The sequence below is a fragment of the Silene latifolia genome, chromosome 1 (assembly GCF_048544455.1).
Source record: "Silene latifolia isolate original U9 population chromosome 1, ASM4854445v1, whole genome shotgun sequence".
Lineage (NCBI taxonomy): Eukaryota > Viridiplantae > Streptophyta > Magnoliopsida > Caryophyllales > Caryophyllaceae > Silene > Silene latifolia.
In genome coordinates, this window is record NC_133526.1 from 48338691 (window position 1) to 48410779 (window position 72089).

At 39.5% G+C, this 72089-nt stretch overlaps 1 protein-coding gene, 1 long non-coding RNA gene and 1 other non-coding gene across 4 annotated transcripts in view; 2 read left to right on the forward strand and 1 right to left on the reverse strand.

The window, feature by feature from the left end:
* Nucleotides 1-23266: 23266 nt before the first annotated feature.
* LOC141588387 (uncharacterized) lies at nt 23267-24495 on the reverse strand. Of its 2 annotated transcripts, XR_012519788.1 has the most exons (4): nt 24391-24495; nt 24075-24219; nt 23699-23787; nt 23267-23599 (listed from the first exon to the last, which is right to left on the reverse strand). It is a non-coding gene; the product is annotated as an uncharacterized LOC141588387 (long non-coding RNA). The 2 variants fall into 2 exon arrangements; XR_012519787.1 differs by having other exon boundaries at nt 23699-24219.
* Nucleotides 24496-59018: 34523 nt separating this feature from the next.
* LOC141621057 (small nucleolar RNA R71) lies at nt 59019-59127 on the forward strand. The gene has a single exon (XR_012532093.1). It is a non-coding gene; the product is annotated as a small nucleolar RNA R71 (small nucleolar RNA).
* Nucleotides 59128-71627: 12500 nt separating this feature from the next.
* The window catches only part of LOC141588436 (uncharacterized), a 1117-nt gene continuing 655 nt past the window's right edge, over nt 71628-72089 (forward strand). Inside the window, exon 1 of the mRNA XM_074409893.1 lies at nt 71628-72089. This exon is cut by the window's right edge and continues 258 nt beyond it. Within this exon, the coding sequence (XP_074265994.1) occupies nt 71675-72089 (415 nt within the window). The 5' untranslated portion in view covers nt 71628-71674.

Genomic DNA, 72089 nt, shown 5'->3' on the forward strand with positions numbered 1-72089 from the left:
AATAATAATAATAATAATAATAGTAATAGTAATAATAATAATAAATAATAAATAATAATAATAATAATAATAATAATAATAATAATCATAATAATAATAATAATCATAATAATAATAATAATAATAATAATAATAATTATAATAATAATTATAATAATAATAATCATAATAATCATAATAATCATAATCATAATCATAATCATAATCATAATCATAATCATAATCATAATCATAATCATAATCATAATCATAATCATAATCATAATAATAATAATAGTAATAGTAATAATCATAATAATAATAATAATAATAATAATAATAATAATAATAATAATAATAGTAATAATAGTAATAATAGTAGTAATAATAATAATAATAATAATAATAATAATAATAATAATAATAATAATAATAATAATAATAATAATAATTGTTTTGTATGGATTTTACGCGGGGTGAAATCAGGTCGGAGTAAGTCTAGGCAGGGTTAACTAGCTCGAACTTATTTGTGAATATGCAGGGCAGGGTATGGAATAAGAAAAATAAAGTAAGATAAGCAAGTAAAAATAAGACAAGGAATTTGTACGTGGAAAACCCTTCAATTGGAAAAAACCACGGGCACCAAGCCAGGAGAGGATTTCACTATATTGTTGAGTAATTAGCACAAATGATTGTAAATAAGCCTAAGTATTGTATGAGAATGTTGTATGCTAGAGTATGCGTTGCGTGTCCAAATAATCTTCAAGTGCTCCTTATATAGCCAATGTAACACCCCCGCACACCAGGATGCTTTACCAGGGACAATCCAGTGTACTGTATGAAGGTGTTACCATCTCGGTCACCCGAGGTAGTAGATCAAATAGATAATGAAAGAACATTTACATTACATTACTTTAATTCTTTAAAACCCAAAATGCAAACTAAATACCAAGTGATAACTATGACTGCTATAGAGCTCATGCGTCAAGACATCTATGCCGGTAGCGTGGTGACTCGATTCCCTCCATGCCCAACAGCAACAAACCAATTGTACTTGCTATGCCAGCTGCTCACCATCGCCGAATGGATCACCACAGTTTTGTAAACATAACACGGGGTCAGTTACTGCATAATTAAAATAAGACAAGTGCATAAAGTAACCAGCTGATCATCCTCCGTCCCCGGTCTCCCGATCTCACACAGTAACCGACTACACACCGAGGTGTGTAGCCCTGCCAGACCACCCATCGCAACAGATAGCCCACGCCGCCAGTGGGGGATCGCAGCCAATCCCCACAAAAACCCCGCTCATCAACGAGCGATAACCCTGTCCCTTAATGTTCACATCCCCTCCCGTGGCGGGTTCCACGGAGGGCGAACTAGGGCGTGAAGCCACTCCCGCAAGTTACTCCACCACAATCATCACAACATCATCACAACCACCACCACACCAACACTCCGATGATCAGCAGACAACAATCATACACAATATGATCACAATGTTAAATCAATTAATAGTAAACTGAGTAGGGAAACCCTACCTTAACGCCAACCATGAAAATGCATCCACAAATAGCCAAGCAAGACTCTGAGACGCATCCTACAACGGTAATCACATCCTATTATACAACTACTCCCAACAATCTACTGAAAGAAACAACAAAATAGCAACTTACCTAGTTACGCGGACCGACGGTGACACGGACGTCGACGACACACGCATCCTTCCTACGCAAGCCCCGTCCTTCCCATGGTTGAGGTCTAGGCTACATATATGAGAGTGTATAGAGGTAGGGGTGATAGGTAAGAGAGATAGACTAGGGTTAGGGGATGAGGAACTGTCGAATGAGAAAATGAAATAAACTTGCGAACTTGCGTTTTTATATCGACGCATCAACAACAGCCATACTCGGTCGAGTACTCACATACTCGGCCGAGTAGGCTCTACTCGGTCGAGTATTCACACTACTCGACCGAGTAGTCCCTACTAGGTCGAGTAAACACTCTCGTAAGGTACCTATCCTCACCTAGCCTCTCACCTATCTCCCCCTAAGGTCTTTCCTGGTCAAATGGTCGGTCAAAAGAGTCCTTAAACATTGTGGGTATTACAGTCTTCCCCCCTTAAAAGGGAACTTCGTCCTCGAAATTTAGCCCACACATCTCAACAATGAGGTTAACCACATCAACCACCACAAGACAATACAACATGTACCACCACAAGACACTCAATTCTAGCTATCACGATTACGAAACTCACGATTCTATTAAGGATATATATATATATAGAGGTGGGATCCGGTAAGAACGACCATTCGGTGAGAACGGTGAGAACGCTCTAGATACATTAGAATATATATAAAAGGTGCACTTTTTTTTTTTTTTTTTTACCAAATCTCATATACACTTTTAGCTAAAGTAGATACACTTTTTACCAAAATTCTATATACGCATTTTAAGAATGTAGATACATTTTTTATTTTTTATTTTTTTTTATTTTACCAATTCTCATATACACTTTTAACTAAAGTAGGTACACTTTTTACCAAAATTCTATATGCGCATTTTAAGAATGTAGATACACTTTTTTTTTTTTTTTTTTTTTTTTTTCTTTTTTTTTTTTTTTTTTTTTTTACAAATTCTCATATACACTTTTAACTAAAGTAGATACACATTCTATATACGCATTTTAAGAATGTAGATACACTTTTTTTATTTTTCCAAATTCTCATATACACTTTTAACTCGGCGAGAACGACCTACATACATACAAATATATGTTAGTTACACTTTTTTTTTAAAGACAAAATCTTAGATACACTTTAACCTATCATAGATACACTTTTTTACGTAATTCTAGATACACTTTTTTACAGTACAAATACACTTTTTTACAAAAATTATAGATACATTTTATAACGTTGTACATACGCTTTTTTTTATTCCAGGTACATTCTCCCATATAAAGATAAAAAAATACAAACTATCTATATACACAAAATATTATCCTAGATACGCGTATTTGTGATCTAGATACACTTTAATTATACACAAAAGTCAACCCCAAATAAGAAAATCCTAATCAGTTGCTTGCGACCACCTTATTCAATTATTCACCCACTTCCTCTCTTTCTTAGTCTTCTTCACTTGCATAAATCACTCATCACATTCTGAATTTCTGAAACAAATCCACATGATATTGTTTATATTCCCACTTCTCAAATCTACACTTTTCATTAATCCAGCAGTTAATTCGAACCTGCCACCACCACAAAAATCACCTCACCAGATATGCCATGTCGACCACTTGGAGTTTCCTCTTTCCGACCATGGTTAGGTGTTGATTTAGGGGTGGACGGCGACGCATCGTGGAGGAGATGAGGCAGCGCAAGAAGTTTAGGGGAAATAAAGTTTATGGATGAAGGGATGTGATGCAGAAAGTGATAGAAAGAGGAGGTGGACGGCGAATATGGTGGTTAATTGTGTTGATGGTGGAACCGTAAAAGGGTGGTAGTTGGATGGGTTTAATAGTTGTAATTTGTAAATGGAGATTGATTATGGTGGAGCGAATCACCACCGTACCACCACTACTAACACGACTTACAAACTCCGACGACTTAATAGTTGCCCCAAACCAACACCACCGCCGCCACCCCTGACATCCATCCGCTCCACCACCAGCGCCAGTACCGACCTCCGAATAACGGCGCCTGATTTTTTATTGACCAACTCCGACAACCACATACACTTGGCTCCTTCCAATAAATTCGCATAATCGACTAAATTTGGGACATTAAATGTCAGATCTAATAAAATTGAAAAAGAATTCTAATTCAACGGAGCCGATGGAGTTGTGTCGGCATCAGAGTATTTATGGCGGTCCACCGGAGTTGCTGGTGATCGTCGTCGGCGACGACGGCATGTGATGAGGGAATTATTTGAGGGGTGGTTAGGGTTTTAGAGGGGATATGATTTGGGGGAGATGAAGTTTGGTTGTGAGTTCTGAGTTGTGAGCAAGAGGGAACGTGTAGACAGTACTTAGTAGAACGTTAGTAAGGCCGTTCTCACCGTTTGCACCGAGTGTTCGTTCTCACCGGATCCTAAATATATATATATATATATATATATATATATATATATATATATATATATATATATATATATATATATATATATATATATATATATATATATATATATATATATATATATATATATATATATATATATATATATATATATATATATATATCATACAATTCTAATTCTCTTGTCAATTATCACCATTTTTAACTCATTACACAACGTTGGAAAGATGAACATAGAAGACAAGCATATAAGTAAAGAAGGCTAAACACTCAAAATTTTTTTTTTAACTTTTGTTTATATGGACTTTTGTATCGCGATATGTTATCTACCCCTCTAAAAAGGAACTTCGTCCCCGAAGTTCATTACACCCGATAACAAGGACTAACCGGAAACCCGGTAACCGTTATAAGACACATACTTGGTGCACGACCATACACACACCTACACTCATAGTCAACAATTCACTTACGAGTACTAAACAAGGAAAAGATGCACATAACCTACTTAAAGAACTACACAAGCATAGAAGGCCATGATACTATTGCCGTCTCAAACACAATCACGCAATGTATTACCATTACCGCTATACCTGAACGTGTCTCTAAGTTGTATTTAGAAGTACAAGGTACTCTATACCGGGATGTGAGGACAATAGCAAAGTTAACACGGTACACCCAAGAATCAAGGATTAAACATATGAAGTTAAAACGGTTTGCAACACTATAAAACGCGATACCCTGACACTCGGCCGAGTATGAGGGATCACTCGGTCGAGTAAGCTCTACTCGGTCGAGTATAAGAGTCTACTCGGTCGAGTAAGCTCTACTCGGTCGAGTATTCTTTATACTCGGTCGAGTTTTCACGGGCAGAGAGTGATTTCAGTAATGTAACACAATTCCACCCACAAACTAACCTGTAACAAGTCACGAGTTCCATACCTAGAGGCATGTCCAAGTCTACCAAGTCACATCCATAGTGTACGAAAACAAGTAATGGCCTTAAGGCCAAGTACAGTCATCCGAAATGAAAAGAGTACGACAAAATGAAATATCCATCAACAAACCGAAAACAAGTCTAGATATACAAGAAAATCACTCATATGGACCCTCCTCCATCTCATCACCACCACCTGCACCTGATGCTCCGGCTCCCGAGGTACTAGCTCTCTGATAACCCGCTGCTGAGTAATCTCCTCCACCTAGCTGACTGATATAGTTGGCTCCCCACGGTCCCGCGAGGCAGCCAAACTCCGCCTCCTCTGGTGGCCTCGAAAAGCTGGGGTCGACTCCATAGCTATGTAAGATACCTGTGTCTACTCCGGGTCCTCTCCACCAAACGGGTTATGCTAGCTCAGTCCCTATGCCCTGATTATGGGCCATCTCATGCATGTTTCGGAGCACCAAGGTGGTGGAGATCCTCTCAGTCAAGTCACTTACCTGCATCCTGGGATCATGCACTGTGGGGTAGGGCGAGTACTGCTGTGGGTAGTAGCTCGGCATAGAGTAAGAGGGCTCAGTCTCAACCGGGTCCACCTTAGGTTGTCTAGCCCTACGACGCTCACGAGGTGGGGGAGTAGCCTGCTGTCCCTCAGGCACTGAGGTAGGTCCAAAAGGATGGTAGGATCAATCAAGTAGTACTGCGGTCCAGGTCTAATCACCCCCACCTACGGGCTCCCACTCAGCTAAGTGGTCAACAACGGGAAGGCGTGCAGGGTCTGGAAGTACCATCCACATAGATCCTCTCACTCTCCAAGCATAAGACCCATCGGCCATCTTTCTCAACCACCTGTTGTTACACCAATACTTGGCGTTCATGGTAGGCACAGTCTCAATAAGCTCGTCCCCCGAGGGAGGTGGAGCCTCAAAGTCAGTCAGGCGCTGGGCTAAACGGGTCACTATGGCCCCACAAGGGATGTGACGGTTCGGGGACTGTGCCATATGATCCAAGCTAGCACAAACCACCCCCAGAGCGCAGTAAAAGGGCTTTCTACGGTGCAGGTTCAGGTAAGACATCAACAACATAACCTCATGGGAATTAAGTTTGCTCACATCATCTCTCGATTACAATAGACATGTCATCATCCCAAGGAACCTACGGAGGGACACGTGCTGAAAATCATTAATCAGCATAGCACTAGCACTAGGAGCAGGTCGGCCAGTCAAGTAAGGAAGATAAAGAGGTGCACCACTATTCTTAGCTACATCACTAAGATACCCCGTCCCATCTGCCTCTAGGCCCAGGTGGCCGGCAAAATCATCCAAAGTCAACTCATGGTCCTCGTTCATGAGGCAAAAAGAGACCGTCTTCTTCTTTGCATCGTAAACAAACGAGCTCAAAAACTCCAAGGTCAAATGAGGGTAAGACTTCTTTCTCAGGTGATACAACCCCTCCATTCCCAAAGTCTCAAAGATATGAGTTATGTCTCCCTTAATCCCCAAGGTCTCTACAATATCGGGGTTCACACACCGAGTAGGTCGGAAAGGAAGACTCATCAAAGCTATGAAGGCCTTACGTTGCTTGAAATCGGAAAAGATTACCGATGGATAAGCTTCCACCGGTGGAACAACAGGTTCTTGACTGGATTGATCCATCTCAAATTGAACATTGGCACGGGTCCTCTTGTTTGCATTGGCTCTTGTTTTCGGCATACTGCAAAAAGATAGGTTTTAACAAGGATATTCTAACCAGAAAATAGCCATGGATGGACTGTTTTTCGGAATGTATAAAATTTTGAGACGAACTATTAAGACGAAGTTTTTCTCACAAAACACAAGGTATTTTAATCACAAGAGTCATTTTACTCATCAATAATCCTTGAGAGAGTATCTTAAAACAATTGAAAGGCCAAAAATTCGACCTAGGCAAAACCCTAGAAAGTTTTGTATCACACAAGAAGCGATTTAAGTCATGAAATTGGGTTTGTGACAGCATAGCCTAGGTTTGAGAAGTAATTAAACTCAAGATATCATAAGAGAAGCATAAATTTCAGTTTTCACATGGTAGGAATTCGGATTGAACAAGTGTATACCATAATTTGAAGAACAAAAGAAAGGAATTAATTAGAAACATTACTTTAAAGGAAGTTTTGGCAAGCAAAGAGGGAAATCCACAAACAACACCAAGAAATCACTCAAAAGTTTGAGAGAGAAGTGTTAAGAAGTTTTTAGTAGAGGAAAGAAATGGAGTTAGAGGCGGAAAAGAGAAATAAAGGGGAGTTATAGGGGTTTTTCGAGTAACCCGGCTGAAACACGATAAAACCGTACTCGGTCGAGTATTGGTCTTACTCGGCCGAGTATGGACTACTCGGTCGAGTGCTCGAGATCAGTAGCGATTTGCAATCTGACATAAAAGGGTACTCGGTCGAGTGCTGCTATACTCGGCCGAGTGTGTCCTACTCAGTCGAGTATAAGCCTATGCTCGATCGAGTGTCACAAATTAGAAGCGGAATATCGAAATTATTGAACTTGCATGAAAAATAACATCGTTCGGAGTTCCGTACAATCGGCTCGTCACCGTTTGAACCTATTTCTACCACATGAACACGTATCACTAACGGAATATTTATATATATAACCATTACTAAATCAGTTAATGATCCATATACGTTCCCTATCTCAGCTACAGCAAACAAGGACGTCACAATCCATACACATGACTAAGACTTGATACACCGCCTGCAAATATTAGTCTATTACACTACGACATCACAAATTCCACAATCCGTCCTAAACTCACACTATTCTAAGCATTTATTTTGCAATAACCATCGTTTGGTGCAACAAATATTCAACGAGTCATTCAACTTAAACCCGCTATACACATAAGTGCTCAACCATTCGTCCATCGTAATTTCCAATCACACTCGGTAACCCTTGCAACCAGTTCAAAACCTTGTCACTACCGTCCTCACTGTATGCAAGACTCACATTGGTACAAGTGATACGATTAACAAACATACTTAGCAAACACTCTTCAAGCAATTACTCCTATTAGCTACCCTTTCCCAGTGACTGGCTGAAGCGAGATGGGCCGTGACTTTGAAATGAGGGCGTCTACTCACCCAAAATCTAGCATCAGCCGGGTCTCCCAATGCACATACACCAGGTTCATTTTAATTCGACACCCTATATTCATTTGGTTCATTGGTTCAGGTTCCAAAATCGTCGGCTCTGATACCACTTTATAACACCCCCGTACACCAGGATGCCTTACCAAGGACCATCCCAGTGTATGAAGATGTTACCATCTCGGTCACCCGAGGTAGTAGATCAAATAGACAATGAAAGAACATTTATATTACATTACTTTAATTCTTTACAACCCAAAATGTAAACTAAATACCAAGTGATAACTATGACTGCTATAGAGCTCATGCGTCAAGACATCTACGCCGGTAGCATGGTGACTCGATTCCCTCCATGCCCAACAATAACAAACCAATTGTACCTGCTAAGCCAGTTGCTCACCATCCCCGAATGGATCACCACAGTTTTGAAAACATAACACGGGGACAGTTACTGCATAATTAAAATAAGACAAGTGCATAAACTAACCAGCTGATCATCCTCCATCCCCGGTCTCCCGATCTCACACAGTAACCGACTACACACCAAGGTGTGTAGCCCTGCCAGACTACCCATCGCAACAGGTAGTCTACGCCGCCAGTGGGGGATCATAGCCAATCCCCACCAAAATCCCGCTTATCAACGAGCGATAACCCTGTCCCTTAATGTGCACATCCCCTCCCGTGGCGGATTCCACGGAGGGCGAACTAGGGCGTGTAGCCACTCCCGCAAGTGACTCCACCACAATAATCACAACATCATCACAACAACCACCACACCAACACTCCGATGATCAGCAGACAACAATCATACACAATACGATCACAATCTTAAATGAATTAACAGTAAACTGAGTAGGGAAACCCTACCTTAACGCCAACCACAAAAATTCATCCACAAATAGCCAAGAAAGACTCCGAGACGCATCTTACAACGGCAATCATATCCTATTATACAACTACTCCCAACAATCTACTGAAAGAGACAACAAAACAGCAACTTACCTAGTTACGCGGACCGACGATGACACGAACGACGACGACGCACGCATCCTTCCTACGCAAGCCCCATCCTTCCCATGGTTGAGGTCTAGGCTACATATATGAGAGAGTATGGAGGTAGGGGCGATAGGTAAGAGAGATAGACTAGGGTTAAGGGAAGAGGAACTGTCGAAAATGAGAAAATGAAATAAAACTTGTGAACTTGCGTTTTTATATCGACGCATCAATAGCAGCCATACTCAGTCGAGTACTCACATACTCGGCCGAGTAAGCTCTATTCGGTCAAGTATTCACACTACTCGACCCAGTAGTCGCCTACTAGGTCGAGTAAACACTCTCGTAAGGTACCTATCCTCACCTAGCTTTTCACCTATCTCCCCCTAAGCTCTTTCCTGGTCAAAGGGTCCATCAAAAGAGTCCTTAAACATTGTGGGTATTACAACCAAGCTGAACGGCTGCCAAATCTTGTACTTAATGTTGAATATTCCTCCTTAATTGCTTGGATTAATGCTCTTTTATGCACTTAATTACTCTCTTAATTGCGTGGCTTTTATTACCAAATCTTTATAATTATTGTCCGAATATTGACAATAATATTATCTTTGAATTGGTCAAATATTGTCCTTATATTTTGACCGTTGTCCTCTCCTTGGCTGGCCCCTGTCTTTTGATACCCTGATGGCCCGATGGTCAGGGCAGGGTGGAATGTCATCCTGAAATATCTGCGGATTTCCAGGCCTAATAATTGCCCCTTATCTCCTTATTTACGCTGGGTCAGGCCAAAAATAAGGAGATAACTTCAAACTCTGGAAAACTGGCTTTAACGGTTATATTGTGTCTGATCATATCCTGTAACGGCTAGCAGCGGTTGGGTGTGATGCGTGTTTAATTACTGCAACTTCACAATAATTGCTCTGCAACTTGCGGTTGAAAACCCTAATCTTCACTTCATTGATTTTAACTTCACCAAAACCCGATTATTCTCTATAAAAATCTTTATCTTCAAGTTCTCTTAATTTTCTGAATTAATCTTCAATAAATCTTCAACAAATCCTCGATACTGGTTGCAAAAAAGAAATCTTCCAGGGGAGTGATGTCTCCCGGAACTCCATTCGTTTCCAATCCTGAGGAAACTGTTTCTGAAATTCTTCCAAGGCCTTCTATTATTCAACCTCTTGCGGTAGAAAAATCAAATGATCCCCCTCTTGAAATGATTTCCATCTTCCATAGAGAATTTTAATTTAAACCCACAAAAGCTTTAAAAGATCAACAATCTCTTCCAAATCGTCTTAAACCTGAATTTGAAAAAGTCTTGAAGGATAAGGGAATCATTCCTGCTGATTCCGAAGTCTGGATCCCTGAAGATTCTCCTATCAGGGCAGACTGGTCATGTCCTGGCTGGTTCTGCATCCATGATTTGGCCTTTAGGGTGGGTTGCAAGCTTCCTTTTTTCTTCTCTTATGGTGGATGTTATTAAAGAAATCGGTGTGCCTTCCTACAAACTGATGCCTAAGGTATGGAAGGTCGTCTGCTCTGTTCAATATCTATGCAAAAAACACAATATTTCCTTCTCTTTGGAGGACTTGAAGGCCTGCTATGCTGTCAAGACCAACAGTCCTGGCCGGATCAGTTTCAGGGCCAGGCCTTTAGCCGCTCCTCTTCTCAGCAATCTGGATAGCGGCCATGACAAGAATTGGGCTGCTGGGTATATGTTTATCAGGATCAATTCTGTGGGTCCTGATCTGGTGTACTTGAATTATGATGCCTGTGTTGGTGGTGAGTACTGATGTGGAACGAGGTCGTCACTCAACCAATCAAACACATTTTATAATACTCAACAAACAACTAGTTAGCGGTAAGTCGAGGTCGATCCATGGGACGGTGTGCTTTGGGTTCTAAGTCTATCTATCTCAATTTATGCTAGTGTCACGATTTGGTTTGGATTGTAGTTGTGTCTAAACTAATGCAAACAATAAAGTAAAACAAGCAACGAAAAGGAAGGATGTAAACAATTGATTAAAAGTGCTAGGATATCATGGGGTCATGGGGGATTCATGGTGTTGATCATACAAACATGTTTACAAGGTTGCAAGCAATTAATGTTGTGGAGGAACCGAGTTGGGTTATGTCTTACGGTTCATAGGAAGGGTTGGGTCCCGGAGCCGAATCGATTAGATTGTACAACACCTACAAGTCGACTTACTTTCCTCCTATTCAACTTCTATGCATGGTCTAACAAGACTCGAGTTGGTTTATATCTTACAAGTCAAGTTGAGTAGATAAGAGATGGTAAAAATGCAAGGATTCATAGGCTTGGCATTTCATCAAACATAACATGTGCATAAAGTTGACATCACAACAAGCAAGCAATTTAATCATGTGAACATATTAGATTAAGCATGAATCAATCCCATGTTGGTTTCCCCTAATTATCCATTAATCCTAGCTAAGAGACTACTCACTCATTATCATGGGAAACATGTCATTAATGGTGTCAATCATCACAACAAGTATAAACATGATAATAGAATGAAGAAATGAACAATAAAGATTAAAGAGTAAAGGAATTATACCAACTTAAGATGATCCAAATAATAAAGCAAGAATAATAGAAGAAACTTGATTGATTGATGGAAGGTTGTCAATCTCCCAATAATAACCCAATAATCTTCAATTACCCAATAATAAACTTGAATAATAAACTTGAACAATAATTAAGGAGAGATTAATGTGTAATTTGTGGAAAGATTAAAGAGTAATCTATTCTAATCTACTCCTAATCTAATCTAAAGAAGGATTTTCTACCCAAAAACAACATATATAACTTGCTGGATTGATTATTACAAATGGGGTATTTATAGTGGAAATTAGGTGGGATGCATTAGGGTTAACTAAGGGCTAAACTAGTAATTACACTTTTTAAGTTGAGCAAGGAGACTCCGGGATTGTCCGAGAGAAGGGCTTCTCTTATCGTTGCTAGAAGAATGAAAACGTGCTGTGCTACAATCCGTGCGGATGGAAGTCGGGACGGCCGGATTATGGTAAGGGAATCCGAGCGGATTCTTGGGCAAGACGCTCGGATTGGCGAGGGGGAATCCGAGCGGATTGTAGGGAATCCGGGCGGATTGTCTTCCAGCGGAATTTCTTGTTTTTCCCAGCCGCAAGACGGGCGGATTGTAGAGAAGACGGGCGTCTTGGGGGAAGACGGGCGGATTCCTGCGAAGACGGGCGTCTTGGTGGAAGACGGGCGGATTCCTGCGAAGACGGACGGATTCCTGAACAGCTTCTTTGTTTGACCTCGGATTGTAAAACGGACGTCATTTTCTCATCCGGACTCCTATTGGAGTGATTCAAAAGCCTAGATCGCTTGTTTTTTTGACGCCGTTCGATCTAGAATACTTTCAGAGCCAAAGGAGCAACCCTTGGTTTGCGTTCCGAGCCATTTTCTTCATGAAGTGCCTTCCCTCTCGTCATTCTTACTTTTAACCCTTTGATCCTTCAACATACACTTTATTCCTACATCTTTGGTCATCATTCTTGCCTCCTCTTCATACTAGTCCATCTAATATCATCAATAAGCTTCCAAATATGCACGAAAGACGGGAATTTCCGCCTTATTATCTCCTTTTCTACAAAACATATGAAATGCGATAGAAAAGCAAATAGGAAGGTTTTGACGGATAAAATGGCCATAGAATGTTATAATAGTATGCAAAATAGACTCAATTAGGGGACTAAATGTGCGCAAATAATGATCACATCAAATATCCCCAAACCGAACCTTTACTCGTCCCGAGTAAAGAGGTGACTAAAACTAGACCTTTATTTAAACTAACCTAATAACATAGCCGATATGAGACAATTAGCGGGTCTCACTCCGCCCCTTCAACTCACAACAAGACAACCATGAGGTAGGATGCCTTCTTGCAAGGCAAGGTGGGTCTTGCCAAAATGGCGACACGTCCAAGCATTAAGCACACAAAATCAAGTAATGGATGCATCTACAAAAGAATAGCCACTTTCCTCATCTAAGTGGCGGAAATTATCTACAAGGGAAGCAATTCAAGGGTACACACTCCTTCATAGATGCAATTTCTTCAAACTACTAAGCCTAGAAGGATACCAATAAATCACCTCCAAATTGTGTCAAGCTAGGGTACCTTTGTCCTCAATCGTTAAATGCTTTCGTCAAGAGTAGACTCCCTATGGTGTTAGAAACACTGGAGGATCGCGGAATTCCCCCTCTTGCCTAGACAAGAAGAAGGGTCGTCCCCTCTCTACCATGCACAAAAATGGATAAGATGGAAAAGGGATCGATAGTATTTGAGTTTCATTTTGGGAGTTTGCTTTTGTTTTTATTTTTCCCCAATTTCTTGTGGCATTTGACATTTGAGAACACTTTCTTTGCCATTTCTTTTTGATTTTTGGCATTTCAATACTTGACAACTTTTTGCATTTCTTTTTGAATATTTTCAAAGTCACCCCAATTAGTAACGAGGGTGCCTTGTATTTGAAGCTTAGGAGTCTATTTTTGCTCCTCTTTTCTTTTGATGCATTTTTGCAAACTTTCTTTCACTTTTCATTTCATTGAACTCAAATTGATTTCTTTTTGTGCCCATTCCCTTTGATGACAAAATGTATGGTAGAACATGGATGAATGATGGTTGCATGGTTTCAAGGGTCACCTTGGAATAAACGGTAGCCAAGGAGTTATCACACCACAAGGTACTCTTGACTAGGCCTTAAACCATGGGTCAAAGGATACTAGCATGACACATCCTAGGGTGTTTTACAAGTATTCTAACAAGCAAAGTCTTAAGAAGAAAAAGCATCTACTAAGGCCTATATACACTGGTCAAGCTTCCCAAATAGACGGTTTCACAAAATTTTTCTAACCATGCAAAACTACATGCCATGATGCAACTAACATATAAACATCCTAATGCATATGCTTCTACCAACTAATATGCCAAGTAAACTAAATGCAATCCTAAATTCACATTGTTTATACCGCATCAATCAAAATAAAGCCACATAGTCATTAACATAAAGAGGAAAAAGGAGATTGGAAAGATCATACCATGCGGTCTTCAATATCCTCATGTCTCGGATGTGGCGTAGTCAATTAATATGAACAAGGATAGACAAACATAATATATACAAAACAATATATACAAGACTACGCTACAAAGGAAATGAACATGTTTTTGGATTTTTCAATTTTCAAATTTTTATGGTTTTTGATTTTATGAAATTAAAAGACATATTTTTGTGATTTTTCGAAATTTTTCAATTTTTATGCATTTTTGGAATATAAATTCCCATCCCCCACTTTATTTTGGACATTGTCCTCAATGTACATGTAGGAGTAGGAATAAAAAGAAAAACATGTTTTTGGATTTATGATTTTTTGAAATAAAGAACAAATGCAATGATATGGTATGAATGAATGCATGCTCTAACTAAATGCAATTCTATATGACATATATAACAAATGAATGCAATCTAAACTATACTATATGATGCATGATTATGGTCACCTATGATCAAACCTCCCCAAACCGATTTAAACACTATTTCTAGTGTAGAAAAGAATAGGATTGGTCATTAGTGACTATGCATGAATTCTAATCTATATGCAACTATCTACATGAATCATGTGAGATATATTACAATGCGACTATACTATATGAACTAAATAATGCAAATGCAATATGAAATATAATACAAATGCAAGCTTAATGTATATGTATATAACTAAATGCAAGTGGAAATGTAATGCAAAGTGAAAGGAAAGGATATCTTACAAATGGTGGTTTGAGATAGGACTCCACCAAACTAGTTCATTTTGTAAAGGTTCTTGTCCATAGAGCTCAAGGCTCTTAGTAGAAGATCAAAAGCTTGTGAACAAGCTCCAAATAAGCATAAGTATGGGTTGCTTAATTTCAAGACGAAGCTTGGCCAAGGAATTTTATCATTCACTCTTGTTTTCTTCCTCTTCTTGGCACTTGAATGTTCACGATGCTTCAAACCAATTAGCCCATGATTCTTGTCATCATAAGGTAAGAAGTATGGCTTATGGTTGCCCGGAGACTTCCACTCACTACCTTCTCTTTCACTTTTGGTGATGATGATAGCATTTTGATTTTTCAATCCTTCCAAGGTGGAAGGAGAATTGTCAAGACATTGATGATCGAGCTCCTTAGAAGTTGGCATTGTGGATGCCAAATTTCCACAAGTAGCTTCACGTGCAAGTTTCTCTTTGAGTTTTTCCACCAAGTACCCTTTGTATGATGCTTTGACCCTTTGAAGAAGGTCCACCATATCCTCTCTAACAATCATTGGCTCCATGGTAGGTGCCAAGTAGTCTTCGTGGGCAATAGGGAAGGGACATTCATCTTCATAATAAGATATCTCAAATACTTCAAGGATAGGCTCCTCAAGCAAGGTGATATCACAAGTCCATTCCTCTCCCCTATTCCAAAGGTCCTTGTAAGTCACGTATTCTTCATAAGCTCCTTCCTTAGGCATGTCATCATCGCTATCTTCATATGAATCATAAATAGGGGCTTCACTCCTCTTCACCAACTCTTTCTCCAACACCTCAACATCCACTTCAAATGACACACCCTCATACTCACAAAGGCTAAGAGTATTTGGCTTACTCAACCTCATGTCTTCTTCATCAAATACCACACTTTCATACTCACAAGAGCCCAAAGAGGTTGGCTCTTCCCACTTCACATCTTCTTCATCAAAGGTCATTACCTCAAATTCACATTCATGGTCAATGCTCAAGGATTGGTGGGGAGTGGTTGGTTGGGTGGTTTCTTGGGTTGCCTTTGTTTGGGCAATTTGAATCTCCAACTCCTCAACTTGGGTAACAATGCCTTGAAGAACATTGTCCCTATTTTGGCTTTCCTCTAGCATTTGTTTGAAGAAGTTTTGTTGATCTCCCATCATTTGGAGAATCACATTTTGAATGGGTTCATCATTTTGTTGTGGGTAAGTGTGAAAGTGGTTGTATTGTGGCAATTGAAAGTCATTGTGAAGTGGGTATTGAGTGGGTGGTTGTTGTGGATATTGGGTGTGGTGATTTTGGTGGGAAAAATTGGGGTAGTGGTTAGGATTTTCGTTGTACAAATAATAAGGTAGGTTTGTGTTGACTTGCTCCTCAAACTCCCCATACCCATAGTCATACTCAAAAGATCCAACATATACTCCATATGTAAAGTCTTGGGTCATCATCATTGGTCAAGATAGAGATACAACTACAAACATGGAAACTACAAGAAAACGGTAAAAACGATCCTTGAGGAACAAGTTCCTCAAGGTGAAAGCACAATTAAAATAGACAAACAAGTAAGAACTTAATCACATAGCACCGTCCCCGGCAACGGCGCCATTTTGATGTGGAACGAGGTCGTCACTCAACCAATCAAACACATTTTATAATACTCAACAAACAACTAGTTAGCGGTAAGTCGAGGTCAATCCATGGGACGGTGTGCTTTGGGTTCTAAGTCTATCTATCTCAATTTATGCTAGTGTCACGATTTGGTTTGGATTGTAGTTGTGTCTAAACTAATGCAAACAATAAAGTAAAACAAGCAACGAAAAGGAAGGATGTAAACAATTGATTAAAAGTGCTAGGATATCATGGGGTCATGGGGGATTCATGGTGTTGATCATACAAACATGTTTACAAGGTTGCAAGCAATTAATGTTGTGGAGGAACCGAGTTGGGTTATGTCTTACGGTTCATGGGTTGGGTCCCGGAGCCGAATCGATTAGATTGTACAACACCTACAAGTCGACTTACTTTCCTCCTATTCAACTTATATGCATGGTCTAACAAGACTCGAGTTGGTTTATATCTTACAAGTCAAGTTGAGTAGATAAGAGATGGTAAAAATGCAAGGATTCATAGGCTTGGCATTTCATCAAACATAACATGTGCATAAAGTTGACATCACAACAAGCAAGCAATTTAATCATGTGAACATATTAGATTAAGCATGAATCAATCCCATGTTGGTTTCCCCTAATTACCCATTAATCCTAGCTAAGAGACTACTCACTCATTATCATGGGAAACATGTCATTAATGGTGTCAATCATCACAACAAGTATAAACATGATAATAGAATGAAGAAATGAACAATAAAGATTAAAGAGTAAAGGAATTATACCAACTTAAGATGATCCAAATAATAAAGCAAGAATAATAGAAGAAACTTGATTGATTGATGGAAGGTTGTCAATCTCCCAATAATAACCCAATAATCTTCAATTACCCAATAATAAACTTGAATAATAAACTTGAACAATAATTAAGGAGAGATTAATGTGTAATTTGTGGAAAGATTAAAGAGTAATCTATTCTAATCTACTCCTAATCTAATCTAAAGAAGGATTTTCTACCCAAAAACAACATATATAACTTGCTGGATTGATTATTACAAATGGGGTATTTATAGTGGAAATTAGGTGGGATGCATTAGGGTTAACTAAGGGCTAAACTAGTAATTACACTTTTTAAGTTGAGCAAGGAGACTCCGGGATTGTCCGAGAGAAGGGCTTCTCTTATCGTTGCTAGAAGAATGAAAACGTGCTGTGCTACAATCCGTGCGGATGGAAGTCGGGACGGCCGGATTATGGTAAGGGAATCCGAGCGGATTCTTGGGCAAGACGCTCGGATTGGCGAGGGGGAATCCGAGCGGATTGTAGGGAATCCGGGCGGATTGTCTTCCAGCGGAATTTCTTGTTTTTCCCAGCCGCAAGACGGGCGGATTGTAGAGAAGACGGGCGTCTTGGGGGAAGACGGGCGGATTCCTGCGAAGACGGGCGTCTTGGTGGAAGACGGGCGGATTCCTGCGAAGACGGACGGATTCCTGAACAGCTTCTTTGTTTGACCTCGGATTGTAAAACGGACGTCATTTTCTCATCCGGACTCCTATTGGAGTGATTCAAAAGCCTAGATCGCTTGTTTTTTCGACACCGTTCCATCTAGCATACTTTCAGAGCCAAAGGAGTAACCCTTGGTTTGCGTTCCGAGCCATTTTCTTCATGAAGTGCCTTCCCTCTCGTCATTCTTACTTTTAACCCTTTGATCCTTCAACATACACTTTATTCCTACATCTTTGGTCATCATTCTTGCCTCCTCTTCATACTAGTCCATCTAATATCATCAATAAGCTTCCAAATATGCACGAAAGACGGGAATTTCCGCCTTATTATCTCCTTTTCTACAAAACATATGAAATGCGATAGAAAAGCAAATAGGAAGGTTTTGACGGATAAAATGGCCATAGAATGTTATAATAGTATGCAAAATAGACTCAATTAGGGGACTAAATGTGCGCAAATAATGATCACATCAAGTACCCTGAAATTTTTTCTTTATCCTGCATGTTTATTTGTTAGTTTTTAAAGAAAGTAAATAAGTTTAAGTGATTCATACCTCTCTTGCTTGTAGTTGATGATTGGTCTTCTGAAATTAAGTACCCTACTACAAACATCTCTGCCTTCCTTGCAATTCCTCCAATGGAGAGGACTTGGCCTCTGTGTTGTGGGGTTGATCACCTTCCTTGTTGCCTGAAGACTGAAAGTGCTGCTAGAATGCCCAGGCCCTCAAAGGCCGTTAGCACTTCTACTTCAGGCAGTAAGTCTTTTTGTTCTTTATTTTTTCTTTCTATTTTGGCCTTTTCATGACAGCCTGTCTTTATTGCTAACATAGTGTCTCGTGTTATAGCCACTAGATCATTCACTCGCCTTGCTAGGTTTGGCATGGCTGATCTTTCTGCTAGGTTGGCCAAGGTCAAGAAGGAGAGTTCTCAGGGTGGCGGTGATATTGGGCCTGTCATTGATTTAACTGAGTTGCCCGACGCTCCCAAAGTCTCTCCTGCCAACTACTCCTGCTGAAACAAGTTCAGCGGCCTAAAAGAGGAAGGTGGAGGAAGTTGATTTGTCTGCCCCAGTCAGGGAGGTGCAAGCCAGGGTGGATAATTTGGAGGCTGCCAGGGTGAAAATCAGTGATTATGCCACTTCCAAATCTGATATTATGCTTACCCTTGATCCTATTGAGACTGCTACTCAGGCGGTTGCTTTAGTAGATCATGTCGTCAGCCTTTTGGCAGGTGCCTTGGCTGCTGTGAGAGAGGTACACACACACACACACACACACACACACACACACACACATATATATATATATATATATATATATATATATATATATATATATATAGAGTCGGGATCCGGTGAGAACTACTAAATATTTGAGGATTGAGTAACGAATAAAATATCACTCGTTCTTCTAAACAATATCATTCGCAGATAAAGGTAAAAAAAAAACTCAAACTTCGATCAAAAATCATAACGCGTAACATCATATTTTTAATCTACACTTTCTCTCTCTAAAACTGAATTAAAAACGAAGCAAACAAGGGATTAGATTGGCGAATCATTCAAAATTACGAAGCAATACCAATCATTCTTCAATATAATTGCGTTTTGAGCAGAATTAAGGTACAATTTTTGCCTAAATGCTTTGAATTTTTTGATTTAGTTATATTTTAGTGAAATAATTGTTAAAATCGACTAATTATTCAATAAATGTTGTATTATTATTTTGAATCTGCGATATAATCAAAACTAGGTATAATTATGGAAAATTGTGCAATTATTTTTAGCTTTTGATTCGTTTTTGCTCAAATTAGGCATACAAATTATTGCTAAAATTTATTAATTTTCATTTATTTTCATATAATTGAACCAATTACTATCATCAATTGCAGCCTTTTTCTCATTTGATTTTCACATATCCTTCTGTTTTTGAAAATACGTCAAAGGTTTAGAATAGCTCATCGAGATATACAAGTTTCGGCTATTGGACTGCTACTAATTCGTTGTTTCTTAATCAAGGGAATGATTCCTGTATAATATATTGTACTATATTGCTGTACCAGACTTGGCTTAGCTACCCCCACGTTGATATGAGATCGATGTATAAATGCCACTGTAGATTTAAGGATCCATTAATTACGATGATTAGTCAGTAGTTGTAGGTTGAAACTAGCTCTTATGATCCAACGGAGGAATTAGAATAGGAAGGATTATTATTGTTACTTTCTGTTGGATGTTGTTAGACATCAGTGATACTGGTGTAGCATCTTGTAAGTTTGACCACAGTGGTGCCACGGTGATTGTTGGACCGTGCTTTGATCAGGCTTGTGTACGAAAATATTATACCGATTAGAGTTATATGAATATGAAGATATAATATTTGAGCATGTAATGTTGGAGTCTATATTCTCAAAAATCTAGTGGTGGTGGTGAATAAATTAAAGCTTAGAGTTCATTGGCAATCAGGCTACAAGTCTACAACGATTCCTTACATTGTCAATTGCGAGTGTTTGAAGCATTGCGGTAATGCTGTTTAGTACGACTCTACGACCCCTCTTGGCCCGTCTAAACAATGGGTATGCAAGATTTCATTCAAAGCCTACTCCATATTTCATTGGACATGTCCTTGTATTTTAAAAGCTGTCTTTGGATTGTAGTGTCTAAGGGAGAGTTTGAGGCGGATATGTAGGAAGGAAAAGGAGCAAACAGTGAACTGTCTCTATATTACATGTCCTCTGTTTCTGACTGGGTGACTGAAGTACTGATTTATGCAGGTGGTAGTTGATTGATTTTCTATACTGATAACCTTCAATACTTGCAGTCAGAATGGACAAAAGATCGTATGTGCAAGGAGTATGCAAATTATATATGTGATAGAACTGGAGCAATATAATTCGGGTTTGTCATCTAACTGATGTCATGCCTTCAGATGTTTTCTTTTCATACGGGGCCATGCCTTTATGTATATCTTGTCAAATAGGTAGACCTGTAACTGTTTTTATGTCACATTTCACATTTTATTTCTCTGTACATTTTACTGTGATTTAGGTCTCTATAGATGATCTGAAGAATTTGCTTGACGATTTCGGATTGGCTCGGTGTTTTGTTGTGGATGATGCAAAATACATGTACACGAAGGAAAGAGCAGTGGAAGACATTAATGGATTAATGAATATAAGAACAACTGATGATGGATATGTTGTCTTTTGTTAATCTGCTGTATCTAGAACTATTAATATGAACAATTTTTCTTATACTTTGTGGCTACATTTTATAACACCTCATCATAAAAGCCTATTAGCTCAATCGGTAGAGCATTGTGCAATGCGCAAAGAATGTGGGTTCAAGTCCCACATAGGCTACTATTAATGTGCTATTTCAAAGTACAATTTTATTTGCATATTTGTGCTATTTCAAAGGGTTCCTTCCGCTAGTTCTTCATCTTACATGTGTTATTTCTATTACAGTAAACAAGTGTGATATTGTATTGACCACATTGTGATATTGTAATGTAAAACAGTCGATATTATAACACTCAGAGAGCAATAATTGTTCTACCTTGACTGACAAAGACTATTTGAAAAAGTGTGATATTGTTTTGTATATCTTGTGATATTGTATTGCAAAACAGATGATATTGTAATACTGAGATAACATTCATTGTTGTACCTTGACTGACAAAGATGATTTGCACCAGGAGCTAAGGGTAAGGATCCTTATTTTAATCAAAACATATCCTCTAAAGGAATCAACCACTGTCAAGGAAACAGTCCTAGTGACTGTCACGCTCAAACAACCACTTGAAGCAAATCCGAGCTCAAAACACATTCTGCCAGACTACTTGTAGAAGGGCTATATTCAAATGCTCATAACTTGCGTTTTACATGGACAAAATTTATGTTCTTCATCTGGATAAATTCTTGAAGACGTCCTCTTTCATATGGCTATGGAATCAACAATTTTTATCGAGTATATTTGTCACAATAGAGCTTCAAAGGCTGTCACAACTAATGCAATGCTATTTCCTGAAACTGACCTGTCAGCACTCCAGGTTGAATAAGTCAAGATTTAGGTCACTATTCTAGATGATTCCACTTGAATATGAAAATTAACTAAATAAGCTTTGTTTTGGTATATGGGGCACTTTCTGGTTCATCATGAGGAAATAGTTATGCCATCTGAAAGTTGCCCCTGAGTGCTGAATTGTTACAACACAGGTCAGCCTGACCTGCTACTACTCAACCGTGCATATGTCGAGTTGTAGGTCGTAATTTTGAGTGATTCTTGTTGGGGGTGATAGCTAACACATGTAGCTTTAAAATGGTATAGGTTGGGCATGCTAATTCTAAGGGATCAGAGATTTATGAGTGCTGCAAGTCGACACTAGAATGCATTTATTGATGTAATTTTGGAAGGATAGTAATCTAATGTAGTTGTCATAAATTAATATTGCTGCTGGTATTTGTGATATTGTTTAGAATCAACAATGATATTTTATCTTATATGTTGTGATATTGTTTCTCAATAGCAAAAAATTGGAGGGTTTCAAGATTCCTTGTGAATGTGATATTGTTTCTGCTGAAGTGTGATATTGTTGTGTGTGAAATTTGATAGTGTGATGCTGTTGTGTCTTTATATTATTTCTTATAACTGTTTGGAAAATGGCAAATAAATATAGATCTATGATATTGTTAATAGGAGAGTGTGATATTACTAACACAATAAGTTGATATTGTTAACACAATAAGGGCGATATTGTTTCTTATAAAGTATGATATTATTTACCACATGTTGTGATATTGTTAAGCCAGTAGTGTGATATTTTTTACCAAATCATTTGATATTGTTTCTTGTAAAGTGTGAAGTGATATTGTTTACCACGTATTGTGATATTCTTAAGCCAATAGTGTGATATTGTTTACCAAATCATTTGATATTGTTTCTTATAAAGTGTGTAGCGATATTGTTTATCATATCTTGTGATATTGTTAAACCAATAGTGTGATATTGTTTTCAAAGTCATTTTATATTGTGTCATGAAAGCCGATATTGTTAGTAATTAAGTGTGATATTAGCATTAACAAGAGTAATAAACATGGCTTCAATGACGAAATCACATTCGTCTTTGCAAATTTAAAAAAGTTCAATAATAATAATAATTTACTGAAAACTCGAAAAAAGATGCGAAAAGACGCGTTACACAAAAAATGATTAGTTCACATGTAACAAAAGTGATTAATTCACATGTAACAAATCAGACAAATCATGAGGCCGAACAACGAGTTTTTCTTCTTCACTGAACTTGCAGGACCATCTACGAGTGCTTGTCTTGGTGCTTCAGTTGACTGCTTTGGGGGCTCTGCACTGATTACATTGAACGATAAAGATCCAACCTTCTCCTCCTTCATCGGCCACATGCTTGCGACTGGAGAGACCGTTGTTCCATACACCATTCTGATTCTCACTGTGGCTACTAGTGGATTCCTCTTTTATAGAGATGTTAGCAATGCCTGGAACAATAGTTTGTTCATTACCCTTACTATCGTCAACGGGAGAACTAACCTGCATACAGGAAACAAAAAACTCCTCCAGTTAAGCATCAAACTGCCAGTCAAAATTTCGATTAATAGAAACAGAAGCTCCAACTTCTAACTTACTTACCTTGCAGAACTTAAAGTCGTTGTCTTTATCGTCTTCCATCCAACAAACTCACAACTTTATCCAATCAGATATTGCAGACAGAAAAATTCCTGTCACACCGACACACAATCACAACTTAACGAAAATCCGCCATCATTTCTCTGATACAATGCATTAAACTTCAAATACAGTACTATCAATATCGACTGGACTGCCATTCACGCTCTCAAATTCCGATATCACAAACTGTGCATTATATTTCACTAACACATATACATGTGTAAGGCGACCATCTAACTATAGGTAAACAAATGATAAGGACCATGGAGTTTATTGTAAAAAGCCAGATAATTCTCATATAAGAACCGAAATCGGAGTAAACAAGGAATAAAATTACACTCAGCCAGATAATTTTCGAGGTACGAAACTGATAGGAGCTCATAAACTGCACTCAAATGGTCACCATCACAGTAATATACCACTACATTGGCGATATTCGAACACTTAATCACCTCTGGATGAGCCATGAATCTGCGCTCGTCCTGAATTTCACATAAACCAATTGTTCAAGAAGAACTCAATTTCAATAGACAAATTGAATACTTCTACTGTCTAGAGTGTGATAATTGGCGAAAATAAATTCGACAATTCACTAAAAACTAATGCTAATATTGAAATAACATAATCAACAGAAGAAGAAAGTAAGGAAGCACCTCGATTCTGCGACATTTATCCGCAAATGTGATGGAATCTGTCCAAACTTTAACCGTCACCTCCATTTCCGCGCCTTTTTCCAATGATTGTGGAATTTTACCTTTGAATATTGGGAAACAATCAGTTTCACCGACGAAGTTTTTGTTGTTGAAATTATCAGTGATTTTGTTTAATTTGTCCCAAGAAAACTCATGATGGAAGCCATTCAACAACGACATTATGATTGAAATAGTATGATAATTGATCAGAAATAGAAGAATGAACTAAGATCAAGCTGAAGAACTAGAAATTACGAAGAAAACGTAAGAAAAATTAGGGTTTCCATGGAAGAAATCAGTAAGAAAAAAAGAAGGTAGAGAGAGAAGCAATTTTAGGCGAGAATGAAGAGTTTGCCTGAGGAAGAGGTTTATATACGCGGGCGAGGAAATGACAATTTTGCCCTTAATGATCCGCGCTCAATAATGGACGTTGGATCTCTTAAATCTGACGGCTTGTATTAATCCTCAATCCTCAAATATATGAGGCATACTTACATGATCCCATTCCTATATATATATATATATATATATATATATATATATATATATATATATATATATATATATATATATATATATATATATATATATATATATATATATATATATTTGCTTTTATTTTTTGTAATATATTGTTTTTAGAGATTTTTATTATGATATAATATTTATACTGTTCTTGTTTCTGTTCAGGGTGCTGCAGCTTGTCTCCACAATGCTTATCAGGCTACCTCTTTGGTGGCCAGGATTGATCTTATGAGATCTGATTATGATAAGCTGAAGTCTGAATTGGATTTTGCTCGGGCTGATCTGGCTGCATGGGTTACTAATTTGGCAAAGGTGTGGGCTAAGAGGGACGCTGCCAAGACTGAGGCCAACTTGAGTAAGCAGCTTCTGCATGAGGCATTGGACAGGAATGAGGAGCTTACCCTGGAGAGGGATGATTTGGAGTTCAAGCTTGATGATGCTTCCCTGTACTTCTATATCAAGGGGAAAGTGGCTGCTATGTCGGAGCCTGTGGAGGCCAGGGCAAATTGGAACTCGGAAGCTGAGATGGCCTTCGCTGCTGCCAAGTATCCTAACCTGCATAATATTGGTAATGAACAAGAGGTCGACTCTCCAGGGGAGCATGCTGTTGATGTTGATGGAGAGCAGGATACTGGTGCTGATCAGGCCAAAGATGGTAGTGCTGATGCTGTTTTCAAGGGAGGGCAGTAATTTTATATTTTTCTTGATGGTATTGGCCCATCCAGGAGGGATGTCCCTGGAAAGACAATTTTAGTTTCTTGTTTTTCTGTGCCTGACTGGTCAGGGAGGTTATCCTTGTCCTTGACAGTTATTTTGGTGCCTTTCCCCCAGGGGGTAAGGGCTTTTTATAAATATGATGGTAGTGGCCTTCCTTGGCTCACTTTATTTATTTCTTGATGTCTTATTGTTTCCCGTTTTTGATTTTCCTTTGTTCAGAATTTCCTGCAAACTTTATTTCTTCAAACCTGTTAACCTGTTAAGTTTTAAAACCTGTTAACCTGTTTTTTTTTCAGTATTTGTTCCTGTCTTACGATTAAAGCCAACGTAAGCCATTCAACCACATATAGTTTGTACCATAGTGATTGAAGGGGTGGGAAAACCGGCTTGTCAGGAGGGCTTATGTCCCCTGTCTGACTGGAGGGCTTGGTATTCGGCCTGTCGAAAGGGCATTTAGACTGATGGTCGGGATAAAACACTCTTGCACAGTCTTGTTGCGTCCAGCCGGTTGTAGATGTGTGCAGCAAATAGTCAGGCGAGGCAATTATTTCATGCCTGATTGGTCCTGCTATTTACCGTATCCGGTGATGGTTACCAACTTCGTCAGGCACAGCGGGGTGCAAAAAATTTAAAAAGTACATAAATAAGAAGTCTAATGTTCAGCAGAGTAGCCCTCAATCCTGAATATTTATGCATATAATCATTTATCATGTATAATTGTTCAGGATTCAAGTATTAAAGGCAAAGAAATTGGGTTAGTTGCATATATAGACATGGATTGCACATAGAACATGTGAGACACATAATTTTTCAGGTAGCATGTCAGGGTAAAACGCTGATAGTAAAGATATAATTTTTACCTGATCAGGCCAGGATATACTTTATACATGGAATAATTTAAAATGAGTTACATTCCAGGATCTTAGGATAATTTCTCCTTCTAATGTTTGGAGCCTGTATGCTCCTTGTTCGACGATAGAGTCAATTAAATAGGGGCCTTCCCATGTAGGGGCTAGCTTGCTTGCTGATTTTCTCTCTTGTTTGGGAAAACTTTTCGTAGGACAAGGTCTCCTTCCTTAAAGACCCTAATCCTGACATTTTTATTGTGAGTTCTGGCCACTGCTTGTTGATATGATGCCATCCTGATTTTAGCAGCATCTCTTAGTTCTTCTACCAGGACAAGCTTGTCTTGCCGTAAAACTCATCCATAACTTAACATAATACTAGTTCCCAAAAAAAAGATTACAAACCACTTGCCACTTCCAGCTCAGCGGACACACATTCCATAAAACTCCTGCCACAACTATGTCAACCAATGCCTCATCCAAAACAAGATCGAAAGTATTCTAACAACTTCTCACAACTGTGTCCCATTAACAAAATATCACTAAACCATGACAACAACGGAAACATACACAACTTTATCCCATATCATACTCTACCCTCACTCCCAAGCCGAAACTGTTAAGAAACATTAATAAACAAAACAACAATCTATATGCCCAGACCTACACTGATAGGAAATAGCAGTAAACAAACAACAATCTATATAATTGGTATATACTTTCGAAAACTCGCCTCATAAGTATCCCATCTACTCCACCACCACCGATGACGGCATCGCAACATCGCCACCAACAGCTACACCGCAGCTCGAAAATACTCATATCACAACACGAAGTGTCATGCCAAGATCGCCACCCCAGGCACAACAACCACATCGATAGTCATCGCAACTTATACAATCCCATAAACACTGACTCAGTATAACTTCCTTGACAAGAAAACTTCCTTGAGACCAATTTTCTAGATCACAACACAACATCTTACATGGAATAAACAGATACTAACCTTATGAATCTTATCCATACTATTACTGTTGAGGCCGGAAACTCACACTATCATTTACAGATATCATACATACACATACAAGTATAACTAGACATTCTAGATCATCCAAATTACAACTTTTTGAATATCAACCTATTATGTTACCGTACACAACATATGACGCGAAAGACTCATATAACGACTTATAACTATCACACCATACCATTACTCGTGAGGTCAGAACCTCTCACAAACACTTACACACATCATGGATCCATAATCGAATCTAACTAGCCAATCCTGATCACGTAAGTTACCACTTGGCAACGGATATCTCTCACCTGAGCTTAACTCACATGCCTTTCATAACATGTGCTCCCATCCGCACAATGATCACCACCCGACAAACGTAACCATATCATAAGTACTCAACTACTAGCAAACACCTCATATATCCACATCTTATACTCCCTCACATCTATACATACCAATGAGGCATCCACAAAATCAACCTCTTTAGAATGACTAACTTTCCTATTTAACATCATCCTTAACCAGTAGTGACAACACTATGGTACCACCATCTTTCATGCAACTACTCTCTTACTATCACTTCTAAATATAACAATCAGTTTCCTCTCCTTGGTTATCATCCCAATTAACGAACATCCAATCCACCAACAAAATTTACCTCAACATTAATTCCAATTCTATCCTTTATTGTATCGTCACCTAACTCTCCACCAAAATCTCATATCGTGCAAACACTCTACCAGCTTCTTACTCCCTTAATACCTCAAAAATCACGGCTAACATGTCATCCTGAAATCCTATATAACCATTAACTCACACCCTCTCATGATGCTATCGTACATTTCAATGATTCCTCACTTTCATGTCCCATAACTTTGGTCAACGTTCTCCCAACTTACTTCCATCCAATAATACCGATTAATAATTCATCTCCTTCCATCCTCTACCTAACTCTTTAGTAATCCTGTTACCTTCTTGTTGCTCCACAACTCAAATTCCATTAATTCATATCAATATCTTCTCATTCTTTCTTATCACTGATCCTCTCCCATCATACTACTCACTCACACTTGTCACCATCAAGTCTACACAACTAACGGTTACTCTTCAATTAGTTTTATCTCCCTTTTGTATCCCTAGAAAACCAAAAATTCACCTCATACCGTTACTTTCCCAAAGAATAACACACTAGACTCACATCTTGATAATCCAAATTCCCAAACTCGGCCACTATCTACACATCGCGACATAACTCGATCTCACTATACACCATTCGTTTTCATCCCTCTATAACGACCTTCCTGTAGATACCTCATTTCTGCACCTCCCACAAACCACCCGGTGATGATTGGGCCGCATGTTTGGTACACGGAATAATTTGAGACAGTTTGTAAGTTTATCGTCAAGTGATCGCTCAAACACTTATGTCTACCTCATAGTCGTCATCTACGCGCCGATACGGTCGTTTTGACAGTAATTAGAATACATTTGGAGTCCGGGTCAAAAACCGTCTTCATTTTCTAATAACCGTTTAAAATGCCGAGTCAGAATGTTCTAGAATGTTCCGGATATTTCTATTCCATATTTTCCAATCTTTTAATCTTTGGTAAAATATATCCCGAAATTATCATATATAATATTAGGGAAATAAGATTAATCCGCTATTCCATAATAGAAACACGGAAATCTTTCTTCCGTAGGAGGAAACCACTGAGGAAAAGACGCAGCGGGTGTTGCGCCTCTTCCAAGAGACGTAGTGCTTGCTGCGCCTCTTCCTCAGTCCTTTTCTGCGTATTTTTCGTATCTTTTCGAGATTCACTTCCAAAGTTTCTCCGAAAACCCTAATTTTCGTCGTGTGATTAGTATAAATAGAGACCTTCGGTCTCACATATTTCTCACGCGAGTGTCCACCCTTCTCTTCTCCCTTCGCATTCTAGACCACGTTCTTACTTTTTGGCGTCTACGTGCTTGAACTTTCGACCACGTAAGCTCGGATCCTTCTGAGTACTAGCCTCGTTTTGCATGACCGACCAATTTGACCAACTCCACAATCAATCAAATTAATCAATCTGTTTAATTCCTCTAAGAGGTACTTTCGTCGTACATTCGAGTCGAGCATCACTAAACGTTAACTTAGTTCATCTCATTTCGTCAAACATGTAAGTCTGAGGGTGTAAATCCTTCTCTTTTAATTATTGTTCTTTATTTTTGTAATCACTATTGTAAGATTTATGTCGAAAATACGCTTAAAACCGATTTGTAAAACCTTATTTCAAACCCTTTTTACGGATTATCAGGAGACAAATGTCGAGAAAGGACGCAGCAACTGCTGCGCCTCTTCCTGAGGCTGCCGCGGTTTCTGTTTCCTTTCTTCTTTCTTCGTCTTTTGTTCGTTTGTATGTTTTATTTTGCTTTCAATTGTTCATGTTTCTTTCAACACAATAATTCTAATATGATAATTTTAACCTGTAATTCATTAATATTTATCATCATTAATATCCCGACTTAAATCCCTTATAATCCATATTTGCGTGTTTTCGTCATTTAAATCAATTCGGGTTTTAGAGGTTCGATTCATCCTTATTGAGTCTCTGGAATTCATCTTTGATATACTTCCATCTGTTATTTATCGTCACCATCATTAATTCGTCTTTAACCTAATTAATTCGATTAGTTAGTTTAATTTGTATTTGTAATTAACCTTATTAATCTTGTAAATAATTCATCCTAATTAGTTTTTATCCATGTTTTATCATTTTTATGACCTCAATCACATGTAAATAATCTGTTAAACCACTTCTATCCGAGTCAAATAATATAATCAAGCATTAAAATCACCAATGAATATTAACGATTTGCAATTCCGCTTCACGGCCCGGGCGAGCTCGAGAATGCACGCAACATTGGCGTCTGCTGCGCTCTTCAAGGACGCGACTCTCTTTTTGCACTTCCTGGTTGAGTTCTGTCTCTGAACCCCGTTTCTGCCTTGACCTAGTTTATTAGTTTACGTATTTAATTTACTATTAATCGTATTATCACCTAATATCTGTTTGTTTATTTATTTATTCTTTCTTTTCTAAACTTATCCGTTTTAAATGTATTTTCGACATAAATCAATTAATCCAATGTAATTATTGTAATTTTCTTTATTGTATTTTTATTGTATTTCTTTTATCGTACTGCTTGTATGCTCTCACATGTAATCGATCTTAAATTCCTACTTCGACTCAATTGCATGTTAAATTACGTGATAACCGACTTAGTATTAATTCTCACATGCTAGGATTAATCTAATGAATGTTGCATTGCATGCATATAAATCGACAACATATCGAGTATAGACAATTTCCCTAATCATTAGTAGAGGCCGCTATCGAGGCGAGCGGGATTAGGTGTTCGATCAAAAGAGCTTCCAAATGTGTACCTTCACCCCTTACTCCAGATCTCTGTGAACATCCGTGTTCATTGGCATCCACGAGAGTCATTCTAGACATAGAATGCTAAGGGTAACGAGTTCTTGGTGTTCATGTCACTACTTTGGGTCTTGACATGGCACGAGGTATTCAAACGGTTTCCAATTTCCACAATAAATTGGTGGCGACTCCACAAATGCACAAGAAAAGCTTGCTCCCTTTTCGCCCCAGTGGGCCCGCGTCCACGGTTTGGCGACTCCGCTGGGGATCATACACCTACGTGTTGCCAAGGGTGACACTTGAACAAGATTAGGGAATAGTTTATACGAGACAGTTGTCGATTTTCATAACTCGGTCTTCCTAGATCGTTTTATTCGGCCTTCCTAGGCCCAACCCAACCCATTCGACCAATCGTCCCGTCTAGACGGTCCAAATTCTTATTTGGGCCTAAGGATGGATAGCGATTGACGTCATCCATACCATGGTACTTACTCTTGTTTGTATCAAGGAATTTCACTACTCGAGGAAATGGACTAGGAAGCGGCCTTACTCTTGTTTGGTACGAGCCTCTCCACAGACCCCGGGTTTGATTGTTCGAGATGGCAACCCATCCTTTAAGCCAAAACCCTTTTAAATGCACTCAGCATCCCGTTATAATGCCTGTATAAATGCTTGTAGCATATGTGATCACCGTTTCTAAACAAAACCATGACGATTTTTGTAAAAAAATCAAAATTTCTTTCAAAATATGAAAATTTCGAAAATAAGCCCAATATTAGCGCAAAACCAGTCAAAACTCTGTCCAATTGTCGAGTCAAAATTCAGGCCTCAAAGCCCATTTAAAAACCTCACTTCAAGTCCACTCCTACAACTACACTACAATTGACTAGGACCAACATTTTCAAACTTTGTCATTTCTTCAAAAACTCACTTAACACGAGTGGCACACTCCCACTCTACAAGTCAAAACTTTTTTTCCAAGTAAGTGTGCTAGAATGGTCGATCGTGTTTTGATTCGTCGTCGATCTATTGTTCAGTTTTCAAGATGCCTGACACAAGCGACGTGAGCAACAACAAACCCCTGAATGGTAATGATCAAATCCTAGCTGCGCTAGCTCGTCTCCAAGTCACTCAAGACCAACTTTATGATCGCCTCGACACAATCGAGGGCCGAATATATACTGTGGAAACAAGGTTGCCTCCTCGAGAAAGTGAAGTGTCTGATGAATTTGTGAATAACTTCGGGAATGAAAATCCTCCTATGGGAGCACATGAGGTTAACCCTCCCGTAGGTATGACTGCAGCTGAGAAATGACTCAAATACTTGGAGGAACAATTGATGTATCTCAAAGGGGATGGTATCTATAGGGAAAATAATCGCAAATATGAGGCCGTGAGCTCCAAATTGCCAACCAACTTCAACATGACGGATATCCCTAAATTCAAGGGGCATGAAAACCCTTTGAACCATATTCGTGCTTTCAAGGATTACATGTCTATTAAAGGCATTAAACCCGAGATGTACTTAAGGATCTTTCCTTCATCTCTTGACACTATCCCAAGACAATGTTTCTATTCTCTAGAGCACAAGAAGATTGCTACCTGGGACGCCGCCGCAATTGAGTTCGCTAAGCAATATGCGGATAATGCCGAAATCCAAGTCAACATGCGCACTTTAGAGGTTCTTACCCAAAATGACAAAGAAGGTTTCACCGACATCCTAAGTAGGTGGAGGAAGACTAGTACCCAACTTGTTGCACGTCCAGATGAAGCTATCCTCGTGGAGAAATTCGTGGACAATTTAAAGCCCATCTATGCGAGTCATTTGAGGTACCAAAACATTAAGACCTTCATAGACTTAACTTTACTAGGAACAAGGACCGAAGATGACATCCGTAAAGGGCTCTTGTCCAAAACGGTAGGTCGTGGATATCAAGGCTCAACAAGTCGTTCTTACGGCTCTACTAGCAAGACTGATGAAGTTAACCTTCTCGAGCCATCTAAGAAGAGTACCCCACCAAGAAAATTCACTAATATTGGGGACACATACTCTAATGCTCTAAAGAGACTGATGAAACAGGGTAAGCTTCAGCCCATAGGCCCTACGCCCGAACCAGAAAAGAAATCCAAGTTCTGGGACGAGAATTCGTATTGCGAATATCATAGAGGCAAAAGACATGATACAGAAAAATGCTACAAGCTAAAGAATGTACTTCAAGACATGATTGAAGACGGCCGCCTACCAATACCGCCTGGTGGTAAGCCTAACAACACTCAGAATCCTCTTAGAGTTCTGATGATTACAAGTGACGAATCTGCCTTAGATTGCTCACATCTTATCTCCCCAAAAAAAGAGGTGATCAATGGGATATGGACGGATAGCGAGGAAGATGTCTACCTCCAGGATCTTCCCTTAATCAAGAGCTCCGAAAGCATCATAGATGACATCATTGCCACACTGGGCACAGAAACCAACTCAAATCAGCAGAAAGGATGGAGGAAGTCTATCAAGTGGACGAATAATTAAGGAAGACTCTTCAAGCTCACCACTGGAGAAGGAGAGATGTTCAAAGGAGAACCAGAAGACGATGAGTTTGAGTCAGAGTCAGAGTCGGAGTCTAGAGAAGTCCCTAGAGAGTCTCCTCTTGTCGTCACTCCCACTCCCCTTGTTTCTCCTAGCTTAGCATCAAGTAGCAACAGTAGTTTGGGAAATGTCCCAACGGCTGTCCCCTTACCGCCACTGACTACAGAACAGATAGCTTCGTTGTTTCAACTTTTCTCAAATTTTAATATGAATAAATCAGGTTCTGCTTACTCTTTCTGTTATTCTGAATGCAATTCTGTTTACGATGATAATGAGGATGACCCAGACTCAATCGAAATACCTCCCTACATAGCCAAAGAAATACTACAAAAGGGGGAAGGAGGACCAGTAATAGAAGATACTAAACCCATCAACGTAGGAACCGAACTAGAACCCCAAGAACTTAGGATAGGGACGACCTTGAGCTCTACCGAAAGGGCCAATTTCATAGACCTCCTACACGAGTTCAAAGACGTTTTTGCCTGGTCCTACAAAAATATGCCAGGGATCGACAGGGACATTGAAGAACATAGAATCCCGATTAAACCAGGTTTCAAACCCGTAAAACAGAAGCTTCGACGAATGAGGACAGAATGGGCTCTTAAGATCAAAGAAGAAGTCGACAAACAATTCAAAGCCGGGTTCATCAAAGTTTCCGAGTACTCAGACTGGGTAGCTAACATAGTACCCGTACCCAAAAAGGATGGGAGAATCCGTGTTTGTGTTGATTTCAGAGACCTAAACAAAGCAAGTCCCAAGGATGACTTTCCTCTACCACATATCGACATATTGGTGGATAACACAGCAGATCACACGCTATTGTCCTTCATGGATGAATACGCAGGATATAACCAGATCAAGATGGCCATAGAAGATATGTATAAGACCGCCTTCGTCACTCAATGGGGCACCTATTGCTACACGGTTATGCCATTTGGGTTAATCAATGCTGGAGCTACATATCAACGCACCGCAACTACGCTCTTACATGACATGATGCATAAAGAGGTTGAGGTATACGTAGATGATATGATTATCAAGTCCAAGGATAGAGAGGGGCACATTGCGAACCTTCGCAAATTCTTCTCAAGGCTACAAAAGTACAAAATGAGACTCAACCCTCAGAAATGCGCATTCGGGGTAACATCTGGTAAACTTCTGGGATACGTTGTTAGCCAACGAGGAAAAGAAATAGACCCTTCTAAGATCAAATCCCTAATCGAAATGCCGCAACCTCAAACAGGTAGAGGATTCCTAGGTAAGGTGCAATACATAAGTCGATTTATATCGGAACTCACAATGATCTGTGAACCTATCTTCAAAAAGCTAAAGAAAACAGTTCACACCATGTGGGATGATGACTGTCAGAAGGCATTCGACCGAATCAAGGAGATACTAGCCAAGCCACCAGTGCTCATGCCACCTCAACGAGATTAACCTCTTGGTTTATATCTCACGGTAACTGAAACAGCCATGGGCGCCATGCTAGCCCAAACCGTAGGAAAAGAAGAAAGAGCTATCTACTACCTTAGTAACAACTTCTTGGAGTACGAGTGCAAATACACACCACTCGAGAATACATGCCTCGCTCTTGTGTGGGCAACGAAGAAGCTATGCCATTACAAGCTTAGCTACTCCGTCAAAGTATACTCCAAAATGGATCCTGTCAAATACCTCTTCGAGAAACCCGTTCTCAATGGACGCCTAGCAAGATGGACCTTGATGCTCTCAGAATTTGATCTCAAGTATGTACCTCTGAAATTTATAAAAGGGCGCACCGTTGCCGAGTTCTTCGCAGAAAATCCCATCAATGATGCACAAACAATAGACACTTGGTCATTTCTGGATGAAGATATACTCCAAACCGATGTAGACTCCTGGGATCTTTATTTTGATGGGGCATCGAACTTGAGAGGATTTGGAATAAGAGTGTTGCTCATTTCTCCTGAAGGGGAGCATACACCAATATCTGTCAAACTCGACTTCGAGGTGACAAATAACGCGGCAGAATATGAAGCTTATTTCATCGGATTACAAGCAGCAGTAGGTTTAGGCATCAAGAATCCTTGCGTACATGGAGATTCATCATTGATCATCAACCAAATTACGGGATCTTGGAAAATTCGAAGTGAAAGCCTAGCACCTTATCAAGCCAGAATAGACCAAGTAGCCCAATTCTTCGATCAAGTAACATACCTACATCTACCTCGAGAGGAAAATCAATTTGCAGATGCTCTTGCAAAACTTGTATCTTTGATTAATATGCCGGATAATATGGTAGAAATGCCTTTATGCATCGAACGACTGTCAGAACCGGCTTACGTGCAACAAATCACAGATGAAGAAGAAATTACAGAGGAACCTTGGTTCCAAGCAATCCTGAACTTCAAACTCAATAGCACCTATCCACCGGATATGGACAAGAGGGGGCAATGCGCTATACACTTACTAGCTTCCCAATACGTACTCATGCAGGGAGAGTTATACAAAAGAACACCTCTTGGTGTGATCCTACGTTGCCTTGATCATTCACAGGCACGGAAAGTGATGGAAGAAGTCCATTATGGAGAATGTGGAGTGGACCACAATGGAATCCGATTGCATCAAATATGTCAGATATTGCCACAACTGCCAAATATTCGGGAATGTGCAACATGTCCCTCCTTCATTACTCTATACAATGACATCTCCTTGGCCATTTTTTGCTTGGGAATTGACATCATCGGAAAGATCACGCCAGCCGGAATAGGAGGTCACTGTTTCATTCTAGTGGTAATCAATTATTTCACCAAATGGGTAGAAGCGGCTTCCTACACTAATCTCACAACAAAGAATGTGGAAAAGTTCATACAAACCAACATCAACTGTCGAACGGTTTCCCACATGAGATCATTAGTGACAATAGGTCACATTTCCAGGCTGAGACTGAGCAATTGCTAGCCAAGTACAAAATCAAGCATCACCACTCCTCGCCATATAGACCACAAACTAATGGCGCTGTAGAGGCGGCAAACAAGAACGTTGTCACAATCCTCAAGAAAATGATTTACAACTATCGAGATTGGCTAAGCAAGATACCTTTTGCTTTATGGGGATACCGTACATCTGTCAGGACGCCCACTGGGGCCACCCCTTTCTATTTGACCTACGGCATGGAAGTCGTACAACCAGTCGAGCTAGAAATACCATCCTTGCGTATTTTACTCGAAAGTCAAATCCCGGAAGCCGATTGGAAGAAGGATAGATATGAAGAACTCATCCTCCTGGATGAACGAAGATTGCGCGCATTACATAATATGCAAACATATCAGGCGCGTATCAAACGAGCCTTCAACAAAAGGGTTAAGCCAAGGAACATCAAAGAAGGAGACTTGGTCCTCAAATCAATTAGAGCTCTTTTACCTATCGATCCACGAGGAAAATTCAAACCCAACTAGGTCGGACCATTTCTAGTCAAGTCCACACTTCCAGGGGGTGCGGTTAGGATCACAGACTTAGATGGGAATTAAATAGCCAACCCGACAAACTTCGACCAATTGAAACGTTACTATGCCTAGAATAGGAAAAAAACGCGCCTCGCGTAACCCCTTATGTCGCTCCTGTGGCACGAAATAAACAGCCCCTGGCCAAGCTAAATAAAGCTAACGTCACCTTGCTCTTGCATTTTGACAATTTGTCATCCTCATATCATCAAATAAATTGAATTGCACTTTAGGAGTAAGTAAAAAGCTCATGCTTATTTTCTAGTTCACTACAAGCTCTTTTTTAGAACAATTATTCTTTTACATTTACTTGAACTACGCGCAAGGGTTTGATTTCATTTTTTTTAAATGAATACGTAGGCAATCCTTCACAGGATACAACCCATTATTTTAAATGTAAATAGAAGGACATTTGCATATGCATTTGGAATTCGACAAGAATAATAATAGAAAATCCCAGCGGTTTCATAACCAATCAACCTCTTTTATTTAATTTCTTTTAATAATAATACGCTACATAATAGAAATAAAGCTAAAAAAATAGGCTAGGATTCTAAAAACCCCACCTTCTTATTACAAACAATAATAATAATAAATAATAATAAAGACTCAGGATATTCTTCCATTTTCCCTTTGCCTTTGTCATTATTATCATATTTCTTGTCTCGACCTCGAGCCGGACGCTCTTGCGCCACTTCAGACCTTATGACCAACGGACGATACTCTAGTGGCAGATTTGAGATGCCACCATGGTACGATCCATCTAACCAGTGGACCATCATCACTCTTCAATTTGTTCTCCCAATAGTTGCAGACTCGAGTGAAGTCCACCATGTAAAGTCTAGTACTCATTGCAATTAAGCGAGCATGATAAGCAAGAACATTAACTGGGGGCTCGATCAATCGAAGACACTCCATAAGCCAGATCTACCAAAACGCAGGTATTAGAATAAAAAAAATAATAAAAAAACAAAAAAACAAAAAAAAAAACAAAAAACAAAAACAAAAAAAACAAAAAAAAACAAAAAAAACAAAAAAACAAAAAAAAAACAAAAAAAATAAAAATAAAAGAGCTTCGTTCTTTTACCTGCAATATGATGGGACTTCTTAAATAAGGAAGGTCACGGTTGGCTTTCCTGTTATCTAACCCCAACAGGATCTCTCCTAAACACAGGCAAGCTGGGCTCCTACGCAGCTCCATTTGCTCAATTAAGCTCAAGTAACGAGGGTCACCTCTCAAATCCTCATCAACATGCCCTTGAAGGACATATACATGCAGTAGGCAAAATCCGAATGCCCTTCGCCTTGCAACATAGGAAATGGTAGGATCTGCCCTGTTTATGAATCGATCGATGAAGTCCAACATTCGCACTCCTTTTGAGGTCACAAGACGGTCAACCTCAGCTCTTGTCAACCCAAGCAAATCTCTAAACTTATTCTTATACCCTTGAGAAGTAGAGGGTATAGCAGGCAAATGTTCCGGGTCCCAACCACCGATCGCAGCAATTTCTTCGGGAAATGGGCAAATATCGCCTCCGGGAAAGGCAAATACGTGATAATTCGGGTCCCAATAATCAAGACAAGCATCTAGGAACGGTTTGACTACCTTGATCAGCTTCAAACTCAAGATCGATCCAAAATTATAGGCGCCCATATCGTGTTTCTCCACATTAGAGAACTCATTTGTCCACTCTTTCAGACGGATTTCAAGAGTATTCATGATGTATGCTTAATTAGAGAGCTTTTATGTAATAAGACGAGAGAAAGACGGAAGAATTATGTGAATAAAACCTCCCTCGACGTCTATATTTATACTAAAAGTTGTTTCCTAAAATCTGTCAGGACAGACACGCTGGGGAAGGGACGCAGCTCTTGTTGCGCCTCTTCCTAAGCCTTCTTTCTGTGATTTTCCGCGTTGGATCTTTCCTAATTCCTCCAAGAATAATTTCCTATTCATACGGGTTATTATTTTGGTAAATCCGTCAAATTACCATGTTTTCAAGTTTCCTAATTCCACGGGCACGCATTTCGAGGCGACATCGACATTTCCGCACACTTACCTGTTTCTTTTTTAATTTTCTTTTTGGGGAATCATTTCACCACTTTAATTATTTATTTTCAAACTTAACCGTTTCCTGTTTTTTTTTTCTTTTTTTGGGGAAGCATTTCACTTTCATTTCATATCACATTTCAAACTTATATGTTTCTATTTCAGTTTTTTTAGGGGGTAACCCTCCCTACTGTCCGGTCATTTTCGATAATTTTTTTGCATTTTCTTGAGTCTTCTTCTTGCGCTAATTTAGGCCATGTGTACAAATATGTGCTTTATGTGCAATCTCTGTGTACATTTCGGCAGCATGACGGCATAAAGCGTTATCTACCAAACTGTGGACATGGGCCCACGGGGGCGCTTGGGAAACAAGCGTTTGCATTTGTGGAGTCGCCACCAATTTATTGTGGAAAATTGGAAACCGTTCGAATACCTCGTGTCATGTCAAGACACAAAGTAGTGACATGAACACCAAGAATTGGTTACCCTTAGCATTCTAGGTCTAGAATGACTCTCGTGGATGCCAATGAACACGGATGTTCACATAGATCTGGAGTAAGGGGTGAGGGTACGTATTAGGAAGCTCTTTTGATCGAACACCTAATCCCGCCCGCCTCGATAGCGGCCTCTACTAATGATTAGGGAAAATCGTCTATACTTGATATATTGTCGATTATATGCATGCAATGCAACATCCAAGTTTTGATCCTAACATGTGAGAATTAGGCTATGTCGGTGAATAATTACTTTTAGCATACAATTGAGTCGAAGTAGGGATTTAGATTCAATTACATGTGGAAGCATATAAACAATGCGATAAAAGAAATACAATAATAAATACAATAATTACAACAGATTCATGATTTATGTCGAAAATACCTTTAAAAACGGATAATTTGGAAAAAAGAATAAATAAATTAACGAACAGGAATTAGGCGATAATACGAATAATAGTAGATTAATACGTAAACTAATTAAACTAGGTCACGGCAGAACGGGAGTTCAGAGACAGAAATCAACCTGGAACAAGCGCAGCAGAGCCGCGCCCTCTGGAAGAGGCGCAACAGTTGGTGCGTCTGTTCCAAGGCTGAGTTCTGGCTGTGAAGCCGGAACTGCAAATCGTTAGTATTCGTGGGTGAAATTTAACGATTGATTACGATATATGACTCGGATTAAAGTGATTTAATACTTTAATTACATGTGAATGAGTCAAAAAAGCGATAAAACATGGATGAGACGAATGAAAACGAATTAATTACATGAATAAAAGATTGATTAGTGACATGAGTGAACTAATTAGGGTAAATATGACGAATTAATGAAGAACTAATGACGGACAAACAGGTGGGAATATATCAAAGATCGAATTCCAGAAACTCAATATGAAAGAATCGAATCTCTACAACCCGGATTGATTTTAATGACGAAAACCCGCAAATATTGGATTATAAGGGATTTAAGTCAGGAATTAACGATGAATTATATACTAACAGTGATTAACAATATGTTGAATTATTAGAATTATCATGCTTAAGTCGTCATATGAACAATGAACAATAAACGAAAGAAAATAACAAAACAAACGAATTGATGAAAGATTTAAGGAAGAAGAAAGGAAGCGAATCGCGGCCTCAAGAGGCGCAAGAAAGCGCGCGGTGCTGCGTCCCTTCAAGAGGCGCAGCGATTCTTGCCGCGTCCTTTCTCGATGTCTGTCTCCTGATAATCCGTAAAAAAAGGTTTTAAACATGGTTTTACAAATCGGTTTTTAGAAGTACTTTCGACATAAACCTTACAATATGATTATAAAAAGTAAATAACAATAAACAAAGAAGGATTTACACCCTCAGACTTACATGTTTGACGAAACGAGATGAACTAAGTTTATGTTTTAGTGATGCTCGACTCGAATGTAATGAAAGTGCCCTCGTAAGAGGAAAACGATTAAGATTAATTAAGTTGATTATGGTGTAGTTGCTCAAATTGTCGGTCATGCAAAGAAGGCTGGTACTCAGAAAGATCCGAGCTTACGTGGTCGAAAGTTCAAGCACGTAGACGCCAAAAAGTAAGAACGTGTTCTAGAATGCAAAGGGAGAAGAGAAGGGCGGACACTCGCGTGAGAAATATGAGGAGCGAAGGCTCCTATTTATACTAATCACGTGGAGGAATTAGGGTTTTCGGAAAGACTTTGGAAGTGAATCTCGAAAAGATATGAAAAGATACGAAAATACGCAGAAAAGGACTTGGGAAGAGGCGCAGCAGGCACTGCGTCTCCAGGAAGAAGCGCAGCAGCTGCTGCATCTGTTCCCAGGTGGTTTCCTCATGCGGAAGAAAAATTTCCGTGTTTAGTTTATGGAATAACGGATTAATCTTATTTTCCTTAATATTTTGTGTGAATATTACGGGAAATTCTTTACCAAAGATTAAAAGATTGTGAAATATGGAATAGAAATATCCGGAACATTCCAGAACATTCTGACTCGGGTTTTAGCGGTTATCAGAAAATGAAGACGGTTTTAGGCCCGGACTCTAAATGTACTCTAATTACTGTCAAAACGACCGTATCGGCGCGTAGATGACAATTAAGAGGTAGACACCAGTGTTTGAGCAATCACTTGACGATAAACTTACGAACTGTCACAAATCGTTCCGCGTACCAAACATGCGGCCCAATCATCACTGGGTGGTTTGCGGGAGGTGCAGAAATGAGGTATCTACAGAGCCCCCACTTTGACTGAGGCTTGGACAAGGCGAAAGTTAAAGTATAGCCATCAGGTCAATCGAAGATTAGAACCTGACGACTATGGCGACGCGAGGAGGCTCAAGGGGGTCTGAGCCAAGGACCTGTCGTCGGGAACATTTTAGAGTCTGTCGACTATCGGGGAGGGTCGTTTAAAGTCCATTAGACTAGATAAGGAATATCGCCAGCCATAAGAAGAGACCATACCTAAAACTTCTTTCTCAAGATACTTCTGGAGGTGCATAGGAGCTAAGGTTAAGCGTAGGAGCATAGGAGCTAAGGGTAAGCATAGGAGCTAAGGGTAAGCATAAGGGTTAAGGGTAAGACCTAAAAGATATATAAGGATTGTGTTCTAGGGTGTGGGACCCTAAAGGAAAGCATCGATGGGAAGGAGGCCAAATATAAGTTCGACCTAAGGGGTAACTAAGGCTCGAGTGTAAGAACTCTGCCGGTCTGGGAACTTCTGGAGAACGACACCTGTATCGCACTCCGTGGGGAAACAAGAAATATCATGAGTAGCAGGACACAGGCGGGAACTGCTGGGAGAAATCTGCTTGGGTTGTCTTCAAACAAACTTCAGAAGAACTTAAGAAGGACGATTGTATGTCGTGAACTCTCGTTGGGAAAACCTTATCGGGAATTTTATCTCCATGTATCGAGAGAAATTGTCTATCCTCTTACTCTCACTGGGGGGGAATATAATGAAGGCGTGTCGAAACACCTGTCAGAGAATACTTGCTCGTTGTGACAAGAAAGGTCTTGGAATAAATAAATAATGTACGATAGTCTGCAGTTGGCTTAGAAATGCGGGTCTGAGCGAAGAATAATCGTCAAACGGACCAGAAAAGATAAAATGTTATCGGGGAAGAGGCGCACCAAAGATGGGCTCACAAATAACGAACTCATAACGAATTTTTGAAAATTCGTATGAAGGGAAGTTGAGGAAGAGGCGCAGCAAGAGCTGCATCTTTTGGAAGAGGCGCAGCACCTGCTGCGTCTTTTCCTGAGAGTGTCTTTCCTGCGTAAAAGCGCGATGAAACAAGGGTTTCATTTCATTTGTTTCGAAACATAATTCTCAATTTCTCTCTCAAATCTCAACCATTTCTGCCAAAATTTGATCCAAAAGCTTGCATTTGTCATGACTAATCGAGGTATGTATATCATTCTTGCATTAATCTTCTATAATGGACGAATTAGATCGACAAAATTTAGGGTTTTCAACCCTAAAATGTCGAAAATTTGGGCCTTTTCCTCCAAATGATCTTGCCTTGTAAAATTGACCTTGTAAATGGCTAATTGGTAGTATAAGGATCATAACCATGCATTTGTTTCGAATTTTCACTAAGTTTTGGGCATTTGAGTGAAATTGTGACGGTTTCACAGCTAAACCGTAAATTGCTTCGAAAATAGCCTTAGGATTGCCCGTTTGCGATGAAACTTGACATTTGGAATCCTTGGATGATGGGTAAACTTCCTACCATCTCGGAATTTTGGTTTGTGACGGCTTTTTCAGAACACTTTTCTAGGGCATAATTGCCGTTATAACGAAATGCTGTCGAAATTCCGACTCGAACCCATGACTAGGCTTCAACTTAGGCTTGACTTAACCCAAATTACCACATGAGTGATCGGGTTTGTGGGAATACGCCCAAATATGGCGAGAAAAGAGCGACTTCGGGGCTTCTAAAACTCGAAAATCCCCTAATCAAGGTTCGTTGTCACTTGACGCGGCCTACAATTACTTTAACGTTGCAGGTGACGAGGCTTCTACTTCTGGGAGAGCTCCCATGGACATAGACACAGCCGTCAATGCTTCTCGTGCTCTCGAGGAGGCAGTTGCTGAGAACGAGGTGGAGGAGGAGGAGGCCCCGAGGCGGGCCAACGTTGGGCGAGGCGGTCGTCAGCTGAGGGGAGCACCTGCGTGGGCTGAGACCTGGGACAGCAGGCACTTGCTTTGGGCTGCGGAGGGTCACCTGTCCTATAGGACGGTTGATGTGACCATTATTTGAGCACATTTAGTCCCCTAATTGAGCCTATTTTGCATACTTTTATAACATTCCATAGCCATTTTATCCGTCAAATGCTTTCTATTTCGCTTTCCTAGTGCATTTCGTATGTTTTGTAGGAAAGAAGATAATAAGGCGGAAATTCCCGTCTTTCGTGCATATTTGGAAGCTATTTGACGATGTTTGATGGACTAAGAATAAAGAGGAAGCAAGAACTAAAGACCAATCCTACGAGAATAAAAAGGAAGTGAAGGAAAAGATTCTGAAGCAGAACCTGAGCGGGTTTCCAGGCAAGACGCCCATCCAGAACAACAACCCAAGCGTCCAAGCAACAAAGACGCTCGGATTCCTCCAAAGAATCCGAGCGGATTCACATGAAGACGCCCGTGCACCCCCTCTACAATCCGAGCGTCTTCCCTTCCTGGACGGACGGACCGCGATATCTTCAGCCGAGATGCTCATCCTTCCAAAAAGACTAGCGTTTCCCTGCTTAAAACTCAAAAATATAATTACTAATTTAGCCTTAGTTAAACTAATGAAGCTCTACTATAAATACCCCACTTGTAAATAATCATAGGGAGAGCTTTTATGGAGCTTTAGATTAGGTTAAGCCTCCACATTAAGAATCCTTCTTAGATTAGATTAGGAGTAGATTAGAATAGACTACTCTTTAATCTTTCACAAATCTCACATTAATCTCTCCTTAATTTTATTGTTCAAGTTTGTTACTTTTGGGTAATTGAAGATTATTGGGTTATTATTGAAGGATTGACAACCCTTCATCAATCAATCAAGTTTTTTCTATTATTCTTTGCTTTACTATGTGGATCATCTCAAGTTTGGTATAAATCCTTTACTCTTTAATCTTTATTGTTCATTTCTTCATTCTATTATCATGTTTATACTTGTTGTGATGATTGACACCATTAATGACATGTTTCCCATGATGATGAGTGAGTAGTCTTTTAGCTAGGATTAGTGGGTAATTAGGGAAAACCAACATGGGATTGATTCATGCTTAATCCAATATGTTCACATGATTAAATCGCTTGCTTGTTGTGATGTCAACTTTATGCACATGTTATGTTTGATGAAATGCTAAGCCTATGAATCCTTGCATTTACAACCATCTCTTATCTTTTCAACTTGACTTGTAAGATATAAACCAACTCGAGTCTTGTTAGACCATGCATAGAAGTTGAATAGGAGGAAAGTAAGTCAACTTGCAGGTGTTGTACAATCTAATCGATTTGGCTCCGGGACCCAACTCTTCCTAAGAACCGTAAGACATAAACCAACTCGGTTCCCCCACAACACTAATTGCTTGCTTATAATTGTAAACATGTTTGTATGATCAACACCGCATGAATCCCCTATGACCCCATGACATCCTAGTGCTTTTAGTCATTTGTTTACATCCTTCCTTTCATTACTCGTTTTACCTTATTGTTTGCACTAGTCTAGACACAACTACAAACCTAAACAAATTGTGACACTAGCATAAATTGAGATAGATAGACTTAGAACCCAAAGCACACCGTCCCATGGATCGACCTCGACTTACCGCTAACTAGTTGTTTATTGAGTATTATAAATGTGTTTTGATTGGGTGTACAACGACACGCCCACGTCAACGGTGAAGAGCTTGGTAATTTTGGATTCATTACTCATCATTCATCTTCTTTCATTTTATTTGACATTCCTTTTCCAATTTCATTCAAACTAAAGATAGCTTTTGTTTCAAATCACAATAGGAGGCTGGGAACATCAGATCTTTCTCGGGCTACACGACGGCGATGGAGTGCTACGAGAGGCTGTCGGCGGAGGAGCGAGCCATGATCGAGCGGGGAGCATTCGGCGCCTTGGTGCAAGCTTGGAGGGATATCGCGAAGAGGAAGCTGCGGGCTAACCATAGCCTGGTCCGCGCTTTCTTAGGCCGATTCTGGGATACGACTTCCACTTTTCACATGCCTTTTGGTGAGGTGGGAGTCACGTTGAAGGACTACGGCATGATCTCTGGTCTGTCGTGTGGGACCGAGGCGGTAGAGTGGCCGGAGACTGCCATGAGGGTGGACTCGGCCGAGGCTAGGAGGTTGATCGGTTGGAACTTGGCGCCGAAGGCTGCTGCAGTGCCTGGTTTGGTGCCTAGTTTTTACATCCGAGACTACTTTGCGGGGAGGACCCCGACGCGGGTGGTGATTGACGGGAGGGAGACGGCTCCTCCTCCCTGTACAGCTGAGTAGAGGGCCCGCTTGTGGCTTTGGTGGTTTCTGTCTTCGATCTACCTCGGAGACAAGGGAGAGAGGCTGTCGATGAAGCTTCTTCCCTTCCTTTCTGGCCTGAGCTCCCTAGGACGTTGGGACTGAGTCACTGCTGGTTCTGCGGTCCTCATCCGCTTCATGAGGGCCATGGTTCGTACGGAGTTGATGGAGAAGGGGACTTCTCCTGGTGCTGTCGGCCCTGGACTACTGTTGGAGGTATGAACCTTGCTTTTAGAGTGAAATCACTTCTTTTCTTTACCGAATTACGAAAGATCGTTATTGACTATCTTGCTTCACAGGCGTGGGTGTACTCCTACTTTCCGAGCCTCTCGCCCAAGAGGACGGAGCCGCTGGGGAAGGCCTATCCCGTTGTGAGGAATTGGGTGATGTGTCGCACGAGGAGCAAGCGTTCCTTTCACGGTGTCTACCGGCGAGACGTGAACGCTCTTCAGCTGGACAGCGTGAGCATCTCACTTATATTCATTTTGCTTCTTTATTACCCTTTTTTTACCGATCATAAGAATGATTTCTTGCTTGTTTTTTTCCAGTGGGTGCCCAAACCTTGGGCGGAGTACGCTGGCGCTCCTCTTTTCGTGGCTGAGGTCCTTCGAACCAGGAGCTCGAGCTGGTTGCTGCTGAAGACGTCGATGGGTCCTAAGTGGTACTTGGGCGAGCGCTTGGCTCGTCAGTGCTCTCGGGATGTCTTGACGGTTCCCATCGATCCTCCTAGGACGATGTTCAGGGAGCCTTCTGAGGCTGAGAGGGAGGCTGACTTGGCTGGCATTGGTGGTGACGCCCTTCTGCTTCCTGGTGAGGACTACTCGGCGTTCCTCTACGGGAGATTGGCGTATTGGCCGTTTGTGGTGACCATTTACTCTCCTTATGAGCATTTCGAAAGCATGATGAATGATCATCGATTTAATGGCAATCCTTTGTTTTTGCAGGAGGTTGAGGCAGCGGGCATCGAGCCCCCAGAGTACTCCGAGACTCTCGAGTACACTGACGCGACCGGGAGGACGACGATCTCCGAGCTGCGTGACTTTGACGTGGCTGTGACGGCTGCTGGCTTGGATGAGTGGCAGCATCTGATTCGGAGGGTGAGCCTCTAATTTGTATGATTTTTATGTAAGAACACATTTGATTGAACTTATCCAATTATTGAGAACTTCTTATTTGAAAATGCAGGTTGTGCCGTCTCGGTTTGTGGCGTTATGGAGGGTAGCCAACCGGCTGCGAGCTACTGCCGTCGAGGCATTTGTCGGCGGTCAAGGTCGTCAGGTATGAACCTTTCGTCTACTTCATTTTTTAAATTTTCTAATTTTCTTATGATTGCTTGAAATGATTGACATGAGCCAATTTGTTGTTTGCAGAGGGAGCGCGAGCTGGAGCGAGAGTTGGCCCAGTCTCGGGAGGAGACAGCTCGTTTGTTGAGGGAGCTCGAGGTTCGCGATGCCGAGGTTGCTGCTCTCGAGGCGAGAGTTGCGGATTTAGGCGGCGTCCAGCAGTAGTTTTTGTTGTTGTTTGTCTGTTTGTTGTTGGCTGGATCTTGCACATTTGTACATTTTAGGACCTATATTTTGGACATTTTGGATTTTCCTTGGGGCTCGAGCCCCCAGTTTGTTGTACATATCCCTCTTTTGGTTGTATATACGACAGCCTGAGTGCCTTTGCTGCTGGGTTGCGTTGTTTGTTCCTGCAGGTTAGCTTTGGACAGGTTTGGTAGATGACGGTTTACGCCGTCATGCTGCCGAAATTTACATAGAAGTCACATAGAACATGTATGCATACATATGGCCTAAATTAGCGCAAAACAATGACTTGAAAATGAAAAAAAGCAAAAGTTTGGTCGGAAATGACCGGACGGTAGGGAGGGTTTGACTTGAAAATGCAAAAAATGTAATGCAAAAATTTGGTCGGAAATGACCGGACGGTAGGGAGGGTTACCCCCTAAAAAAAAGAAAAAATAAAAACATATAAGTTTGAAATGGAGAGTGAAATGATTCCCTGAAAAGAAAAAGTAAAAAAAGAAATGTATAAGTTTAAAAAAGATATAATGAAATTAAATACAAAAATGTAGAGGTTTGAAAAAAGATAAATTGAATTAAATTTGGGAAATGATTCCCCAAAAAAGAAAATCAAAAAGAAATGTACAAGTGTGCTAAAATGACGAAAATGTCGATATCGTCTCAAAATGCGCGTCTGCGAAATTAGAAAACACGAAATATGGTAACTTTGACGTATTTACCAAAAGAATAACCCGTATGAATAGGAAATTATTCGTTAAGAAATTTAGGAAAGATCCAACGCGGAAAATCACAGAAACGTTGCTGAGGAAGAGGCGCAGCAGGAGCTGCGTCCCTTTGAAGAGGCGCAGCAGGTGCTACGCCTGTTCCCGGTGTATCCGTCCTGGCGGATTTTAGGAAACAGATTTTAGTATAAATAGAAACGTCGATAGAGATTTTGATACCGTCGTTTTGTATCAAAATTAAATTTATAAATCCGAACTAAAACTATAGCTAGTGATAGTAAGGGTCGAACCACATAGAGACAAGATCAATTCTATTTGCTATTTTCAGTCTATAAAAGTAACGATTAAATGGGGGTTTTGAGTTTGTTTGATTCTAAAGGCTAATTGGCAAAATAAGAAATTTCTCAAACAAGATAAAAGGGAGATCAGGAACTTCGGTTCACCATGGCTAAGGTTAGGTCAAAAAGGTAGCAGAGGTCCTGTAATACGGTCTCAGGAAATATGAGCAAGCCTTTCGATCAATGCTCAAATTTAACCTTACAGTCTTCTAATTCCCTAGAATTTCTCAAAGCTTTCGCTCAAAGGAAATTCCAAATCTAATGATAACCTAACCTACTAATCTCTCAATCTAGCAAGATGGGTTTATCAAAAGAAAACAAGATCGATATGGAAGAAAATCATACTAATAAAATTGACCCTAATTTACGTCCAATTAGTAGATTATACAACTGGTTGTATGTAGTTTATGTACAACCTTTTTAATGTTGTCGAGTTTTGTTATAAAGTTGTCGAGTTTACTAACAAAATTGTCGAGTTACAATATAAAGTTATTGAGCTTAAGAGGAATAATTATTAAACTCAATAACTTTTTAAACTAGCTCAATAACTTATAAAATAGCTCGACAACTTTGTGTAAAGAACTCAACAACTTTGAGGCGGTTGTACAATGCTAATATACAACTGGTTGTAAGATAGTATTTGTGATTTACGCCATGGCTCACCTCGTTCCCAATCAAGATAATTATCTATGCATGATTAAAACTATAACAATTGCAAAATTAAAGACAAAGAATAAAATTGACATGATTGAAATTGAATTTAAGACAAAGGATTAAAACTGAATTGCTTGAAAATAAATTGGTAGCAACAAGAATTAAATTGACAAGAAACAAGAAAAGAAGGAAATTGAATTAAAGCTTACTAAATAATTGATGAACAAGGCAATCGAATTCGAATCCGTAGTCTACACTTTCTTGTTCCCCAAAAACTAGATCTAAAAACTTCAGTCGCTGAATAATGAAAGCATAACCTAAATTATTGTTGCCTTCTACTGATAAACGTTCTCCCAAAAGTTAATTAAAAGTGGGCTTTCAAAAGTCTTAACGCATAAAGTAAATCACAGGTTCGCGGCTTGGTCGATCGACCAGGTGGCACGGTCGATCGACCAGCCAGTACAGTGCTGATTCCTCTGCTGAACTTCCATGGTCGATCGACTGGAGATGTTGGTCGATCGACCAACGACGCTGTGCAGTAACTTCTTTTCTCTTCCAAATAGCCTCTTCACTCCATGCACGCATCCCGAGGTGAACAAGTCCGAACTCCCATCTTCCAAGTTTCCATAAAGTTGCTTCCGGAGGACGATTTAAGCTTGATTTAGCTCACTTCCACTCATTCCTACAATAAATCATAGAAATTCCAAAGTAAACCGTTTCGGGAGAAATAGTAGCTTTAAGCTAACAAATATGCATAGAAATACGTGCCAAAACTGCAAATAAAGTGTATAGAATATGCACGTATCAAATATCCCCAAACCAAACCTTGCTTGTCCCCAAGCAAGCACTATGACCTGACTAAAACCTCTAATGGAACGGATTTCATGCTCAGAGCTAATACAAACCATCATACCCAACCAAATTAATGCAGCTATTAACATCCAAGTATCTTGTCAAATGCAAACGAGTTGAACATGTTAAATAATTTGCCAAACCTTTGACCTTGCAAGACTCGTATATATCGGACTCTCACGGGTCGCTCATTCGCTCATTTAAGTACTAGGTAAGATATATTGTGCAAGACAGAAGAGTGATAAAAATAAGACTCTCGCCTATCTACGACCCATAAAAACATGTCTGCAATCTAACATGAATAAAGTCTCTACAACCGTGCATATGCATTCCAACCATTTAATGACCATGACACATGCCGAGGCGATTTGGGATTGTGAGGCTAGAGGTAAAAAGAGGCTATAATGAATTTGGGAAAGAGGGGTTAAGCCGAGCTAATAACCACTAAACCAAATTATAAGGAAATCCACGTCTTACTTCCACTTATCAAAAATAATAATTCCCCAAAATAAAATGAAAAGCACATGGAAATTAAGAAATCACCATCCGAAAATCAATTTAACATGTGATCTCTCTCTTTTTTTCTTTCATTTTCTTTCTTTTCCTTTCTGACTTTCTTTTGTTTTCTTTTTTCTTTTTTTTCAGTTTCTGGACTGGCAGTCGATCGACCAACAACAGCAGTCGATCGACCACCCCTGCTGGCCAGTGCTCTCTGCCCAGTTCAGCTTCCTCCTTTTTTTCATTTTTCTGAGTTTTTTTTTCATTTTCTATTTCTTTCCTTCCCACCATTTCACCTCAAACTTCTCATGAAGAACAAAATAACCAAAGACATTCACGAAATTCTCAAAACACTAACACTACTAGCTCGGATAGGGTAGGCTAAGTATATTATGTAGCTAAATGGGACAAAATAAGCTATTTGGCTATGTGAGGTTTATGGGTAAAATGAGAAAGGGGAACCTCTACCACATGTGTCAACAAACCACGGACCCAAATGCATATAGGTATCAAGTAGACTAGACTCATGCTTATGCAAATTGATGTGACATGCCTTATAAGGAGAAACTACTCTCATTCCTACATGAAATCGGTCATGAATGTCACTGATTTATTAAACTCTATCCTTAGAAATTTAGGTAGTTTGCCAATATTGAGTCAAGTCTATTCGTTTAGCAAAATTCCAACAAAAACTCGTAGACTATGCAAGTGGCATACTTGGAAATGTTCAAAGTGCAAGGAAAGGGCAATGACACAATATGTAATGCAAACTCATCATTGAAATCCTTCCGTTCCGACTCGACCTAAATGCGAAAGTAAACGTGATTTTTTTTTTTGAATTTTTGGTGGTTTTTCAAAAAAAAAATTTCTTTTTCTTTTTTGTTTTGAATTTAAAAACAAATGCAAGCTGAAATGCAATAAACGTGTGACTGAAATGCAATAAAAAAACAAATGCAGATGCAATAGACATATGCATATACCCTCCCCAAACCAAAACGCACAATGCCCTCATTGTGCTCAGCAGCAAATCACCAGCATAAACACCAATAATGAGAAGAATATAAGCAAAAACAAAATAAAAGGAAACTAACAAAAAGGGATCGGAAACTCACAAAAGACGACCTCCCCAAACCAGCCAAAAAAAGGGGAGGTCATAATGCATCTAGTCACCACCGTCATATTCAGAACCACTCTCCTCCTCGGACTCCGAGTCGTCCTCCTCTTCCGCCTCAGCAGCAGCGACAGTAGTAGTCGTGGGAGTAGACCTCGTAGCAGGCGGAGGGTATCCGCCCACCGGGGGAACAAAGAAGGACGGGTGAGTCCAGGGACCTCGTGGGAGCATCCCCGTCCGAGCGTACTCCTCGTAAACTGGGTACATGGCCAGTGTCATGTCTATCCTGTGCTAATCAAAGCTCCTGCACAAGTCACCCAACACACGTGAAACCGCCCTTTGGTCCATGACCGCAGGGATAACAATAGGTGTAGGGGGACGAAAAGTGGCCGGGAAACCTGTGGGAGCAGGAGTGGAGGAGGAGGCACGAGCTCGCCTCGAGGTGCTAGCAGTAGCAGTTCCCGTCCTAATAGGGAGCCTGTAGCTAGGCAAGGGCGGGCGAGTCGCCCCCAAAACAATGGTAAGGGGCAAAATGGGAGGGAGGCCAAGGATAGGGATGGAGTCGCAAATGGAAGAATCAATCTTCCACCGACCCCGTGAATCAACCCACTTCACAGACCTGGCGTAGTCAAGGTCCATGAAGCGTGCGTTAGGGTTAAGAGGGGCCTCCTCTCGAGGGAAGACAAGAACCAGACGGTTGGCGATACGAGTCACCAACCCACCACAAAAAATAGTGGCCAAAGTGCCCTCACTTATAGTGTGAAAGTGAGAGGCGGTCAAATAAGCTATGTTATAAATACGGGCTACCCGACTTTCAATGTTCAGATAACCCGCCAAGATAGACAATTCAATGGTATTAACATTATTTGACTCCTTGCGGCCGAAAATGGTATTACCCATCAGCCGGAAAAAATAACGAAAAGGGGGTAAGTGGACAGAAATGCCCGTCCTCTTAGGGTCGCTCCAGTCAGAGATACACGACCACATTACCCTGTGCACATCAGAAGGTTCTGAGATGTTACCCTCGAAACAAAGACCCAAATAACCAGCAAATTCGGCCAATGTCAAGGAGTAGGTGACATTGAATAGCCGAAAAGAAATACAAGAACTACTCCTATTGGCTTGAAAGGTGGTCTGGTCGAAAGCAAAAGATGAGAAAAACTCAAGGGTAAGAGTGTAGTAGGTGAACTCAGCCATGTCCACCAGTCCCGACATCCCTGTCCCATTTAGCAGAGACACGACAGATTCAAGACACCCTAGTTTCTCTAAAGTTGGCCTATGAAGAAAACGAGTGGCCTGAACTTTTATTTTTTCGACAAAGGTAATGAATTTAGCTCGCTGAGTAGAGGTAGAGAAAGTAACCTGCGGATAGTCAGGTAGACTATCCGTAGTGTCCTCAATCATTAACGGCGGACCCCGCGGCCGTTTAGCTGCTCCTTGACTGGACTGCCCACTGAACATCGTCTGATTCCCTTTTGTCATTGTTGCTTCCTAAAAAATGAACAAATCAACAACTAGCTTCCCATAACCTTTAACGGAATTAAGGGTTTGAAGACGAAATTAGGGTTTCGAAAAATTGGGGAAAACGGAATTAAGCATCTCCTAGTTGCTAAGATGGCTTGAAAACCAAGGGAATAGGATAGCAAAGGCAATTAAAACATAAATTCGACAAGAAATCAACCCCAAATCGATTTTCCCCAAATCGATTTTTCCGACACAAGGTAACAATGCTCGAAATTTGGGCATAAAAGTTCGCGAGAATTGAATTTAAAGGACGAAAATAGGATTAGAAACATACCTTTGATGAGAACTCGGGAATTTGAGCAAGAAAAATCGAAGTAAAATGGTAGATTGGCAGGAAAAATCGCGAAAAAGGAAGAACAAGGGTTTTTCTAATTTTTGGTTGAAAGAGTATGAAAGAATGAATGAGAAAAGAATTAGAACTTCCCTTATTAAGTTGCGTTCTGGTTTCGCGCGGTGGTCGATCGACTATATGACCCAGTCGATCGACCATTCTTCCCTTATACAGCTCTCTGATGTCACGTGGTGGTCGATCGACTATCTCACCCAGTCGATCGACCAATCTCCCTATGAAACAGCTTCTGCCTTTTTCTCCTCAGTCGATCGACTGGTGAACTTGGTCGATCGACTGCATATGCTGGCAATTAATCTCAAATACGTCAAAAATTTATTTTTCCACTTTAATTACTCGTCTTTCTCTCATAAACATTCAGTAAATCACCCTACGCACTTTGCATAAAATAAATTCCTGCAAAAATTCTCAAAGGCGTACGTCTTTCCATAAAAGTTATTGCTAATTAAAATGAAATAACTAAAGCTCCTAATGCAAATTAAATGAAATAAAACTGTAAAGTTCCTAATTACAAAAAATTACAAGCCGGGTTGCCCCCCGGTTAGCGCTAGTTTAAGAGGTCCCGCACGACCTTCTTACCTCAATTTGCAGCTTCTAAAATTGGGTCAAAGTACAGTACTTCGACCTGCCCAACAAATTCGTCTGCACCGTGATAGTGTTTCACGTATTGACCGTTCACTTTGAATCGGTCTCCAGATGAGGTCTCCAATTCAACTGATCCGAATTTTGTAACTGCTGTGACCGTATAAGGGCCAATCCACCTGGATTTCAGCTTACCAGGAAATAAACGGATACGAGCATTAAAAAGAAGTACCTTATCGCCAATATGGAACTCGCGCTTAATGATTCTCTTGTCGTGCCAGCGCTTCGTTTTCTCTTTGTAGATCCTAGCATTATCATAGGCCGGCGACCTAAATTCCTCCACTCATTTAGTTTAGTCATTTGTGTCATACGTTTCTCACGAGAGAGGTTAGGATCCAAATTCAAATCACATATAGCCCACCAAGACTTACGCTCCAACTCAACAGGTAAATGACATGTCTTACCATAAATCAATCGGAATGGTGACATCCCAATTGGCGTTTTAAACGCGGTCCTATAAGCCCATAAGACATCATCTAACTTAAAACTCCAATCTTTCCGTGATTTAGAGACAACTTTAGCTAAAACTTCTTTCAATTCTCGGTTATAAATCTCAACCTGACCACTAGTTTGGGGATGATACCCCAAACCTCTACGATGTTGGACACCGAATTTAGTCAATAAAGCACTAAGTTGTTTCTCTTTAAAATGCATTCCACCATCACTAATGACAACCCTAGGGACACCAAAACGAGGGAAAATAATCTTTTTAAATAGCTTAATCACGGCTTTTGCATCGCAATGGGGAGTAGCGATAGCTTCTACCCATTTGGACACATAATCTACAGCTACGAGGATATATTTATTACCTTGACTGCTCGGAAAAGGTCCTTGATAATCAATGCCCCAGACATCAAAAATCTCAACCTCTAGAATGCCTACCTGTGGCATCTCATGTCTCTTTGAAATATTCCCCGATCTTTGACAAGCATCGCACTCAGCAACAAAATTGCGACTATCTGCATGCAAAGTTGGCCAATAGAAACCAGATTGGAGTACCTTAGCCACAGTCCGGGATGGACCATGGTGACCACCATAGGCAGAAGAGTGGCAAGCTTCTAGGATATCCTTCACCTCCCATTGAGGCACACATCTCCGGATAACACCGTCTGCGCATTCCTTGAAAACATAAGGATCATCCCAAAAGTATTGTCTAGCATCATAAGCGAACCGCTTCTTCTGCTGCCATGAAAGCTCGGGTGGTATCTTACCTGTCACAGCAAAAATAGCATAATCAGCAAACCACGGAGGTGGATAAGACCCCGAATTAGTAATAGCTAACAGACTCTCATCGGGAAAAGAATCATTAATGGGTAGCGAATCCTCCTTTCTCGTCACCGCTGCAGAGACGAGATAAATGGTCACCACCACATTCTTCTCGCACCTTTCTTATCTTTAATCTCCAAATCAAACTCCTGCAAAAGGAGTATCCACCTCAAAAGCCTCGGCTTCACATCCTTCTTAAGAAAGAGAGTCTTCAGCCGCATGGTCGTAGATAAACAACAACCTTAGAACCTAACAAATAAGACCGAAATTTATCTAAGGCAAAAACTACAGCTAGAAAATCCTTCTCAGTGGTGTAATAATTGACTTGAGCCTCATCCAGAGTTCGGCTCGCATAATATATGGCATTCAAAACTTTATTCTTCCGCTGTCCCAAAACTGCACCAATCGCATAATCGCTGGCATCACACATAATCTCGAATGGGAGGTCCCAATCAGGCGGCTGAATGATTGGTGCAAACATTAGAGCCTCCTTTAACCTGTTAAAAGCTAAAAGGCACTCATCATTAAACTCAAAGACAGCATCCTCAAGGAGCAATTGTGTAAGTGGTTTAGCAATTTTTGAAAAATCCTTAATGAAACGCCGATAAAAACAAGCGTGACCAAGGAAACTCCTCACTCCTTTAACATTCACGGGAGGAGGCAATTGCTCAATCACCTGCACTTTTGCCTTATCAACATGTATACCCTTATCAGAGATCAGATGCCCTAACACAACTCCCTCATTGACCATGAACTGACATTTTTCCCAGTTTAAAACAAGATTAACATCAATACAACGCTGCATGACTTTATCAAGATTAGCTAAACAACGATCAAAGTCATTACCATAAACTGAGAAATCATCCATAAATACCTCCATAATGTTCTCTATATAATCAGAAAAAATCCCCATCATGCACCTCTGAAAGGTAGCTGGGGCGTTACACAATCCGAAAGGCATTCTGCGGTATGCAAAAACACCCTGTGGACAGGTAAAAGTGGTCTTACTCTAATCATCCGGATGAATAGGGATCTGAAAGAACCCTGAATATTCGTCTAGAAAACAGAAAAATTTGTTAGAAGCAAGTCTTTCAGTCATTTGGTCAACAAAAGGGAGGGGGAAGTGGTCTTTCTTAGTGGCGGCATTCAACTGTCTATAATCAATGCATATCCGCCACCCTGTCACAACTCGCGTTGGTATTAATTCATTTTTCTCATTTTTAACCACGGTAGTCCCTCCTTTCTTCGGAACTACCTGAACTGGGGTAACCCACTTGGAGTTCCCAACTGTATAAATAATACCTGCATCGAGTAGTTTCATCACCTCGGCCATAACAACTTCCTGCATCTTCGGGTTCAACTTGCGTTGACCCTGTCTGTAATGCTTGTGGCCTTCCTCCAGCTCTATCATGTGCATACAAATATCAGGGCTGATGCCCTTAATATCATCCAAAGAATAACCTAAGGCTTTCCTGTTTTTCTTAAGCACACACATCAAAGCAGAAAGCTGGTCATCATTAAGCTTAGCACTAACAATAGCTGGGTACTGCTCCGTATCATCTAGAAAAACATACTTAAGATTAGGAGGAAGTGGCTTACGCTCTGGCACCTTTACCTCTACAAAGATAGGCAGAATCGGCTTCAATGGTATAGCAAGTGTTTACCAAATTCTCGTTGGCCAGGCTTAAGAGCATCTCATCTTCTTCCTCTGTGAGCTCGTAGCTTTCCATTGAGGCTACCAAAACATCTAGCTCCTCAGCATTCTCCGCTGTACTATCTGCACACTCATCTAAATGGGTTAGATCAGCTAAGGGATCCTTGGCTAAGGATTCCCTCCAGTTACAATTAACAGCCTTGTCAACAATATCAATGGAATAACACGTATCATCATCACCTGGTTCAGTAGCCTTGCGAGCAAGACTGAACTCAATGGTGTCATCCCCTACCTCTAAGGTTATGATTCCGCGTTTGACATCTATTACATTTCAAATTTGTATATAAAAACGGTCTACCTAAAATAATAGGTATCTGACTGTCCTCTGCAATGTCCAAAACAACGAAATCGACAGGAATAAAAAAACTTACCCACTCGAACGGGTACATCCTCTAAGACTCCTAAAGGTCTCTGAGTCGATCTATTTGCCATCTGAAGTGTAATATCGGTCACCTTAAGTCTACCAATATTTAGCCTTTCGCAAACGGAATATGGCATGACACTGACACTGGCCCCTAAATCACAAAGGGCCTTTCCAATTTCGTGGTTACCTATAGTGCAGCGAATTGAAAAGCTACCCGGGTCCTTTAATTTAGGTGGTATGTTAATTTGCGAAAGAGCATTACATTCTTCCACAAAAGCAACAGCACCATCATCATGAAAATTTCTCCTACGATTCAAAATGTCTTTCATAAATTTAGCGTAAGAGGGTACCTGGGTAATTAGATCAGTGAAAGGAATAGTTACCTCAAGATTCTTGACCATCTCCAAAAACTTACCAAACTTGCGCTCCAGCTTAGTATTCTTTAAACGCTCCGGATATGGGACTGCAACACTGGCCGTAGGATCAGCAACCTTCGGCTTCCGTAAATTTAAAACCTTCGTCAAATCATCATTAAGTATAGAATTATGCAAATTAATTGACGGATTTGCGTCCTGCACTGGAGACCCAGTCGATCGACCATTGGGCTCGGTCGATCGACCAACTACACTGGGGTTGAACAGTTTCTGGTCAGAAACTCCCTCGTCAGGAACTTCAGTCGATCGACTGATATTGTTGGTCGATCGACCACATGTGCTGGGTTCAATTAGTTTCTGGTCAGAAACTTTTTCATCAGAGATTCCGGTCGATCGACTGTTGTTGTTGGTCGATCGAATGTTGGTACTGGCAGTAAAGCTCGTTTTCGCACCAGAAATTAAATTGTCTTTTCATCCTTTCCCGAGTCTTTTCTTGGCTTATCGGGACCATCATAAGAAAGGCCACTTCGGAGATTAATGACATTAATGGTTTCAATTGGCCCCTCACATTTGCTTGAAGAATTGGCGACTTGGTTAGCCGCTAAATTCTCTAGCTGCTTCACAAAATTCTTTGCAGATTCAATCCCAGCTTCTTCTATTTTTGTGACTTGAACCAAAAGAGCTCGGTCTATTTCTCTCAATTCCGCGGTCTCATCTGAGTTATGAACAGGAATTTCAATTTCTCTCTCGGAAACCTTAGAAGTCTCGAGTTTTTCGAGCCGGGCTGTAATAGAAGCTATGAGTGTCGCAACGGCACTCATTTCATCACTTTGCTTTCGCGAGTTTCCACGCGAACTCCCAAACTCAGCTCTATGGATTGCCATCTCCTCAATAGTGTTTCAACCTTTATTCTGACCAGTATTATTTTGGAACCTCCCATTCGCAGCCGCATCTAGGATAACCTTGTAGTCATCATATAAAGAATTGTAGAATAAGTTGCAAAGGTACCACTGCTGGAAACCGTGGTGAGGGACAGACCGAACCAAACTCTTGAAACGTCCCCATGCTTCACAAAATTCCTCATCAGGTCCTTGCTGGAAATTTGTAATTTTGCTTCTCAAGGCATCAGTCTTTGCAAGTGGGAAGTATTTTTTGTAGAAAGCTAATGCTAGAGATGTCCAATCCGTGACTCCAGCTGCTACCCTATCAAGGTAGCGGTACCAATCTCGCGCAGAATCCTTCAAGGAGTATAAAAACATCATCCCCTTTACTTCATCTTGGGTCACCCCAGCCGGTACAGGTATGGAATAGCAGTAGTCTGTGAAAATTTCCATATGCTTCAAAGTATCCTCGTCTGGTAGACCAACAAACTGATTTCGCTCCACTAAATCGATATAGAAGGAACGAAATTCGAAGTGACCAGTAGTAGGGGTGGGTAAATCGTATCCCTTTGGAACATGCTGCACTTGTAGCTGAAGATTATCATATATTGTAGTCATGATCGCGAAACGGAGAGTACTCAAGCCTTCCTCTCAAAAATCTGTCTTCTAACTGTGCAAAAGCAAAACTAGAAGCAAGAGTAAGCAACGGCCTCAACGAACCAAAGTTCCTTGAGAGAAGAAAAATAAACTAAAAATAGAGCAAACAGAATTACACCGTCTCCCCGGCAATGGCGCCAAAATTTGATACCGTCGTTTTGTATCAAAATTAAATTTATAAATCCGAACTAAAACTATAGCTAGTGATAGTAAGGGTCGAACCACAGAGAGACAAGCTCAATTCTATTTGCTATTTTCAGTCTATAAAAGTAACGATTAAATGGGGGTTTTAAGTTTGTTTGATTCTAAAGGCTAATTGGCAAAATAAGAAATTTCTCAAACAAGATAAAAGGGAGATCAGGAACTTCGGTTCACCATGGCTAAGGTCAGGTCAAAAAGGTAGCAGAGGTCCTGTAATACGGTCTCAGGAAATATGAGCAAGCCTTTCGATCAATGCTCAAATTTAACCTTACGGTCTTCTAATTCCCTAGAATTTCTCAAAGCTTTCGCTCAAAGGAAATTCCAAATCTAATGATAACCTAACCTACTAATCTCTCAATCTAGCAAGATGGGTTTATCAAAAGAAAACAAGATCGATATGGAAGAAAATCATACTAATAAAATTGACCCTAATTTACGCCATGGCTCACCTCGTTCCCAATCAAGATAATTATCTATGCATGATTAAAACTATAACAATTGCAAAATTAAAGACAAAGAATAAAATTGACATGATTGAAATTGAATTTAAGACAAAGGATTAAAACTGAATTGCTTGAAAATAAATTGGTAGCAACAAGAATTAAATTGACAAGAAACAAGAAAAGAAGGAAATTGAATTAAAGCTTACTAAATAATTGATGAACAAGGCAATCGAATTCGAATCCGTAGTCTACACTTTCTTGTTCCCCAAAAACTAGATCTAAAAACTTCAGTCGTTGAATAATGAAAAGCATAACCAAAATTATTGTTGCCTTCTACTGATAAACGTTCTCCCAAAAGTTAATTACAAGTGGGCTTTCAAAAGTCTAACGCATAAAGTAAATCATAGGTTCGCGGCTTGGTCGATCGACCAGGTGGCACGGTCGATCGACCAGCCAGTACAGTGTTGATTCCTCTGCTGAACTTCCACGGTCGATCGACTGGAGATGTTGGTCGATCGACCAACGACGCTGTGCAGTAACTTTTTTTCTCTTCCAAACAGCCTCTTCACTCCATGCACGCATCCCGAGGTGAACAAGTCCGAACTCCCATCTTCCAAGTTTCCATAAAGTTGCTTCCGGAGGACGATTTAAGCTTGATTTAGCTCACTTCCACTCATTCCTACAATAAATCATAGAAATTCCAAAGTAAACTGTTTCGGGAGAAATAGTAGCTTTAAGCTAACAAATATGCATAGAAATACGTGCCAAAACTGCAAATAAAGTGTATAGAATATGCACGAATCAGGTTTTATTCACACAATTCTTCCGTCTATTCCTTCGTCTTATTACATAAAATTCTCAAAACAATCCTTCATCATGAATAATTTAGAGATTCGTCTAAAAGAGTGGACCAATGAGTTCTCTAGTGTGGAGAAGTATGACATGGGTGCCTATAATCTTGGATCATTGTTGAGTTTGAAGCTTATCAAGGTGGTCAAACCATTCCTAGATGCTTGTCTTGATTATTGGGACCCGAATTATCACGTTTTTGCTTTCCCTGGAGGTGACATTTGCCCATTTCCTGAAGAAATTGTTGCGATTGGTGGGTGGGACCCAGAACACTTGCCCGCTATTCCTTCTACTTCACAAGGGTATAAGAACAAATTTAGAGACTTGCTTGGGTTGACCAGAATTGAGGCGGACCGTCTAGTGACCTCGAAAGGAGTGCGAATGTTGGACTTTATTGACCGATTTATTAACAAGGCCGACCCCACCATCTCTTATGTTTCTAGGCGAAAGGCATTTGGATTTGCTTGTTACATGTATATGTCCTTCAAGGGCACGTTGATGAGGATTTGAGAGGTGACCCCCGTTTCCTGGGCCTAGTTGAGCAAATAGAACTGCGCAGGAGCCCAGCTTGTTTATGTTTAGGAGAGATCCTATTGGGTTTGGATAACAGGAAAGCCAATCGTGACCTACCTTATTTGGGAAGTCCCATTATCTTGCAGGTAAAGAATAATAAAGAATTCCTTCTCTTTTCCTCCTTTTTTGTTTTCGTTTTCTCTTTTTTTTGTTTTCGTTTTTTTTTTTTGTTTTTTTTTTGACACCTGCTTTTTTTTGGTAGGTTTGGATTATGGAGCGTCTTCGATTGATCGAGCCCCCAGTTAATGTTCTTGCCTATCATGCTCGCTCAATTGCTATGAGGACTAGGCTCTACATGGTGGACTTCACTCGAGTCTGCAATTATTGAGAAAACAAATTGAAGAGTGATGACGGTCCCTTTATTAGATGGATCGTACTATGGTGGCATCTCAAATCTGTCACTGGAGTGTCTTCCTTGGATCCTACCCGATCTGTGCGCATTCCTGGCTTGGAATTCAAGGTATGCATCTTCCCAGAGAGGCTGATGAGATAGGTTGGACTGAAGCAGACAATCTCGAAGCTTGACACTGTCCCGCTGACTGCAGTGGCGCTTACTACTGAGAGTCGAAGGGAGTGGGCCATTAAATGGGCTCAAAGAAATGTATGGTTCATGAACTCTTCTGTTAGTGCTTTATGGGTGTCGGACTCCTATCTGCGGTGGAGGAAAGCTACTACTCCGGAGGAGCGTGAGAGATTGAGGAAGCGCGAGCCCATTGACTACAAGGTGCGCGAGGTGGAAAATGAGAAAGAGAAGCATCTGACTGAGGGAGAGGAAGAAGCCGGGTTTCGAGTTGTTCATCCTTCGAAGAAACCGAAGACCTCTCCTGCCGTGGACAAAGTGATCGGCAAGAATGGGAAGGTTAGACCACGAGAAAGACCGTTGGTGATTAGGTCCGAAGTGGCGCAAGAGCTTCCGGCTCGAGGTCGTGACAAGAAATATGACAAAAATGACAAGGGCGAAGGGAAAATGGAGGAATAGCCCAAGTCTTTATTATTATTTATTATTATTATTGTAATAAGAAGGTGGGGTTTTTAGAATCCTAGCCTATTTTTTTTTTGTTTTTTTTTTTGCATTGTTATTATGTAACGTACTATTATTATTATTAGAAAATGAATGAAATAAAGGAGGTTAATTGGTTATGAAACCGTTGTGATTTTCTATTTATTATTCTTGTCGAATTCCAAATGCAACTGCAAATGTCCTTCTATTTACATTTTAAAATTAATGGGTTGTATCCTGCGAAGGGTTGCCTACGTATTCATTAAAAAAATGAAATCAAGCCCTTGCGCATAGTTCGAGTGATGTGAACATTATTTGCGCACATTTAGTCCCCTAATTGAGCCTATTTTGCATACTATTATAACATTCCATGGCCATTTTATCCGTCAAAACCTTCCTATTTGCTTTTCTATCGCATTTCATGTGTTTTGTAGAAAAGGAGATAATAAGGCGGAAATTCCCGTCTTTCGTGCATATTTGGAAGCTTATTGATGATATTAGATGGACTAGTATGAAGAGGAGGCAAGAATGATGTCCAAGTATGTAGGAATAAAGAGTTTATAGAAGGCTCATAAGGGTTAAAAGCAAGGATGACGAGAAGGAGGCCATTTATGAAGAAATTGCTCGGAAACTGAACCAAGGGTTGCTCCTTTGGCTCTGAAAATATGCTAGATGGAACGGCGTCGAAAAATTAAGTGATCTAGGCTTTTGAATCACTCCAATAGGAGTCCGAATGAGGAAATAACGTCCGTTTTACAATCCAAGCTCAAGATACAGCTCAACCCGCTCGGGTCAAATTCAACCCGCTCGGGTTGAAGCCCAGGACGCCCTTATTTCGCTCGGGACGGACGTATTCCTGGACAGGGAGATTTTCCTTGCTACGTGAACTACAAATCAGCCCGTCTTCACCCTTGGACGCCCGGATTTCTTCACAGCTCGAATTGTCTTCTCCAAGCTACGAAAAAGAAGCCCTTCTCTCGAAAAATACCGGGTCCTCCTTACTCAACTTAAAAAGTGTAATTACTAGTTTAGCCCTTAGTTAACCCTAATGCATCCTCCCTAATTTCCACTATAAATACCCCATTTGTAATAATCAAACCATCAAGTTTTTAGAGTAGAAAATCCTTCTTTAGATTAGATTAGGAGTAGATTAGAATAGATTACTCTTCAATCTTTCCACAAATTACACATTAATCTTTCCTTAATCATTGTTCAAGTTTATTATTAAGTAATTCAAGTTTATTATTGGGTAATTAGAAGATTATTGGGTTTATTGGGAGATTGACAACCTTCCATCAATCATCAAGTTCTTCTATTATTCTTTGCATTATTATTGTTGGAATCTCCATAGGTATAATTCTCTTAATCTTTGTTTTAATTATTGTTAATCTTTCTTACTTGTTCATCATGTTTGGCTTTGTTAATATGATTGACAACCTTATTAACTTGTTAAACTTCATCATGAGTGAGTAGTTACTTAGCTAGGATTAATGGGTAATTAGGGGAAACCAACATGAGGAATGATTCATGCTTAAATTAATATGCTTTCATGGTTTATTTGCTTGCTTGTTTTGATCTCAACTCATGCACATGTTATGTTTGATGAAATGCTAAGCCTATGAATCCTTGCATTTACTCCCATCACTTATCTTTTCAATGAGACTTGTAAGACATAAACCAACTCGAGTCTCATTAGACCATGCACGTTGTTGAGTAGGGAAGATTAAGTCGACTTGTAGGTGTTGTACAATCTAATTGATTCGGCTCCGGGACCCAAACTTTCCTAGGATTGTAAGATATAACCCAACTCAATCCATCACAACAATAATTGCTTGCTTATAATTTGAGAACATGTTTGTATGATCAATTCCCATGAACCCCCTATGACCCCATGATATCCTAGCGTTTTTAATCAATTGTTTACATCTTTCCTTTTGTTGCTTGTTTATTGCTTTTATTAGATTAGAATCATCAACCCATTATAATTGTGACAACCCCAAGCATAACCATAATTAGATTGAATAATTTGAGTAACCACCGTCCCATGGATCGACCTCGACTTACCGCTAACTAGTTGTTTGTTGAGTATTATAAATGTGTTTGATTGGATGAGTGACGACATCACCCACATCAAAATGGCGCCGTTGCCGGGGACGGTGTTGTTTATTTGAATTGTTCTTTTGTCTAGTTTTAGTTGTGCTTCTTCTTGAGGAATTTTGGTTCCTTGGGAATTTATTTCTTGTACTTGTTCTTTTTCACATGCTCAACATGTCTACATTCACTTTTTGGCAATATGAAAATGAATCATTTGATAAATATGTTGCAAGATTTGAAGATTATATGACTCATGCTTGGCATCATGGTTTTACTATTTCAAATTATGAAGCATGTTGTGTTGTTTATAATGGCATGAACCTTGAAACCCGCAACTTGGCATTTCACTTGAGTGGTGGTAGGATATGTGAGATGAGTTGTGAGGAATTTTGGGAATTTGTTGAGTTCATGACCACCCATTGTCTTAAGCAAACTATACATGACATCTTTGAGAATGCCAAGGAAGGTATTGAAGTGATAAAAGCCACATTTCAAAAATTCATTGAGGAAAACTATGATGAAAATGAGATTTGTGAGGATGAGAAACCTTCCTATAACCTTGAGTCAACCCACTTTGTCCACAAAATTACCCCACCTTGGGAAGATGGAGTGCTAGATGAGGAGAGTGATGATGAGGAGGAGTACATTCTTGATTGTGAAACTAATGCTTGGATGCCGTCATCCTACTCTTCTTGTGTTTCAATGAAATCAACCTCCATGGAATTTGATGTTAATGGGCAAAGTGAGAGTGATATGGATGTGAACTTGAGTGAAAACTCACCCTTTGAGGATGACATATTTGAGGGAGACAATTGTGTTGAGCTTGGTGAGCCTTGCTATGACAACCCCTTTGATAATGGACCTTGTTGGGATGAGGAATTTGATGAGGACATTTGGGAACCCCAAATAGACACCCTTAAAATCACCTTGGATGATAATGAGAGTACTTGCATTGAATGTGGTGATTTTGACTATTTGGAGGATGAGTTGAGTGAATTGCCAACCAACTACCCATTTCATGTCCCTTCCATCCATCATTTTTCTTATGATTTTTGTCATGATGCTCTTGACATGCTTGTTCGGTCTTTTACTTGGGCATTATTTCATTGCATAATTTTGTGTTGTTATCCATGCCTATTCATGTCCCACTCCCAAGAATTTGACCGACTTCTACGTGCTTTGAGTGCTAGTGATAATCTTCTATAAAATTGTTTATTGATAATCTTTGGTTTGATGGAGTTTCTTAATAACCATTAATTTGTATATATGCATTTAGTATAGTTTTGCATTCATTTAATAAATTGCATGAGAGATGAAAGGGAGGGATCTCATATTTTAATTGAGCTTTTGAAGGAAATTAATGAAAATGAGAAGATGGAAAATGTAAAGAAATGAAGAAAATGGAAAATTTGGGCTTATGAGTAAGTGTGTTATCAAGGGAAAGGTGATGGGCCAAAATCTAAAAAAAGACGCCCATCCCGAGATAAATCCGGGCGGGTTGAAGGCCAAGAAAAGAAGAAAAGTTCCCTGCCCAAGAATCCGAGCGAATTTTAAGAAAAACGCCCGTCTTTGCTTTCAACCCGAGCGGGTTCATTTCATCTGGAGCGGGTTCACTACCAACCCGAGCGGGTTGAGTTTATCTGGAGCGGGTTGACCCTGGAATTCCTCATTTTCTCTCATTTGGCTCGTGTTATGGCTATATATGCTTCATATCTACCATCTTCATCTCCTACAATGATTGTAAGAACCCTTTTCTTTCCCTATCTCTCATGTATAGTTGCATTTATGTATTTGCCTCATGATTAAACCCCTTTCTTCCTACATTAGAAATAGTGTTTAAAATCGGTTTGGGGAGGTTAAACCATGAAGCAACATACATATATCATATAGTTTAGGCTTGCACTTATATTATATTTCATATTGCATTTACATTAGTTAATTCATATAGTGTAGTTGCATTGTAATATATCTCACATGATTCATGTAGATAGTTGCATATAGATTAGAATTCATGCATAGTTACTAATGGCCAAACCTATTCATTTCTACACTAGAAATAGTGTTTAAATCGGTTTGGGGAGGTTTGATCATAAGTGACTTGTGCATTTAGCATGCATCATATACTATAGTTTAGATTGCATTCATTTGTTATATATGTCATATAGAATTGCATTTAGTTAGAGCATGCATTCATTCATACCATATCATTGCATTTGTACTTCAATTTCCATAAAATCAAAAATTCAAAAACATGTTTTCCTTTTTATCCCTACTCCTACATGTACATTGAGGACAATGTCCAAAATAAAGTGGGGGATGGGAATTTATATTCCAAAAATGCTTGAAAAATTTCGAAAAATCACAAAAATATGTCTTTTAATTTCATAAAAACAAAAACCATAAAAATTTGAAAATTTGAAAAATCAAAAACATGTTCATTTCCTTTGTAGTGTAGAATTGTTTATATTGTATATACTCGTTTGCTTGTTTGTTTATCCTTTTTCACATGGATCGACTATGCCACATCCGAGACATGAGGATATTGAAGACCGCATGGTATGATCTTTCCAATCTCCTTTTTCCTCTTTATGTTAATGACTATGTGGCTTTATTTTGATTGATGCGGTAAAAACAATGTGAATTTAGGATTGCATTTAGTTTATTTGGCATGTTAGTTGGTAGAATCATTTGCATTAGGATGTATATATGTTAGTTGCATCATGGCATGTAGTTGCATATTAGAAAAATTTTGCGAAACCGTCTACTTGGGAAGCTTGACTAGTGTATATAGGCCCTAGTAGATGCTTTTTCTTCTTAAGACTTTGCTTGTTAGAATACTTGTAAAACACCCTAGGACGTGTCATGCTAGTATCCTTTGACCCATGGATTAAGGCCTAGTCAAGAGTACCTTGTGGTGTGATAACTCCTTGGCTACCGTTTATTCCAAGGTGACCCTTGAAACCATGTATCCATCCATCCATCATCCATGTTCTACCACATTTTTGTCATCAAAGGGAATGGGCACAAAAATTGTTCAAATTTGAGTTCAATAAAAGAAATGAAAAGTGAAAGAAAGTTTGCAAAAAAATGCATCAAATGAAAAGAGGAGCAAAAATAGAACTCCTAAAACTTCAAATATAAGCCACCCTCACTACATATGGGGTGACTTTGAAAATGTTCAAAAGAAATGCAAAGAAAAGTTGAAAGTTGTCAAGTGTTGAAATGCCAAAAATCAAAAAGAAATGGCAAAAGAAAGTGTTCTCAAATGTTATATGCCACAAGAAATTGGGGGGAAAAACAAAAACAAAAGCAAACTCCCAAAATGAAACTCAATTACTATCGATCCCTTTATCCATCGTATCCATTTTTGTGCATGGTAGAGAGGGGACGACCCTTCTTCTTGTCTAGGCAAGAGGGGGAATTCCGCGATCCTCCAGTGTTTCTAACACCATAGGGAGTCTACTCTTGACAAAAGCATTTAACGATTGAGGACAAAGGTACCCTAGCTTGACACATTTTGGAGGTGATTTATTGGTATCCTTCTAGGCTTAGTAGTGTTGGAGTTAGTGTCCTCCACAATAGTGCGTTAACATAATAAATCTCATTAATAGAATATCATCAGATATTTAATTATTTGATCCTCGTCAGTTGATTAACGTAAATCGATAACGGTTGGCTGACTAGAGTTTGACGTTATTGTCGTGAGACGGCGGTGATCAACTGACCCCTTTCGGTCACACCTAAAGGAACGAACCCAAATTGATAACTAATTAATTGTATGAGATACAATTCATTTAGTCCCTTGATTTATAGATTAAGAGGTTAGTCGATTATTGTTAGAGAGATTTCGAGTTGCGAACTCGAGGAGCGGCAGTTATTATTTAATTATGCGATAATTAAATAATAAGTTTTGGGAAACGGGTTTTAGTTAATTAACTGTTAATTTACTAAAATTGTACTAATTGATTAATGTGATTAATATTAGTACGTAAATAATATGTGTAGTGGTACACGTATATTTACAGAGTGAATTGGACGGATTTATTATGGAAGCAATTAAACATGATACGATGTTTAAAATGAAAATTACACGGACTTGTGCGACAAATATAAAAACCAACATGGACCCGTATATGGTCATGTGGACCGTGTAAAATAAGTGTAATGGATGATTACTTACATAATCATTTTACCTTATTTTGTATACTACCATAATATATGTTTTATACTACATTTTGCATGTGATGTAAGATAAAAATATAAAACAAAAATTGTCCACTAAAGACTCCTTCCACCCGCCACTTCCTTTCCCATTTCTACACTCTATATATTATTCACTTGTTCACTCCATCCTTCTTACACAATTCATCATACTTTGCATGTGAACAAAGCTCTTCCTTCTCTCTACAATAATTCCTCTCTAGTATACTATTATTACTAAGAATAGTTAGTAATATTACTAGTATTATTATCAAGGGCACATATTAATAAGTTACTAGTTCTTACTTATTAATATTATTTGGGTTGTTCTTGGGTGCTACTTGGAGGAGACTTTCTAGTTGAAGGTTATTCAAGGAGGATCATCCACTTATTTTAGCTCAAGAACAAATTAGTAAGGAGAACTAATTTGTGCCCATTTTACCTTATATTCAATGTAAGGAAATTGTTTTTCCTTATACTTTGTTTTTATGCTTTTATATTAGCATGCATGTTACATAGATCACATTAACATCAATTTATGAGATAAATTTATTTTATTAGAGAGTCTAATATGGATCTATGATCTTTCAAGTGGTATCAGAGCATAGGCTTGTAATTTGCATGTTGATTTTAAGCATTTTTATGAATTATGAGATAATTAGTAAAAACTCAAAAATTGTGTTAGAAGAGGTTTTGGCACGAAATTTTTGGGACATGCATACCTACTGATCTCAAAAGGTTTGTGGAATTTTTTGGTGATTTTTCAAGTAATTTTGCTAATTTTAATGTTTTTTGGTAGAAAACCGAGTCAAAATGTCGCATTTTAGTGAAAAATTGACTAAAATTAGTTAAATGTTGATTCGGTGCATGGCCTTTTTATGGCATTTCATGCATGTTTTCTACTGATTGTATGCAAAAGGTTGAAGGTTGGTTCGAAATTTTTGCATGTTTATTGATTTTTTGAGTAAAAAGTCGATAAAAGTCCAATTAATTAATCATAATTTCGAAATTTTTGATTCTGCCCATGATAAATTTATGTACATTTAGAAATATTATTTAAATGTCAAAAGTGATTTTGCATGTGTGTTTTCACTTTGTTTTGATGATTTATTGGTTTTAGTGGTTAAAAACCGATAAATATCGATCTTTTTCTTCACAAAATTTATCCGAAATTTTTGGGCAATTTTTATGACTTTTTGGTGTTCTTGGGAGTGTTCCAGAATACTAAAAATTTTTGTTTCAATTGTTTGGGTAATTTTTCAATTATTTTGGATTTTTACTTAAATATTATGATTTTTCCGATTTAATTAGCAAATTATCACCAAACCAAACTAATAATTTGTCATAAAATTAGTGAAGACTAATTTTGAGGTTCAAAACAGTTTGGACTATTAGTTTGGACTTAAATGAGATTTAAGAGTTAATTATTGATTTTTACATGTTAAAAATCGATTAAATCCACAAAACCGAGATGGATACCAATGAATGATAGGTAGGGCGATTTTGGCATCATATTTACAGCATTTTAAGCATATTTATTTAAGTTGAATGAATGATTGTCATTTATTTAAAGTATTTATCTTTTGTACCTAGTATGGCCTAGTTAATTTTTAATCGTTATTACCCGAAATGAATGGGAATATCGATTTGTTTGTAATTAAATACGATCTCGTATCGTCGGTTTGTAATTAATTAATAGTTTTATTCATTTTATTAATTAATGTATAATAGGAATAGCTATGTAATTCATTTGTAATAGTTATTTTACCGGCGTTTCCAAAAGACGGATTACAACGAAACGGAGTCTATTTTTGGAAGGTGTTCCAAATCCCACAAGGAAGAGCCACTTAAGGAATGAAGAGGCAAGGGACCAAGGAGTTGGTTTCCGAAATGTAATAGACTAGTTGTTTATTAACTAGGAGGCCATACTAGGATTTATTCATATGCTTACATGTTTGCTTGTTTTATTTTCGCGCATGCCAAAATCGCCATTCACATGCATTTTATTTTTCGCGGTTGTCAATTCACGTCATTTACATTCGCTGAATTAATTCACTTATAAGGAATTTATGACTAAATTGACAAGATCTCTCACATAACTAAAATTGAGATTAGCCTTACCAATTAGAAACACCTATGAATCTCTTGTTCATTAGAGCCACGCTCGCCCTAGCGGGGTGTTCTCTTTTTACCTTGGGTAAGTAGGGTGGTAAGCGGTTATCACACGCCAAAATTGGTTGGACTCAACGGGATATAAGACGGTCTTGTGTTCCGGGGCTAGTAGATAAATTTGAGGAAATTTGTCGACCAAGAGTTCTAGAGGTAGAATTAGTCAACGTGACTTACCGAATTTACGCAATTATGGGATGTTTCGCCCAAGCGATGCTCATTTTTGTTTAATATTTGGGTCTTGGAATCATTTATATAATTTAGTGGGAGGTCATTATATAAATGCTAAAACTTGCTAAACATGTTTTTACAAGTAATTTTAAAACAATGAATGTTAATTTCCCTTTTTGTTGTAGCATTTTAATTCGCAATGGCAACTTCATCAACTCCATCGACTACTTCACTAGGCAAAGATTCATGGCTAAGGTCCGTAATGGACAAATGTATTTTAAAAGATGACGGTAGTAACTTTCTTGAATGGGAATCCAACATCAAAAGTGCCGCGTTGTCCGACAATGTGCTCACTTACTTAACCGATGCTCCTCCTATCGAGCCCTTGCAAGAGCTTCATCGGCGGTGCGGACCGCCTATGATGACTATGTGAGGATGTTGAATGATATCAAGAATGTGTTGATATGGTCAATATCGCCAAAGCTCAAGCCATCATGCATTTCTTTAAATGCTTACGAGATATTCACTCGTATGATCACTATGTTTTCACAAACACCTAAAGTCCGTCAATACGATGCGGCGGCACGCTTCTTTGAAGCTAAGCTTGAGAGGGGCCAAAAGGTTGGTCCCCATGTCCTTCAAATGGTCGAATATGTTGACATCCTAGAGCGTCTAGGGTGTAAGATTCCTAAAACTCTTGTGGTGGATCGTATCCTTCACTCACTTCCCACCAAGTTTGCCCACTTTAGGGTACACTACAACATGAATGGTATGGATAAGAGTTACCATGAAATTCATGCACTCCTCACCCAAGCGGAGAGGGATATGGAGGCTAGTGGGAGTGAAAAGG